General features: G+C 40.5%; 2 pseudogenes; both read right to left on the reverse strand.

The window, feature by feature from the left end:
• Positions 1–4,304: 4,304 nt before the first annotated feature.
• Positions 4,305–5,128, reverse strand: LOC147445769 (hydroxycinnamoyltransferase pseudogene; annotated as a pseudogene).
• A 147-nt stretch (positions 5,129–5,275) lies between these two features.
• LOC147445770 (shikimate O-hydroxycinnamoyltransferase-like) lies at positions 5,276–26,933 on the reverse strand (annotated as a pseudogene).
• Between the last annotated feature and the right edge of the window lie 45,156 nt (positions 26,934–72,089).

The raw sequence follows: 72,089 nt of genomic DNA on the forward strand, positions 1-72,089 counted from the left end.
TTCCTGCATTATGATGCCCGTTTCAGCCCGTAGATTAGAGAAAAAGTGAGAAAATGCTGTTTTAGACTCTTTTTGTGAAAATTGCTAACTTGCAAGTAATTTTTCGGGCAAACTGAGTAGGATATGGATTTTGCGCTTAACATGAATTTCGGAGAGCTCAATGAGACGAAAAAATTCATGTGAGACAGACCCGATCAAATTCTGAACCGTTTGGGAGTTACGGCTCGCTGAAAATGGCTAGAAATTGTGGACTAAAAAAACTTTCTAAATTTGCTATCTCGTGGGTGTGGGTTGCATTTTGTGGTTTTTATGTGTTTGAATGCAGGACGTCTCTTTCCGAACCTATTTTTGGGCCGCTTTGCTAAAGACTGGAGAAAGGACGAAAATAGTCACTTTCTCACGTGAAGAAGACAGCCTGTATGTAGAAGGAGGCTATTCTACTGTGATGGTGCCTTGTGATTGAGATTGAGAGTGAGAGTGAGAGTGAGAGTGAGTGCGATTGAGAACTGTGCACAGATTGAGACTGAGATAGCTCGGGGGTGGTCGGGAGGTTGATACGAGCTACTCTCTTCTTGTACCCGGGAATTGATTTCAATATACATCTCTAATTTCCTACGTGTACTCTGTGTACTTGCAAATTTTTGTTATTCAGCTGTTGTATTTCCGTGTCTGGTCACATCATTAGCCACTCAAATTCAAGCAAATGTTGCTACCATCCCCTTCAAAGTGGAGGAGTTCTTACAAGAACGTCGTTGTAGGGAAGGCCTTTAATTGACTATATGCATTGCTGACTTACCCTCCTCTTGGTAGGAGGAGAATGCCGACTTTCATACCGCCTTAACTGAGCAAACAATGCTTTCCAACCAGTCAAGTTTGACAGTCCCACCATTGAATTCGTCCATCATGATCCCCACACCAACCAAGGGAGCCTTGTTTTCAAGACCAAGAGGACCGCATGGCACTCTTGAAACAAATGCATCTTCCCAAGGGCACAACCATATGGATTAGCGAGGCTCTAACCCCACCCAATCCAAGATGAAGAAGCAAGTGTTGCACAAGGTACGAGATGCACGGGCCGCAGGTAAGTACGCCGTCTTTATCGTGGTGGTAGAGCCATCATCGAGGAGTTTTGCACACGAAAACCCACCCAACATCCACCTCCTCCCCCTTAGCCACCCCTCTCCCCCTAAGCGACATTTTTTGCAAATTTGGTGTATCACCCCCTAGCCCCTCCCCCCCCCCCCCCCCCCCCATTAGGTGACATGCATCACCTTGGATGCACACAAACATAACCACATCACCTTTAGGGTCCTCTATCGCTCTCTCTCTTTCTCTCTCGCTCTCTCTCTCTCTCTCTCTCTCTCTCTCTCCAAAATGTGGATTCATTTGTTATATAGGACTTATTCTGCAAATTTTTGATAAATATTTTTGTTTGGAGTAAATTTTGTTCATTCCAGCTTTTTATCACAGTGTAGGACTTCATTCTAATCGTTCTCGTGAAGTTTCAAATTTTGACCCAGCACCCTCGGGAGCCAGTTTCAAGGGTACTAATTTGGAAACATTTTGTATGAAGCACTTGCAGTCCTCAACACAAGGAAAAATATTGCTTCTTTGTGTTTGCACTGGTTCCTGCATTTTGATGCCCGTTTCAGCCCGTAGATTAGAGAAAAGTGAGAAAATGCTGTTTTAGACTCTTTTGTGAAAATTGCTAACTTGCAAGTAATTTTTTGGGCAAACTGAGTAGGATATGGATTTTGCGCTTAACATGAATTTCGAGAGCTCAATGAGACGAAAAAATTCATGTGAGACAGACCCGATCAAATTCTGAACCGTTTGGAGTTACGGCTCGCTGAAAATGGCTAGAAATTGTGGACTAAAAAAACTTTCTAAATTTGCTATCTCGTGGGTGTGGGTTGCATTTTGTGGTTTTTATGTGTTTGAATGCAGGACGTCTCTTTCCGAACCTATTTTTGGGCCGCTTTGCTAAAGACTGGAGAAAGGACGAAAAATAGCCACTTTCTCACGTGAAGAAGACAGCCTGTATGTAGAAGGAGGCTATTCTACTGTGATGGTGCCTTGTGATTGAGATTGAGAGTGAGAGTGAGAGTGAGAGTGAGTGCGATTGAGAACTGTGCACAGATTGAGACTGAGATAGCTCGGGGGTGGTCGGGAGGTTGATACGAGCTACTCTCTTCTTGTACCCGGAATTGATTTCAATATACATCTCTAATTTCCTACGTGTACTCTGTGTACTTGCAAATTTTTGTTATTCAGCTGTTGTATTTCCGTGTCCGGTCACATCATTAGCCACTCAAATTCAAGCAAATGTTGCTACCATCCCCTTCAAAGTGGAGGAGTTCTTACAAGAACGTCGTTGTAGGGAAGGCTTTAATTGACTATATGCATTGCTGACTTACCCTCCTCTTGGTAGGAGGAGAATGCCGACTTTCATACCGCCTTAACTGAGCACAACAATGCTTTCCAACCAGTCAAGTTTGACAGTCCCACCATTGAATTCGTCCATCATGATCCCCACACCGGATTGAGTGTGAGATTGAGACTGAGATAGCTGGGGGTGGTCGGGAGGTTGATACGAGCTACGCTCTTCTTGTACCGGGAATTGATTTCAATATACATCTCTAATTTCCTACGTGTTCTCTGTGTACTTGCAATTTTTTGTTATTCAGTGTTGTATTTCCGTGTCTGGTCACATCATTAGCCACTCAAATTCAAGCAAATGTTGCTACCATCCCCTTCAAAGTGGAGGAGTTCTTACAAGAACGTCGTTGTAGGGAAGGCCTTTAATTGACTATATGCATTGGTGACTTACCCTCCTCTTGGTGGGAGGAGAATGCCGACTTTCATACTGCCTTAACTAAGCACAACAATGCTTTCCAACTAGTCAAGTTTGACAGTCCCACCATCGAATTCGTCCATCATGATCCCCACACCAGCCAAGGGAGCCTTGTTTTCAAGACCAAGAGGACCGCATGGCACTCTTGAAACAAATGCATCTTCCCAAGGGCACAACCATATGGATTAGCGAGGCTCTAACCCCCACCCAACCCAAGATAAAGAAGCAAGTGTTGCACAAGGTACGAGATGCACGGGCCGCAGGTAAGTACGCCGTCTTATCGTGGTGGTAGAGCCATCATCGAGGAGTTTTGCACACCACCCAACATCCACCTCCTCCCCCTTAGCCACCCTCTCCCCCTAAGCAACATTTTTTGCAAATTTGGTGTATCACCCCCCTAGCCCGTCCCCCACCCCCCCCTTCCCAACATCTACATGTGTTATTGCACACATTGTACCTCTTAGATAGAGGAGCCTCTATTGTACATGTTTTATTGGTTGTCCCATAGGTCATATTTGACCTCCAAGGATGATAATGGAATCTATCTATCTAACCCGCCCCCCACAAACATCTACATGTGTTATTGCACACATTGTACCCTCTTAGATAGAGGAGCCTCTATTGTACATGTTTTATTGGTTGTCCTATAGGTCATATTTGACCTCCAAGAGTGATAATGGAATCTATCTATCTTCCCCCCCCCCCCCCCCCCTTCCCCCCCCCCCCCTCTTTCCCACACCACAACACCTACACACATCCAATCATATAATATATGTATAATATCATACCATTGAATGTATGCATGCTCTAAGTTGAAGTCCAAGAGCTTTTAAACTACATTGAAATGCATAACATCTACAGTAATTCTTGTTGACCCAGATCAAGGCCTCGATGATCAAGATTATAAGAGAAATGAGCAGTGAAAGAAATTAGAATAAATGGCAAGAATGTAAGTTTTAGGAACACCAGATTAATGTCAACATGGATAATCTCCTGCTTGGAATATCTTTCTTGACAATAAAATGCTTCCCATATTTTGTAATCTTAGAATGTAATAAAGTCTTGTCCATTGCTGAAGGCAAAATGTCACAAATCAACATACTCTCCATCCAAGGATTTTTGCAAAATATTAATCATCCTAAGATCTCTTCCTCTCCATGCAACATGTGGATATGCTTTTCTTGCATTTGGAAACAAGGTGTCAAAAATGGACCTTTGAATAATGAAAATGCATTTCAATAAAAAAAAGCATAGTAAGGCCAAATTTGTAAAGCTTTGGCTAGCCAAACAAGGTGAAGAATCACATGGGTGTTCTAAGACAAGAGAAACTCACATGCCCATTGAATCAATCTTAGAGAATAAAGAGAAGGACCTTGCAAGATAAAAAACTTATACAAAAGCTAGCATGTCCATTTCATACTAAAAAGAGTACTAGGGGCAATGGAGACAATCAAAACTGGTAGAAGGGTTGCTCAAAGGTGGGCATGTGGTGGGAGGCAAGGGCAAGGGAAATGGAGAGGCCACCACCACCAGAGGGGCTAGGAAGCATGAAAGGGAGGCCTTCAAATGAGATGCCAACAGGGCCCATGAAGATGGGGCAGCCCCAACCAAAAGTTACAATCGTGGATGGAAAGGTGGGTCCAAGAGGTGATACGGACATTAGGAGTATGAAAGGTGTGGGAACCTTGAACAAGAAACTCTAGGCCAGGTTGTAGCTCCAAATAATCAAGTGCTGATAGTAAATATTCATCGTCCATACGTACGATGGCCTCCCTAATCCTTTGGGCACCCACACTTAGTGGGCCTTTGTCTAGCTCACGACTTGTGCCATGGGTGTGGCAGTGAAGATGGCATTGCCAAAGTAGCCTCTTGGCAAGGCTGGTTGCAATCGGCTTCTCCCTTTTATTGCTATGTACAATTTTGTCTCTTGTTTCTCACTCAACCCTTGTGCCCTTGACACACACCTCCACACATGTGTTGCCACTGCCTCGTATGTGCTGTATGTCACCCTCTTGTTCCATCCATTGCCGTTGCTTGCAGCTCCACAACTTGCCAACATTAAAATGCTCAATATCAACAATTTTCCCCAGAAAACACCTTAAATTAGCACCACACAGTGAATATGCTCAAATTACACAAAATATGAACATAATATTACAGTAAATTATGAGCAGCTGTAACGAAAATCGTCACTTGTTATTGGACTAACAGGCTACAAAAGAAAATGCTTGAGACTTATTCTAAGAGCTAGCCATCAAAGTTGAAGTTCTGCATGGGTGTGACTGGCAGTGCTCAAAACAAAGCATTTTCATAATCTCAATTTTTAAGATTAAGGCAATGAGGCAGCCAATATTTATGCCAAAATGCTAGATTTTTGGGAAAATTACACTATAAAACGGGACATTGGAACACTACCTTATGTTATGCAATTGAGCAACCAACCATAATTTTTACCTGTGCTCGAGTGAGAAAGAAAAAATTGCAAGCCACATTGTCGTTCGTATTTGTAGGCCCACTGTCATTATGATGTGAAGAGAGCTTGTTCTTGCATTTTGCCACTACATTTGGTTGTACTGCAATGCCGCGATCATATTTGCTAGAGGGCAATAGTGAAGGGGGAGGTTGATACTCGATGTGCGAAAATGTTGGTGTAGATGGGTCACGCGTCCGCAAAAGGGTACAGTTGATAAAAGGATGACGTCGAATGCCTTCGCTCCTTTGCTATGTCTGCCCATGTGTTGACGAAGTGGGTACTGGAGATCCCATCAGCAACATGGTGCTCCATCCCCACACCAAGCGAGGCCCCTCATCATTGAAAGAATGTTACCACTATAGATTATTTGTGTCGACTACTGTTACGAAATAAACCAATATGGTGCATAATAATTACATAGGATGTGGTCACTCTTCCGTGTAGGTCACATGAGGCACATGTTGTTTAAGGGCAAGAGTGTGTGAAAAATCACCAAAGTCATTGATAATGGCATCGATCTCTGCCTTGACAAGAAGCACACCCTCGGCAATACAATTAAGGTAGATACGTCCATAGGACCTCAAGAGCCTTCTTGCCACTGGGGTAGAAGGGCACTAGTGCCTTCTCCAAAACCTCATAAGAGAAGAAGTCGTCCTATTATGTTTTTGAAGTAGCTGGCAAAACATAGACAAACATATTGTAAACATGATTCAAAGTAGCTCTAGCCCTGGGCAATGCGTCTCTCTCTCTCTCTCTCTCTCTCATGTACAATTACCGGAGAAAAGTATTGACGCTTTTGAGTTTTGCATGCCAAGCTGCAAAGTGCACACCAGATGCCAAAGGTTGCAATGCGGAACGTGATGAGTGCACACAGATGCCAAAGGTTGCAATGCCTTCTCTTCTTATAGAGAAGGCGTAGAGACTCTCTCTCCTTTCTCATCTCTCTCTCTCTCTTCTCTCTGTGGATTGCTCCTCCACGTCGTTAAATCTCTCTCTCTCTCTCTCTCTCTCTCTCTCTCCCCGCCTCCCCGGCAACTACGTGGTGCTGTGCTACTTGACGCCATGCTACGAAATAACGAAAACGCACGTGACGTTTTTCTCCTCTCTCGTGGTGCTGTGCTACTGTGCCATCTCTCGTCATCTCCTGATGGAGAATCTGATGGAGCATCTCTCGTCATCTCGCATGGTTGGCTACTGTGCCATCTCTCGACTTTTTAAATGGCTTTGCCCCGAAATTTGTTGATGCGGTATTATGTTGATATGCAAGTGTAAATTGTTGCTACATTTTCCACATCATTTCCCTGTGCCCCATAGTCTAACTGTTGTGTCATAGTCAACACAGTAAACGCATAGTACAATATCACAAACAGTACCATCACACAAAACTTGATGTTGTTGACATGTGTATAATGTGAAAATAAAATATCTACCTGGGACCAAATGCAACAATGTACATAATGTCATATGTGTGAGAGGTTGCAATGGTTCCAACTGTGTACATACCTTAGTAGGGAGACGAGGCCCTAGATGTATCACTCTTGCACATTTTCTCAAATGAATAAATGCTTAACTTGATTTAGGAATGTACAACTGTCAAGTGTTTTGAAGTGGCACGCTCATCTTGCTTGGAAAGTCTAATGCGGTTGATCTCCTCTTAAATTAGCAAGTTTCATGTATATCTATAAAGAATGTATCCAACATGCTTGACACGTGGGTTTCAACGTGTAATTGGAGGCCAAGGGAAGTTTCTCACAAATTTGGGGATCTTTCCTGGTTTGCTTGGGCTAAAAATGACAACATATTGATAAAGCAAATCCAAAAATAGCCAAAGAAGCATATATCACAATGAAACATTTACAACGGTGGTCATGGTTGCTCAAGCTAGGGGGCTACTTTATAGAGTAGTCCCGTGCGTGCTATATCTACCTCATGTTCGAGCTTGTGAGGCCATCAAATAGGGTTTTCTCTCTTCAAGTAAGCATTTGGGACTGTCTAATGAAGCGCCTAAGATTGTATAAAATGGTCTTATTTAGTAATTGAAGCGAAAGATTACGGTTTATAATAGGACAAATGAACACTTCATATGTGCAATTAGGCGCGAGTCTACACCATATCATCATACATACAAGAGTTTTGAGTTGATTTTGCTACTTTTTTAGATGGATGAATAGCATTTTTCTCAATTTTAGTGTGTCTTTTGCTTTGAATCCTCTATGATTTACTAGTTTTTGGGATGAGCTCTCAAAGTCAAAACCCTGGTCCTTTTCAAACACCACCTCAAACTTTCTAATACATCTTTGGTGAACCCAACGTGAAATGGGCTAGGGTGATGGAACGGAAGCTTAATTGAAGGTCTCAATAGAAAGATTTTAAGTTATAGAGAAACAAGATCAACAAGGGATGCAATTTTGATTCTATTGTAATGCAAATGTTTCAAGCCTTTGTTGTGTTTATGTAGCATAAACCAGCTATTAAAAGAAAGAACTTTCTTCAAGAAATTTCCTTTAATCAGTGGTGCATAAACTTGACCAATCTGATGGTAGATATGTAACAAAATGTCTTTGTGGTTATGTAAAGGATATGGAGCTACATTGACTACCTGAAGCGGAGATGGTATAAAGTTCTTAGCTACTTGTGATTCTTCATATGAATGAGCATGTAAGGGGAATTGGAAATGAGCATGGGGGCTAGCTAAGCAAAAATGACAAAGAGACAAGATCATAGTCAAACCTACTCAAGCCCCAAGAGTTGTGAGAGTTTTGTAGATGTTATTATTGTGGTTCCAAAGAGGAAGAAATCTATCTTAGATGGTTTTTTCAAGGCAATGCAAGAGCTCGCCTTAAAGATTGCAAGGCTAGAAGAGAATCATCAAGCCAATCTACAAGGCAAAGACCTAAAAAAAGAGAACAATTTGTACACAGGTGCATACGATGTGATGGTATCAACAATGAAAGGAGATATTGTGAAAGGTTCGATGAATGCTTTGATGAAGGATCTTTTATTCTTCAAAGATCAAGATTAACTCAAGTGAAATAGGTAAGCCTTTGGGAAGGAATTTGGCAGAGGAGGGAGTAATAAGCTATTTGAGGACATGGCCACTAGACATGTCATCTTAATGGTTTAGGCAACCGCCCATGGGTTGAACGTGGAGCCTATTGACCAAAAAAGAGTCGAGGTTGATTTGGATAAGATGTGTCAGCTTACTACCTCTAATATAGAGGCAACAACACGTCTCAAATTTTTTCTGGAAGACGATTTTGAATAATAAGGTTGAATTTAGTTTGGGTGAGGTTCTTGGCATAGACAATCAGGAGTTCCATAAAGAAATAATTGACATTAGAGAAAGCAACAATCTCTTCCTGAGTCTATTTGTGTCCTAGATGAAGAAGAATTTTGAAATGCATAATGTGTCTCATGTTTATGGTAAACAAAGGATGAAAATGTTATTGGATGTTACAAGTCTACAAGAGGAGTAAACTAAGGTCATTTCTTCGGTGATGAATATGAATAAGATACCACTCATAGGACTTATTACTCTAAGAGTCATTAGACAAGAGCAACTACCAAGACTCTAATTGAAAGTGGGAGACTTAGAAAAGCCATCAATTGCATTAATAGACTATGGAATAGATGGTATAAAGTTTTTAGCTAGTTGTGATTCTTCAGATGAATGAGCATGCAAGGGGGATTGGAAATGAGCATGGGGGCTAGCTAAGAAAAAATGACAAAGAGACAAGATCATAGTCAAACTTACTCAAGCCCCAAGCATTGGTGAGAGTTTTATAAAGGTTATTATTGTGGTTCCAAAGAGGGAAAAATCTATCTTAGATGGTGTTTTCAAGGAAATTCAAGAACTACAGTTAAAGATTGCAAGGTTAGAAGAGAACCATCAAACCAATCTACAAGGCAAAGACCTAAAACTAGAGAAGGATTTGTACACAGGTGCATACGATGTGATGGTATCAACAATGAAAGGAGGGGTTGTGAAAGGTTCAATGAATGCTTTGATGAACGATCTTTTTTTCTTTAAAGAGGCCAGATTAACTTAAGTGAAGTAGGTAAGCCTTTGGGAAGTAATTTGTCAGAGGAGGAAGGAATAAGCTATTTGAGGACATGGCTACTACACATGTCATCTCAATGGTTGAGGCAACCGCCTATGGGTTGAAGGTGGAGACTATTAACCAAAAAAGAGTCGAAGTGAATTTGGAAAGATGTATCAGCTTACTACCTCCAATATAGAGGCAATAACAAATCTCAAAAAAAAATAGAAGAAAGGATTTTGAATAATAAGGTTGCATTTACTTTGGGTGAGGTTCTTGGCATAGAAAATCAAGAGTTCCATAAAGAGATAATCGACATTATTAAGAGAAAGCAAGAATCTCTTCCTGAGTCTATTTGTGTCTAGGATGAAGAAGAATTTAGAAATGCATAATGTGTACATGTTTATGTTAAACAAAGCAATGAAAATGTTAATAGATGTTACAAGTCTACAAGAGGAGTAAACCAAGGTCATTTCTTGGGTGATGAAGATGAATAAGATACCGCTCATAAGAGTTATTACTCTAAGAGTCATTAGAGAAGAGCAGCTACCGAGACTCTAGTGAAAGTGGGAGACTTAGAAGAGCCATGCATTGCATTAATAGACTATGGATCATAGGCTAACCCCATATCAAATATTTCATACCAAAAAAGAAAATGACCAATATATATAAATCATGAATGGATAGTTCGTGTAGGAAATAGGTTTGGGGGGGGGGGGGGGGGGGGGTTCACTACAATAGCAAAATTTCTATCACATGGGTCAATAGTAGGGAATATTGTTTCCTATAGTTCTCAAATTTTCACGTATAGAAGAGTGTTGAAAAATTGGTCTTGAAAAGAAATTTATAGATTGACTAGAAAAAGGGTCCCCTTTTTGGTGAAAAACTCATAGCTAAGGGGTTTTATGAACTATCCTTGAATGCACACGATATATAGATCTTACATATAGTAACCCTGGAGATTATAGGTGTGTTTGATGAGTTTTCATTTATGGATACTATGGAAGACTTGAAGTCTTTAGTGGATTGTGATTTGTGTGTTAGGAATTAGGTTGTGAATATATGCTCCATAGAAATGTACAAAGTAATTGAAGATTTAAAAAATGCTCAAGGTTTTGATGTACGAGTGGAAACCAAGTATAATTTTGCGGTAAAGAAAGTGAAACTAATGGCAATATTTGTAGCACAAAAATACAAGTATAGGATGGGGGAAGCTGCTTTGTAGCCTAGTGTTTGAGACAGGAGTAAGAGTGGGCATAAGTTTACATATGATTCTTTGAATGAGCTAAGGGTTTGTTGTGATGAGAGTTTGACAAAAGCTAAAATAATATACTTTTAAGAAATTCATGCCAAACATTAATTTTTTTTGCATTTGAGACACATCAGATAGGGTGTACAGACTCTTCCATTGTTGTTTCTATAGTAATCTTCACTCTCGAGTCTCTACTATCTCTCATGTACCTTGGAACTTGCTACCTATTCCAGATTCAAAGGATCATTTTTTAAAACTCATTGAGTTTCTTAATAAAAAGATCAAGAAGGGTATTAAGGACCCTTCCTGTGCTCTGTATTCAAATAGGTGGCTCTTCACAGTTCCAATGATAAATGGTTCTTTACGTTTTATCCATGACATGCAACCCATCAATAAGGTAGAAATGAGGAATCTGGATACAAGGCCAATTGTATATGAGTTTGCCTAGGCATTTAAAGAAAGGGAGATATATATTCTATGGGAGATTTGTACTTAGGGTACATATTCAAATAGTTGGTTGATAGATCCAAAGAAAAATGGTTCTTTACACTTTACCCATGATGTGCAACCCCTCTATAAGGTAGCAATCAAATTTTTTGGGTCTAGGGACGATTTTAGATAAGTTTTTCTAGGTGATTGTAGAAAGAAGATATATTGTATGTAATGGAAATGGCCTATGAACATTGAGAATAGAGGAATTAGGAGAATTAAAGAGAGCATTTTTGTGAGACTACTTTGAGAGGATAGAGAGTGACTTAATTGATGGTAGCAGCATAATCATAATACTTAATTAACTTGGCATGAACAATACTTTTGCAACAGACAGAGTTAGAGAAGTTGAAAACAATTGAGGACCGGATTTACATGGATCCGATCCCTCCTCCAACCGGAATTTGTGTTATAGATTTTGACATCAAGAGAGACTTGGTAGAATACAATCTTTGTGTTCCTTGTGCCCTAGGTTATGCAATGAATATGGAAAGCGTCATGCATCAAAAGCATAACATAGACTTTGTAAAAAGCATTAACTATCCCAAGCCTCAGTCCTAAGGCCTCAAACAACTTCGAAGGTGGAGAGAGCTAGTGGGGAATGAGGGTACGGAAGAGCAAGAAGAAAAAATCATAGAAGCAAAAAAATTAGTTCCTCACTTATCATCACTCTTCTTGCTAGCATACATATTATCATAGTAATGAAGATGGAGAAGATGGCAAGCTTAAGCATTGAATCATGGCTCTTGGTTGGATTTGCATTCCATAGCCAAGAGTGTTGGTGTAGGCTCTCAACTTCTCTATTAGCTTGGAGAAGGAGATGGAGCTCTTGCATTTTGCAAACTTCACACAATGAGAGTGTGTGTGAGTGTGTGAGGGAGAGTATACCCCCAAGCAACCCCCCTTTTTTCTTTGGTTGACCCCCCTATTCTAGCTCAGCTTGGAAGCTCATTGGACCCAAACAAGCCTGGCCAATCAGATATAGCATGCATATCAAGAAACAAGGGTAGTCTTGGGATAAGTGTCCCCCTTTCCCTTTGAGAGAGACTTGATAACTGCAAAAAAAAATCAATTCAATCAATGGAATTATCATTGGACCCCTTGAGAGGCTAAAAAATAGGCTTTCAACACTTCATGAGGGTAGCGTGGGTAAGGGCTTGACATATGTCCTTGGTGTCGTTTGAGGCTTGGCTTGCCTTGTGTGTGTGTGTGTGTTTTCTCTCTCATCCCCCTAGATTTGAGGCTCGTATCCTCCTTTGTAGGGATTCCTTTGACTTATGAGACACAAGCACGACAAAGCACCTCAAGCTTGGTTGATGTTCCCACAAGCACTTCACACTCGCTAGTCGGCAAGCACAGCAAGTACCTCAAGCATCTTAGTCAGCAAGCATGACACACACCTTAACCATCAAGCACGACAAGCACCTCAAGCTTGGGTAGTGTTCCCACCTCAAGCTCAGCCCTATATTTCCTAAGGTCAAAGTACTTTTAACACTAACATTTGGACGTCTTCAATGAAGCTAACCCGAAGGTCTTTAAGGTCCCTTGTCTAGCCTTGCTCTTTGACAAACCATCTCTCATTTGGGCCCCTTTACCATTGACCCTATGATGGTATATATTTGTAAGCACATTTCTATATTATAACCCTTGTTCCGATTTATTTTCCCAGATTAAATGATCAGTTTAATATGAGAAAATCATTTGGGTTGGTTAGATACTAGATTTTAGGACATTACCTCTCTTTCTCTTGAAACGATAATCGTTCTCGACTATGAGGTAGAAGAGATAAAGCCTTAGTCATTAGTCAATCTTCCTTAGTGAGTAGAGGATCCCTTTTTACCCTACGGCATCATTCCAAGATGGATGACTAGTCCAGTTGGTGCTTGAGAAACGTTGCTGCCGCAAGCATGTCTGCTCTTTAGTCCATTTCATTCTCCCAAGTAGAGTGACAAGTTTTACTTGGTGTTTGAGAGACGTTGTCATCACAAACATGATTCTAAGTATGCATACTACTTAAATTTGTGCACAATAAAAAGAGAACTAGTCTTATAAGACAAAAACATTGGTAATTTAAAAGAAATTTGTACATTTTCTTACTCTAATGTAGCATTGTAAGCATTGACAAGGTTCATACCATCCTTAAGTTGTATTGCTTGCATGCATCTAGCATCTTCAAAAGGATAATTGTTGAGCTTAATAAGATACCGTCAGAGAACCTTACCATGTTGTAGTACCTTGTCTTCATGCCGAAGGATAGCTTTGGGTTGTAGCACCTCTTCTTGGTTGTCGATGTTGGGAGGGTATTCAGTAATTGGTTCACTTGGTGTCTCTCCTTTATAGGGATTCAGGAGGCTCACATGAAAAGCATTGTGTATGAGCCAATGGTTGGGCAACTTGAGTTAATAGGCCATATCATTAATTGGCTTCAAGATTTGAAAAGGACCATAATATCTTTTTGCTAGTTTAGCACAATACTTTTGATGGCCCATAGGATTTTTGCCCTTTAGTTTTCCTCAATCAAGCGTTGAGAAACTTAAGTAAGACCCAATAAATTTCTTTGAGTGTTAAGGCCCTTCTGTGCTTGTTAGTAGCAGATTTTTTCCTTTGATTAGAGATGGATATAGCCTCCTTAATCTTTTGAAAAGATTCTTGTAGGTCATGACTATACTCATCGACAATGAAAATCTTCCCATGTACTTTAAGTAGTAAGGTACTTTCAGGTCTTCCCTCAATGATTTCAAAAGATGATTTTCCCATAGAAGTATGGACAATATTATTGTAAGCATACTCTACAAGAGGTAAGTACTTTTTCCATTGTGAGCATTGGTCTACTTTTGTAGCATATGTCTTTAGTAGATCGAGTATACTAAGATTGGCTATCTCACTTTGACCATCCATTTGTGGGTGATAGGCGGAAGACAAATTCAATCTTGTACCTAGATTTTCAAAGAGACCTTTCCAAAAATTACTGGTCATTCTAGGATCTCTATTTGACATGATGGATGTTGGAAATCCATGGTGTTTGCAAATCTAAGATATGAAGAGAGTTGCCATTTGGTCTGCCTTAATAGTCTTTTTGAGTGACATAAAGTGTGCTTGCTTGCTAAACTTGTTGACTATTGTCCATATTCCCATATTCCCATGGATAGACTTGGGTAACCCAAAGATAAAATCCATGGATATACTCTCCCATGGTGAATTAGGAATTGGCAATGGCTGGAGTAATCGAGGTTTCTTCCCTCTATCATACTTAGTCTTTTGGAATACTACACATTTTGAAACATACTCTTGTATGTCCACTTTCATGGTAGGCCAATAGAAGTATGTCTCTACTCCTCATAGAGTAGGCTGAATGCCTCTATGCCCCGCATAGGGAGGACCATGGGATACATACATGACTTTCTCACAAAGGGAGTGGCTAATACATATCCTATTTCCATGGAGAAGATAACCATCCTGCAAGGTGATTGGTTCCTCTTTATTCCCCAACTCAAGGGCTGACATTATGTCTTTAAAGTTTGGGTCAATAGCATACTCATCTATCATAGAAGATATATCATTGTGAGTAGCTATAGACACCGCATTAACTTTGGGTCATCGTGAAAGTGAATTACCAGTTTATTGTGCTTACCATCAATGTAGGAAATATGTAAATAAAATTGCGAAATAAAAATTTCCCCCCTCATTTGTTTGTCAAAGAGTTTGGTTTGTGTCATGAAGTACTTGAGAGTTTCGTGGTCTGTTTGTAAAATAAATGGAGTGCCTAGTAGGTAGTGCTTCCATGTGTCTAGGGCATGTAGAGCAGCTAAAAGATCTTTCTCATAAATGCCTAAGATCCATTCATCTGTATTGAGCCTTCGGGCTCTCGTATGCTATGACATGCCCTTCTTGAAGCAAGACTGCTTCAAGGAAATCACTACAAGAATCACACTGGACCTCAAATGGATTTGAGAGATCCGGAAGCATGAGGATTGGTTGGGAGGTAAGATTCTCTTTGAGCTTGTCAAAAGCATTTTTCTCCTTAGCAATCCATGAATACTTAACGTTCTTCTTTGTTAAGTCATGTAATGGTCCTGCTATTTGAGAGAATTTTGCTATGAAGCGTCTATAGTATGGACACAAACTAATAAATCTTCTTAGCTCATGCAATTCCTTGGATTAGGCCATGATTTTATTACCTCTAACTTTCATGGACCCATAAGGATACCATCTTGAGAGATAATATGACCTTAGTATTGAATCTCTTGAAGGAAAATTTTGCCTTTCTTTCGGTTGAAAAAAGCTTGTTCTCCCTCAAATCTTGAAAAATCTCTTGAAGATGTTGCTTGTGTTTCTCCATGGACTTAGAGTAGATGATGATATCATCAAATAACACTCCATTGAATTTATGGTAGGGTCTAAATATTTTCTCCATTAGACAATTGAACATGGCTAGTGCATTGGTCAAGCCAAAAGGGATGACTAGATATTCATAAAGACCAAATGTTGTACGAAACACGGTCTTTAGGACATCTTCATTCACTATCCTTATTTGATGATAGACACTTTTAAGATCAATCCTACGGAAGTAGGTAGACCCTTGTATCTTATCAAACAAATCTTCTACTCGAGCCACATAAAATCTATTTTTGATAGTGATATGGTTTAGTGCTCGATAGTCCACACACATACGGTATGTACCATCTTTCTTTTATACTAAAAGGATCGGAGAACAAAAGGGAGAGGAGCTAGGCCTCACCATCCCTTTGTGAATTAAATTTTGTACTTTCCTCATGATCTCCTCTGCTTGAGCTTGGGAAACTCGATAAGGAGGCTTGTTAGGTGGTGAGCTTCCTGATAGGATCTCAATTTGATGATCATCATCCCCTCATTTTGGAGGTAAGTCCATAGGGATATCATCGATGAACACATATTGGAATCCTTTTAGAAATTTAGACAAGTCTAACTCTTCTTTATTCCTACCATTTAAATTTGATGAAACATGAGGACCTTCTAGGGACTCTGACAAAAATCATGTACGTAATATCAAAAGCAAGATGATTTAAAAGTGATATAGTACAACCAGACTCACTAGTATCTATATATATGTTATTTTGATTGTAGTAAAGTTGATTCTCCTTTTTGGGAACTTCATGTTGGCTGCCATGTGGTTGAACCATGGTGCCCTTAGGATAGCATCCTCATGTTGGAGAGGAGAGATGAAAAAGTATTCATTGTTGACGTAGATTTGGACATGAAGCCTCAACTTCCCAATCAAGGGAGTAATAGAGGCTTGTTGTCCCTTGAAAGCTGTATCGAAAGTAACAATATCTCCCATGTTGAAAGCTTGAATGCCCAACTTGGTGGCCAACTCCATTGAGATGAAGTTGTGAGTATAGCCAAGGTCAAACACGATGAGGGAATCATGCTCCCTTACCTTTTTCCAAGCATAGGAGAGAGGTTGTTATGAGCGCGTATAGAACTAGAAGAGAGCGAGAGGAGGCGCTCAAAATATACAAGAACTTCGAACTTGATGATAAGCTTATTCTTGATTACAAGACTTAATACTTTATTAAGAGAGCTAGATACAAGACTTGGATTACATGACTTGAGTACAAGACAAGGCTTGATTGCAAGGACAAGACTTGAACATAAGACAAGAGCTAGAAGAGGGTTTTCCTCATAGGAGCCTCACAACTGGTGTTGGAAAGACTGAGGGGCTTGTGGCCCAAGATCCCTATTTATACTAGTGCTTGAGAAGGTTAGGATTTTCTACGTTCTTCTTGAGGAGGTTAGAATCTTCTAGAACATTCTTCATCCTTCTAGTTCTTCTAGAACCTTCTGGATCCTTCTTTATCTTTCTAGAGCTTTCCAAAAACTTCTAGATTCTTTCGGAATCTTCTCCAAGCTTCTAGAAACTTCTTGATCCTTCTAGTTCTTCTAGATCCTTCTTCAACTTTCTAGAACTTTCCAAAAACTTCTAGATTCTTCCGGAATCTTCTTTATGCTTCTAGAAACTTCTAGAATCTCCTTGATACTTTTAGAACTTCTAGAATCTTCTAGATCCTTCTAGATTCTTCTATAGCCTTCTAGCGATGATGTAGGCGATGACATAGGTGATGGTGCAGGTAGAAACTGACTTTCAAGCATCCATGGAATTACCCCCTCCTCTAGCGACGAGTTCCAGGAGGAGCAGTGGTGTTCCTTGAGTTGGGCTTCCATGGATGTTGTTGATGGAACTCTTCTACTTTGAGAGATGTATGTTTTAGAGTGGGTGCTAGTTCCCAGGTTCATTCACTAACATCATAGCCTTTCCAATAACATCTAGGACTTTCTCGACCTCATATTCGTCGTGTCCTTGAATCTCAACCGGAGGAGGTGGTTGTAGGGCTCTTCCTGGGATCTTAGATGTGTGACAAGGTTCTAGGATTGAGACATGAAAGACCAGATGGATTTTCATGGATGAGGGCAATCGGAGTCGATAGGTGATTGGATTAACTTGAAGATAATTTTAAACGGGCCAAGCCTTCGATAATCAAGCTTTTGATAGGGTCAAGATGAACGAAGATCACGTCGGAGGAGCCACACTTTATCCCCTTCTTTGTATTTTGGATTTTGCATGCGATGGAGATCTGCACTTTCCTCATACTTGGATTGAGCTTCTTTGATATAAATTGTAAGCTCTTGTGAACTGTAGATAATTGTTGTGTAAATTTAATAGCAGCTAGATTCTTGACTTGATAGTGTCTGTGGATATCCTGTTTGGGATGTTAATCATAATTATCAAAGAATGGATTGTGACAGAGGGAGGCATGAAAACTGTTATTATAGGAGAATTCTACTAGCGGTAGGAGCTCGACCCAATTATCCTATTGATAATTGATAGTGTTGAGACGAGGGAGGAAGACTATGACGAGAGAAGAGGAGAGGTAGAAAGAACTCTAGAATTGAAAACCCCAAAGTGTGTATAGAGCACAGACTGTGTACACATATATAGTGGGGACTCCTACCTATGTATAGCATAAGTTTGGGCTCTCTATATAGCTCCAACACCCCCACTCAAAATGGTGACGAGGGAGGAAGACTGTGATGAGAGAAGAGGAGAGGCAGAAAGAACTCTAGAATTGCAAACCCCAAAGTGTGTATAGAGCACACACTGAGTACACATATATAGTGGGGACTCCTACCTATGTATAGGATAAGTGTGGGCTCTCTATATAGCTCCAACAGATAGTACAACGGAGATACTGTTCCAAAACTTGATTTACTCTCTCCGTTTGTGCATCACTTTGTGGGTGAATGGCTGAGGAGACGTTGATTTGTACTCCGAGTAGCTTGAATAAGATTTTCCAAAAGCTAGAGATGAATTGTGGACCTCGATCAGAAACTATGTCATCCCGTAATCCGTGATAATGATAGATATGTTGTAGAAAGAGTTTGGTCGTACCTTCGTTGGTGATGATTTTAGTGAATGGAATGAAGTGTGTCATTTTTGTAAACCGATCCATGACTACTAAAATGGACTCAAATCCTTGTGACAAGGGTAGCTCTACAATGAAATCCATGGAGATGGATGACCATGCACCATGAACCTTCATCCTTCTCTTCCTTGGACACTGTTGAACTATGTGCCCCTGCTCTCCACAATACATACATAAGCCATTAATGCGTCGCCTTTGCTTCTCCTAGGCTGAAAGAGGTTGAAACCATACGGAATCAATTTGCATGGGCTCAATGCTTGATTCATGGCCCTGTTGAGGTATGTAGCCATTATGTGTCACTTCTATTTGGGGTCGTAATGGTGCGCCAAGACACCTCTCTTATCTCCTGTCAAATAGCTGATTATCACATTCTATTGCTTGAGAGATGAACTCCCTTAGTGTGTGAACCTTTGGCATAGTGTGTGTGTGTGTGTGTGTGAGAGAGAGAGAGAGAGAGAGAGAGAGAGAGAGAGAGAGAGAGAAGAAGAAGAAGAAGAAGAAGAAGAAGAAGAGAGTCTTAGAAACTACCCCAAGAGACCTTGAGGCTCCTATGACGAAAACCCTCTTCTAGTTCTTGTCTTCTGTTCAAGTCTTTTCCTTGCAATCAAGTCTTGTCTTGTACGCAAATCATGTAATCCAAGTCTTGTATCTAGCTCTCTAAATAAAGTATTAAGTCTTCTAATCAACATTAAGCTTATCGTCAAGTCCCAAGTTCTTGTATATTGTGAGCACCTCCTCTCACTCTCTTCTAGTTCTATACACGCTCATAATAGTTTCGCAAGACTGAGGGGCTTGTGGCCAAGATCCCTATTTATACTAGTGCTTGAGGAGGTTACCTAAGGAGGTTATTACTTTCTAGGTTCTTCTTGAGGAGGTTAGAATCTTCTAGAACATTCTTGATCCTTCTAGTTCTTCTAGAATCTTATGGATCCTTCTTCAACTTTATAAAGCTTTCCAGAAACTTCTAGATTCTTTTGGAATATTCTCCAAGCTTCTAGAAACTTCTTGATCCTTCTAGCTCTTCTAGAACCTTCTAAATCCTTCTTCAACTTTCTAGAGCTTTCCAGAAACTTCTAAATTCTTCTGGAATCTTCTCCATGCTTCTAGAAACTTCTAGAATCTCCTTGATACTTTTAGAACTTCTAGAATCTTCTAGATTCTTCTAGAGCCTTCTAGCGATGATGTAGGCAATGACACAGGCAATGATGCAGGCAACGAGTGACTCTCAAGCATTCATGACACAGGTGATCCTTTGCAAAGTGAGCATTCTCTTTTGGAGCTTCGATAGCGGAAGCTCTAGGAGCATCATTGCGGGCATTTGTTTTGGGGCAAGAGCGATAGACATGTCCTTGCTCCCCACACTTAAAACATTTATGGTCCTTGTGAAAATCTTCAAGCTCTTCAGGAGAGATTTTGTTTTTACCCCTATAAGCTCCCTTCTCCTTGGACCGATTGTTGTTGTTGTTGTTATTGAAATTTCCTTGGGAAGAGTTTTGGGCATTGGTTCTCCTTTTGCATCACTTTTGTCTTTGCTTTCCATGGGCTTGACATTGCATCTAGCCCGTTGTTGTAAATTGATGCATGAAGTAACCATAGTGTGGTGGATTTCTTTGGTGATAGAACCAGTATAACGGGAGTTCACATACTTGGCCATCTCTTTAAGTAATCCTACAAATTTATTTTGCTTTTGCTCTTGCTCGACGAAGTCTATCTTTTGAAAGGCAGTAGCCTTGAGATGTAAGTCCCAAAACTTGTCAACATATTTGTGAGTAGAATCAAGGGAGAGAAGTTTCAAATTTCACCATTCCGTAAGCAATTTTTCCTTTTCATCGCTTGCAAGGAATTGCTTCATAATAGAAACTCCTAGATTTTTCCATGTCTTTGAGACTTTACCGTTGCCATGAAGGCTAGCCCACCATTGACGATCCTTTTTGGTAGTACATAGCTACATGGAGTAGCTTGGAGGACTCCATGAAGCCCTTGTCTCCAAAGGCCGCACCAAATTGCTGGATGAAGGCAAATACTTTGTGAGTGGCACCAAAGGTACCATCATAGGTGAGAAAAGAGATACTCTCTCCTCCCTCTTTGAACTGCTTGAGGTTTTGTGACCTTCATCATGCAGTGTAATATTTTTGATGTCCTCCCCTCTTGTATTCTCTAGGAGAATAGCCATAACTTTCGTCGAAAGAAGATGAAGCTGAAGATGAAGGAGAAGAGGGTGACCTCTTTCTTGCCCTTTTATTTCTTTGTTTCCTCTCTTCCCTTTTGGAGTGATGACGAGAAGGACAGTGGGTTGACCATTTCCTCTTGGGAGGAGTTGGCGATCATCTAGACCACCGTCTTCAGAGAAAATTAGGGATTCATTACTTTCCCGTTCTTTGGATTCCTCCTCCTGTATGGGAGAGAGTCTTCTTTTGGGGGTCTCATCAATTGACCTCGTAAGCTCTCTCCCCTCTTGGAGAGGAAGGGAAATCCCATAAGCACAAAGTTGTTGAGTAATTTTGTCTTGCAAAGCACGGTTTCCGATAGCTTGCTGCAACCTAGTAACAAGATAATTCACAAACATGGGGGCATCATCATAAGAACCTTCATGTGAAAAATAAAAGTTATTAATGTTCATTCAGATCTTTTGGTTATTGTCAACAGTTCTATTTATACTTATGTATAGAATACTTTCTGTGTTTACTTAGTTTACTTTTTGGCAATTCAAAACCTTAGTTCCTATTCCTCTTAGCCTTTGAAAATCAACACTTAAGCATCTACACTCACGGCTCAATTTGGCTAATTATAGAGAGTAGTGGAGTGGGTCAAATATTGCATAATTTTTGAGGGATAGCTCCTTTCAAACTTCTTATGGATCAATAATGATAAAGCCGTAGGAAACTCTAAAAAGACCCCATTATTAAGAACAAATCTCGCAAGGTGTGCACCATATCCCACACACTGGGCTCAACAAAATCGATAATATATCCTAGTCCCACTTACCCTAATATAACTAAACAAATCAACCATTGATAATTTGATAGGCTACTTAAGGACCTCTCTTCTTAAGCAAGAAAAGAGAAACCAAATGCTCTGATACCAATGTAATGGAAATGGCCTATGAACTTTGAGAATAGCGGAACTAGGAGAATTAAAGAGAGAATTTTTGTGAGACTAGTTTCAGAGCATAGAGGGTGACTTAATTGATGGTAGAAACATAATAATATTACTTAATAAACTTGGAATGAACAATACTTTTGCAAGAGAGAGAGTTTAGAGAACTTGACAACAATTGAGGATTGGATTTATGTGTAGCTGGTTCCCTCTCCAATAGTCATTTGTATTATAGATTTTCCCACCAAAAGAAATTTTGTATAATACAATCTTTTTGTTCCTTGTGAACTAGGTGATGCAAGGAAAATGTAAAGATTCATGCATTACAAGCATAACATATACTTTGTAAAAATAATTAACTATCTCAAGGCCTCAAACACCTCGAAGGTGGAGAGAGCTAGCGGGGAATGAGGGTAGGGAAGAGGAAAAAGAAACATTCATAGGACAAAAAAATAGTTCCTCACTTATCATCACTCTTCTTTATAGCATACATAATAGCATAGTAATGAAGATGGAGAAGATGGAAAGCTTAAGCATTGAAGCATGGATCTTGGCTGGATTTGCATTCCATAGCCAAGAGTGTTGGGGTAGGTTCTTAACTTCTCTACTAGCTTGGAGAAGGAGATGGAGCTCTTGCACTTTTCACTTTACAGAATGAGAGTGTGTGTGAGTGTGTGTGTGTGTGAGTGTATACCCCCAAGAAACCCCCCTTCTTCCTTTGGTCGACCCCCTCTTCTAGATCAACTTGTAAGCTCATTGGACCCTACAAGTTGCCCAATCACATGCAAAATGCATATCAAGCAACAAGGGTAGTCTTGGGATAAGTGTCCCCATTTCCCCTTTCAGAAAGAGGGACTTGACATATGTCCTTGTTGCCTCTTGAGGCTTGGCATACCTTGTGTGTGTGTGTGTGTGTGTGTGTGTGTGTGTGTGTGTTATCTCTTATCCCCCTAGCTTCGGGGATCGTCCCCTCCTTTTTAGGAATGCCTTTGACTTATGAGACACAAGCACCTTAGTCATCAAGCACGACAAAGCACCTCAAGCTTGGGTAGAATTCCCACAAGCACTTCAAGCGCCCTAGTCAACAAGCACAACAAGCACTTCAAGCATCTTAGTGAGCAAGAACGGCAAGCACCTTAGTCATCAAGTATGACAAGCACATTATTCATCAAGCATGATAAGCACCTCAAGAACCTTATTCATCAAGAACGATAAGCACCTCAAGCTTGGGTAGGGCTCCCACCTCCTAACATCAAAGGGCTTTTAACACTAACCTTAGGAGGTCTTCAATGAAGCTAACCATAAGGTATTTGAGCTCCATTGGCTAGCCTTGCTCTTTGATAAACCATCTCTCATTTGGACCCCTTTACGATTGGCCCCGTTATCGGGGGACAATTGTGCAAAAGGTGAGCCGGGAAGCCACCGGGCCCCTACCTGTGAGAGGCGTGGGGAAAAGAGATGCAGCAGGCACAATTAACAATACAGAGCTCAAAACAAACTGTACTTTTAATTCCAATTAATCCACAATAGTCATCATTAATCAATCGTTAATGGAGGCTTAATGATCCTTACAAGATGAAACCTAGCTTAATCCATGTGCTAACAAGAAAATTATCAATGACCCGCTTTGTATCACCTTCTGCTTCTTCCCGATAAGGCTCAAGAGTTTTTCCTTCCAATGGACGTCCGATTTGGCTTCTGCTTCCCGATTCAAATGGCTAATGATGGCTTAGAAGCTCGGCTTAGGTTATGCTCCGCTAATGGTTTGAGATTAGGCTCGATTTAGAGAGATTGGCTTATGGATCCAAGAGATGAGGATTAACTCCGCTCTTGATAGCTTAAGAGCTTTCACTTATGAAGGTTAACAAAGGTTAAGGATGGCTTATGGTCTTAAGCTTGAGGGATTCAAGAGATTTAAGATTACTTAACGATTTTAATGAGGCTTACGAGATTTGGATTTGCGGGTTAAAGAAAACTTGGCTTCGAGGGCGACATGATTTTCTTCTCGCTTGCTAATCCTTTCCGGAGAGAAGAGGATGACTCCCCCCAAATAAGAGAACTTGGGCTAACCTTTGCTTCCGAGTTCGAGAGCTTTTGTATTCTTTGCTTAAGGAGAGAGAGCCTATGAGCCTTCGCTTCCTCTTTCGGAGAGAGAACTCATGGCAAGAGAAGATGTAGAATGAGTCCCAAGAGCCGTCCCTTTTGTTTGCATGGGCTTTCTATTTTTAGCCATCCCATTAGCAATATTGCTAATGGGAATGGCTACTTGATGACGTGGCAGACCATGTTGGACCGGCTCAGAAACCAACACCACGGGTGCCGGATCAAAGCGCCAGGAGCTCCCATGAAACTTCTTCTTCTTCGCCCAAGCCGTCTGAGGCCCGCGAGCCGGCCTGCGCGAGCAAAAACCTCCCTGCACGCCGTTGTTGCGCGCTGCTTCAGCCCTTGCCATTTCTTTTCTTTCTCCCCCTCTTAGGTTTAGACATTTGGCAAGTGTAGCTGAGGGGGCAAAACTGAAATGAATAAATCAGGCTGAAGTGCTCAATTTTTGGAGCGAGTCGGTCTTTTTAGATCGGTGATCGAGATTTTGGTTGGCAAGATATGGCCAGTTTAAGTATCGTCAGGGTCGGGTTTGAACCGCCCTGGTCGCCCTGATCATTCACATTCATCTTGCTTAATGAAGTGTGATGCCCGATGTGTAATTTCTTATCCGTAGCTCTGATTGACGAGCCGTAAAGACACGAATGTAGAGCTTTTTGAGTACTTCAACTTGGATTAATAAAATCCCAGCTATGACCACTTCAAGAATACTCACTGTTTAGCATTACCAAGACATCTTCTGACCCTTAGAGCTGCATCTAGCACACTTTCAACTTAAAATTTGTCTTGTTAGCAAGCCCTTCTACCTGCTGATTAATCATGCAGGATTCAAATACTCTTAATCATCATTTATTTGCTCATTTTCTTGTCATGTGAGCGGAGCGGCATGGCATTGACCCCCTTTAAACCTACACAGCCTCCGATCTCTGCCAACCGGTCTTCAAGTTGTATCTTCTATAAATACCTTAAGCTACTTGTCATCCAGCTCACATAGTTGATAAAGCTATGTAAAAACAAAAAGAAAGTGTAAATCATAACATCAATAGTCTAGCTCAATTATCTCGTATCTGTCCCATCACAAATCTTTGAACCGTAGTGATCGTATCTCCAAAGCATTGAATTATGAAAATTTGTTTATTGAACCCCACCAAACTCAAGTGCTCCAATTACTTATGCACATGGCTTGACCATCAGCTCTCTTTAAGGAACCCTCTCAAGCTCAAGTATGCCTTACTCTATCTACACACGGAATGTTCGTCAAGTTCTGGTAGCAAAACCATCTCAAAAGATGTGAAGATACTATAAAAATTGTCCAAGATGTCAACTGGAAGCTAGCCATGTAAGCTTATTGATCATATAACCATAAACACTTCTGTCTTAGCATACATCCAAAAATAAATCTACTGCCAAGTAACCTGAACGAAGTCTTTGAATCTACCAGTTTCTCTTCAATAGCTCCCAGGATCAAATGGGATAATAAGGAATTGCCCCAATAGTGGAGCAGCATAATATCCACATGAGCATACATATTCTGAAACAAACAACTTCAAGCACTTGTGCTCCAAATATGCTATCCCTAGATCTAGCAAAAAGAATCCACTATGTAGACCCAAAAATACCCATCCATAGTGAACCTGCTTTTGAAGATCTATCAAATCACCTGGATCAAATACCATTAAGATCACATAGCATTGATGGCCTCCGCACTATACTAGAGCTTCACTTGAAGCATTGTGCAAAAGCCACGTCTTAAACTTTTGGTAACTTAAGGTCGTTACCAGCAAGAATTAAAGAATTCTAACTCCGTTTTATTGGTAGCCAGAACATCCTTGACATAAGAATTACTAAGAATAGTATCCAAATCCAGCCACAATTGGCACATTGTCGAAGAAAATGAAAAATCATGTGCACTTTATGTAGTATCAGGGATGATTTAGCATCATCACCCCCTCTAGCTTCATAGCCATTATGAAAAACCTTAGGACTTTCTAGACCTGTATCATCAGAGAGATTTTTACCATACTCTTGAGGTTTATAATGAATGATTTGTCTTTAAAATCTTCATCCATAACATCCGTGGGAAAATCACCTTTGGAAGTCTCAACATTCTTCAAAGCTATAGGAGTTGGCTCCTCTTGCAGCCCGTATATAAGAATAGATGTACAATCTATGTCAATATCCAGTTCACAATCAACATGATGTAGGCAATCTTCAATATCTTCCTTTACATCCATGCTACTTAGCAAGACATTATTACTTTGAAAAGGTTCATCAGGCACCCGTTCTAAAGGGGTCATGCATCACAAAGCTCTTCCAAACTGCTATAACCTTCTCCTTCGGATTGGGCCAAAAACCCATCAATTATGGAATCTTCTTCTGTGATAATAGAATCGACAAACATATTGCCAGAAGCAACCATAGGTTCATTAGCATTATCAGGTACATCCTGTGTTAGGTTCACAATCTCGATCACTTCATCCGCTATCGTATATATAATAGATTTGTTTATGCAATCATCTGCAATAAATTTGTTGCCTTGTTCAGCTATAGTGCCGATAGAACTATTAGAAGCCTGTAGTGGCTCATATTCTTGATAAACTTGTTGAGAGCATCCCATGCCAAGATCAGTAGCTTGGAAAATTTTGGTGTACAGCCTAGATCTTCACTAGAACCATTATTCGAAGTAGCTTGCATGCGAGAAATCTTTGAAAAAAAAACTATGGTCCTTTGTCGCTAAATCTACTACTTCCAAAGATGTATTTGCTTTGGCTTGCCTTCTTGCATAAATATGGTCCCAAAATTGATCATAATTAAGGAACTTCATATGATCCCATTCATCTTTATAGAAAAGAATCTGGCTTCGTTCATTAATATCCTCCATTGTTAACTCGATAATTTTTGAGCTTTCATGAACAAAACCATCTACAAAATAGTCCCACTGTGTGGGGTATGTCTCGGCCAGTTCTCATACCTTATCTTTAAACTCGGAGGGTACAACTTCTTCAAAGGTCAAAATCATCCGATCTTTTGGAATTCCTTGTCTCTTCATCTTCGCTTGATAGCATGCAAGGAGTCCATCTGGATCATGCCCTTGAAAAATACCATACTCTTCGTGTATGGCATCAAGTCCCATCTCCACTGTGTCATCAATATGCTTTTTCAACTTCATAGCTTTTACTTCTTGAAAGCACCCTTAACTAAGCCCAACATTTTTGAAAAATTTGTCGCTGCTAGATTTCTATCAAATCTATGCAGGTTGTAATCTTCAATAAACTGCTTCAATTCTGTTAGAATCTCCATCCTGACCTCCCACCGTGCCTTGTTATGCATCAGGTTCACCAAGAATGTGGGGGGATGATTGTGCGAAAGGTGAGCCGGGAAGGCACTGGGCCCCTGGCTTTGAGAGGTAAAGAGATGCAGCAGTCACAATTAACAATACAAAGCTCAAAACAAACGATACTCTTAATTCGAGTTAATCCACAGTAGTCATCATTAATCAATCGTTAATGGAGGATTAATTCTCCTTACAAGATGAAACTTGGCTTAATCTAGGTGCTAACAAGAAAATTATCAATGACTTGCTTTGTATCGTCTTCTGATTCTTCCCGGTAAGGCTCAAGAGTTTTTCCTTCCAATGGCCGTCAGATTTGGCTTCTGCCTCCCGATTCAAATGGCTAATGATGGATTAGAAGCTCGGCTTAGGTTAGTCTCCGTTAATGGTTTGAGATTAGGCTCGATATAGAGAGCTTGGCTTATGGCTCCAAGAGATTAGGATTAATTCCACTCTTGATAGCTTAACACTAGGTTGGTAACCTAAGAAGACATAAAAGTGTCCTTTCAGGGTTTTGAAAAAAACCTCCAAAACCATAGTAGATCCACTCATATTGTAAAATCCTTTCATGAGGTTATAGTTCAAGGCCTACTACACATGGAAAAAATAAGAAACTTGTAAAATTTCTCATATTTTGGTCACACCAAGCCTCCAAAGTTGATGGACCAGTACATTTTCATCAAAACAGTCATTTTTTACGTTTTGCTGCATAAAAATAAGATTAGGGATTTTTGTAGAACTTGAGATAAATTCCCTAGTTAACTTCAATGGGTTGGTGATCATAACATATGATTGCTTCTCACTCACTATTTTTTGTTTTGCCAAAAGAAATAGGTACAAAAAAGTTGAATCTTTACCATTCTGCAAACCTATCATCAAAGTTTCTATAGCCACGCTCAATACAAATAATATATGCATGTTTTCTTAGTTACCTATTGTCCTTTAGGTTCATAAGGAGCCATGGAGCATGTCAAAAGAATAATACATCTCTTACCAAGGGGAATCTTGGGGACAAAGATGAAGTGCTAAATACAGCAAACATGAAAAAACTGGGCTCAACATTATGAGTTGTAGAATCCCATAGAAACTATTCAATATCTAGCCAAATTTGATCCTTATGACTAGATATGGTTACTACCTACAAAATGCATGTAGTTGTCACAAGAAACTAACAATATTGAAAAAGCTATACTTGATATACTAGAATGTTTCGTTTTCTTCTATAATTGAAAAAATCAACCATCGTTGTCTACTATGAAAAATAGGGTATTAGGTGCCCAAAAACTCAAGGAATATTAGCTTTATGTTACAATATGTGACATAGAAAATCAAAACTGCATTTGGATATCATGAAAGCCACCAAAAAATTCATAGAAGAGCTAAAATTGGCTAAAAAACAGGATTTGACAATTTTTGTAATTTGGTCATAACTTACAACTTTAACATTCATTTCTCCCGAGAAGCATTAGGACATGTTGAGGACTACTAAAGATAGTTCCCTAGCATTATAGACCTCACAAACATGAATTCTAGAGTGGTATAGTTGCAAAAAGTTGAAAAAAAACCAAAAACAGGACTCGTTTTTTCACACAGTTTAGGTTGTGAAATGTTGTGCAAGGACAAGGTTAAAGATGGAATTGATATTCCAAAAAAATGTCGAGTTTTTTTCAGCTCATGAGACAACGTTCTAGACAGATAGCGCCTCAAAATCCATTTTGAAACTCTTGACATAATTAAAGGAAAATGGTCACTTAACAGGACATAAAAGTGTCCCATTACCAACCTAGTGTTAAGAGCTTTCTGTTATGAAGGTTAACAGAGGTTAAGGATGGCTTATGGTCTTAAGCTCGAGGGATTCGAGAGATTTGAGATTGCTTAAGGCTTTTAATGAGGCTTGGGAGATTTGGCTTTGTGGGTTAAAGAAAAGTTGGCTTCGAGGGCGACACGCTTTTCTTCTCGCTTGCTAATCCATGATATGAAATGATACCAATTGTCACGAGAACCATTAATTTACACATAGATATCAGGGTCTCGTGTTGCTTTGCCTCGCAGAGCCTCAACACGCTCCGGATTTGAAATTTCCAGATCCTCTCGTAGTCGTCGAATCAGGTCTTCTTGCTCCTTTATCTTCTTCTCATATCCGTCCATGTCCAGAATCAACCGCTTTCTCTGATACCAATTGTCACGGGAACCGAACAATAGAGATCGATAGCAAAAGATAGAGAAAGAGATCTTTGTATTGATGAATCTTTGTAGAGTTTTGATACAACAGAGGAGCAAAATATATGGGCGCACTCCGTTGTACGGAGCTCGAACCTCCCGACCACCCCCGAGATTCAGTTCGCTTGCATGCAGCGTCTCACTCGCACTCGCACTCGCACTATTGTCACGGGAATCGGATAATAGAGATCGATAGCAAAAGATAGAGAAAGAGATCTTTGTATTGATGAATCTTTGTAGAGTTTTGATACAACAGAGGAGCAAAATATATGGGCGCACTCCATTGTATGGAGCTCAAACCTCCCGACCACCCCCGAGCTTCAGTTCGCTTGCATGCAGCGTCTCACTCGCACTCGCACTCGCACTCGCACTTGGTCGGGAGGTTCGAGTTCCGTACAACGGAGTGCGCCCATATATTTTGCTCCTCTGTTGTATCAAACACTATCAATACAAAGATTTCTTCCTCTGTTTTGTTGTCTATCTCTATTATTCGGTTCTCGTGACAATTGGTATCAGAGCAAGCGGTTGATTCTGGACATGGACGGATACGAGAAGAAGATAGAGGAGCAAGAAGACCTGATTCGACGACTACGAGAGGATCTGGAAATTTCAAATCGCGAGCGTGTTGAGGCTCTGCGAGGCAAAGCAACACGAGACCCTGATATCTATGTGGAAATAAATGGTGAACAGGAAGACGGAAACCATGCTATTCCACCAGGATAATATAAACAACGTGTGGGCGCTGGGGCACCCAGCGGTGGTGATGGTGGTGATGATGGAGATGATGATGATGGGAACGGTGGTGATGGACGTCGCGGTCATCCACACGAAAAAGAGCGGAATGACGGCGAAGCGAAAACTAAGGAAAGTAGAGGACGAAGAAGGGAACGTGATGAAGAAGATGCAAATGAAGATTCTGAAAGGGCAGCTTTGGAGCAAGTCTTCAAGAAGGCAAAGATTAACGAGTTTAATGGCATCGAGAAAACTGGTGAAGATCTCGAAGCATGGATTGAAGAGTTAGAAGATTATTTTGCATTGAAGAAGTTCTCTGAAGAGGCAAAAGCAAAGGTTGCAGTTGTTCATCTTCGACAAACCGCAAAGCTTTGGTGGAAAGCATACCTTAAACAGCGAACAAAGGTTACTCCAATCACTTGGGAGGAATTTAAAACGCAAGCGTATAAAAGGTACTGTTCTCCACACTGTGAGATGGATAAAAAGATGGAGTTTTACAAGTTTCAGAAGCAACCTGAGGACGAGCCAAGTCTTATTGTACATGAGTATAAGGAGAAGTTTTTGCGACTTCACAAGTATGCACCGGAAGTAGAAGGAGAGGCGTTGACAAACAAATTTATCGAAGGACTACGTATAGATCTGTATTATCAAGTAAAGGGTGCAGGGGCTACCGATTTTTTGGATGCTATTGCGAAGGCCGAAAATTATGAGAAGAAGGTGAAGTATGAGAGCCGCAACCCTACTCCAAGCAGAATTATACCTACCGGGCATAGAATGCAGAATAGGCCTTTTCAGACAAACACTGAGTTTCCCCGAAGGAATTTTACAAATAATCACAGAAGACCATCCAATAATGTTTCAAATCAGAATCAGAATTTCAATCCAAATCATAGTACAAATCAAAATGCTGTAAACAACTGCAATCAAAATTTGGGCAAAATGCTGTAAACAACCGCAATCAAAATTTGGGTCAAAATGATGCAAATCAGAATCAAAGAAGACGACAACCGCTGCGGTGGCAACATGATCCTACTTTTCTAGAACGAGCAAGGAGATTTGGGTTATGTTTTCGTTGTGGTGAGCAAGGTCAGAAGACGTTCGAATGCCCAAATAAGGAGATCGATCAGGCAGTTCTTGCACGAATGGAAGACAATATGAATGCGATGGACACCACGATTGAGGAAGCGATCGAGGAAGGTAAGTGCTCTGAAATTCCTATGAAATGTATGACAACGTCTGTCCATCATTTACGAGCATCCGTTATAAGAATTCGGGGTAAGATAGGAACTGAAATTGTGAATTTTCTCATTGATTCGGGTAGTATGCATTGTTTTATGTCTAACAAGCTTGCGCAGACTTTGAAATCGAATTCTGTTTCCCAAATTAGGAGACCGTTAGAATTGGCCAATGGAAAGAAACATTATACACAGGGTCATATTCAAAACTTACCTTTTTTGCTGAACAAAGAGAAACATTCGGGAGAATTTTATGTTATTAGCATGGGTGAACGGGATGTAATTTTGGGAATGGATTGGTTGGCTGTGAACCATGCATTGATTGATTGTGAGAGGGGTGAGTTGGTTTTTAAAAACAAAGATGGTCATGCGATTAAAGCTGAGGAGAGAAATACTAAATCACTTCTGATTTCGGCCATGAAACTTTTGAGGGGGGTGAGACAAGGGTGTTAGACGTTTCTTGTGTTTGCTAACGAGATTAAAGAGGATTCTGGGAATAAACAGAAAGGGGAAAATCCAGAATTTGTAGAGGATCTCTTACATGAATTTAAGGATGTGTTCCCGGACAATCTTCCTGGTATGCCTCCACCTAGAGCGGTAGACCACGCCATAGATCTATATCCAGGAGCAACACCTTATTCAAGGGCTCCATACAGGTTCAATATTGATGAGCTTAAAGAGCTCAAGATACAACTTGATGACCTTTTGAAAAAGGGTTTCATTAAACCTAGTGTATCTCCTTGGGGCAGTCCTGTGTTATTCCAAAAGAAAAAGGATGGTACATATAGGTTATGCATTGACTACAGGGGGTTAAACAAACAGACCATTAAGAACAAATATCCTCTTCCTCACATAGATGAATTGCTTAGCCATTTGAGTGGTGCCACAATATTTTCAAAGGTTGATCTTTGTTCTGGCTACCATCAAATCCGCATTAAGGTCGAGGACATTCCAAAGACTGCTTTTCGTACACGTTATGGGCATTATGAATTTACAGTTCTTGCTTTTGGTTTGACTAATGCACCAGCAACTTTCATGTGCTTAATGAATAATATTTTTCACCCGTATCTTGATGACTTCATTCTGGTATTCTTGGATGATGTTTTTGTGTATTCTAAGAATGAAGAAGACCATGCATTGCACTTAAAGAAAACATTTGAGGTTTTGCGTGAACATAAATTGTATGCCAAAGCAAGTAAGTGTACTTTTGCAAAGGATCACACTGTGTATCTTGGAAGAGTGATTTCTAAAGAGGGGATTCACATTGACCTTGACAAAGTTAAGACTATTGTGGAGTGGCCAACACCAAAGTCATTAAGGGATGTGAGAAGCTTTATGGGTCTAGCACAATATGAGAGAGCACACATTAAAGATTTCTCTAAGATAGCAAGTCCTTTGACCGAATTGACCAAGAAAGACAAGGGTTTTGTGTGGACTTCTACCTGTGAGACTGCTTTTGAGACCTTGAAGGCTAAAATAGCAGAAAATTGTGTTTTGAAAGTTCCTGAGATGGGCAAACCATTTGTTGTGTCATGTGATGCTAGTGGTGAACAACTAGGGTGTGTTTTGACACAAGAAGGAAGATTGGTTGCATATGAGTCTAGGAAATTAAGACGACATGAATTGAACTATGCAACACATGATCTAGAATTGCTTGCTGTTGTTCATGCATTGAAACATTGGCGTCATCTTTTGCTTGGTGTCAAATTTGAATTGCGTACTGATCATCAAAGTTTGAAGTATATTTTCACTCAGCCATCGTTAAACAACAGACAAAGGAGATGGATTGAATTGTTGGCTGAGTATGATTTTGACTTGAAGTATTTGTGTGGGAAAGAAAATAAAGTTGCAGATGCATTGAGTCGTAGGCCCATGTGTAATTTGTTGACTGATGTGCGATCCAATTTGGTTGATGAGATACATGCCGAAGTTGAAAATGATTCTTTTTACATGCCTATTTTGAAATTCTTGCGTGAGAATATTGGTGAGATGTATGAGAACAGATATCACTTGTATAAGGGAAATCTGTATTATTATGACCGCTTGTGTATTCCTACAAATTCTGCTTTTAAGAGTCAAATTGTATATGAGTGTCATAACTCACCTTTTTCTGGTCATCCTGGATTGAGTAAGACATATGAAAAGATTAAAAGTTCATTCTTTTGGCCACGTATGAAATTGGATGTTAAGAATTATGTTCGTGAATGCTTTCAATGTCAACAAGTTAAAATTGAACATAAGAGGATACCTGGTGACCTTCAACCCTTAGACATTCCTTTACAGAAGTGGGAGTCTATATCCATGGACTTTATTATTAGACTTCCTACTACTCGTGGAGGGTATGACTCGATCTTTGTGGTAGTAGATAGACTCACAAAACAGGCTCACTTCTTTCCCGTGAAAATAACCGATACTGCTTTGACCATTGCACGCTTGTTTGTGAAAGAGATATTGCGTTTGCATGGCATGCCCAAGAGCATAGTGTCTGACAGAGATTCTAAGTTCACTTCACATTTCTGGAGAGCGACTTTTGACTCTATAGGTACCCAGTTACGCATGTCTACAGCTTTTCATCCTCAAACCGATGGGGAAACGGAGAGAGTAAATCATATTTTAGAAGATATGTTACGAATGTATGTCAATGAAAACCAATCTAATTGGAATGAATATTTGCCTTTGGTGGAATTTGCATACAACAGTTCATATCATTCATCTATTAGGATGACCCCGTTCGAAGCAATGTATGGCTATAACTGTCCCACACCTATAAATTTTCTTAGCTCAAGGAATAAGGTAGAACTGTCACGTGAGATGCTTGAGAAAATGGATAACGAGTTGGCCAAAATCACGGGGAATATTAGAGAAGCCCAAAAGAGACATAAATTGTATTATGACAAGAAATATTGGGTTGCAGAGTATGAAACTGGGGATATGGTTTTCGTAAAGGTTATTCCCGAGAAGTCTCATTTGATTCTTGGAAAGGATAAGCGATTGTCTCCACGATTTGCTGGGCCATTTAAAATTTTGAAGCGCATTGGTTCATTAGCTTACAAATTGGAATTGACTTCTCATGTCAAAGTGCATCCTGTATTTCATGTGAGTTTATTGAAAAAGTATGTTCCTAACATGCACCATGTTTTACAGGACAACTCTAAGTTGAAAGATGACGGAACATTGACAGTAGAACTAGACTTAGTACTAGATAGGCGTGTCAAACATTTGAGAAATACAGACATTGTGGAAGTTTTGGTTAAGTGGCAGAACTATCCAGTAGAGGATGCATCTTGGGTCGATCTTAGTGTTTTGCAAAGCGAATTTCCCTCCTTCCAACTCTGAGGACAGAGTTAATTTTGAAAAGGGGAGATTGTAACAAGACTTGATTTTGCGGTGTTTTAGTAATAAATTTAGTTTTCTAGGAAGTTTTTGTCGTTTTAAAGTTAGTCCACTGTGTAGAAGGATGTGTGGATTGTTTTCGTCCGATAAAATTTTTTGATCCGGAAGGCACTTTCTGGGGCATTTTTGAAGGTGTTAACGTGGGATTTTGAAAAAGTGATGTATGAAGCGATTGAAGCCTGCGTTATAAGGAACAACTTTGGTTGTTTGAGTCTTTAGAGATTTTGATGTTTTGATGCTCGTTGAGGGCCAAAGATTAAGAAAAAAGTTGGATTTGCAATTTTTGCATCGTTTTTGTAGAAAATGCTGTTTTGCAGGTTGATTTTCAGCAAATCAGAGCAGGCTATGGAAATGTTTCATGACATAGCCATCAAAGAGCGCAGCGAGGGCAACAAGATTGTGTGAGACGGACTTGGGCTGTTTTGGCTCCGTTTGGGAGTTATGTTCAATTGAAGACAGCTCAAAAATCTAACCTCTACGGATCGCTTCGCGATCACGTTTTTACCTTGTTCTCGCAGGTATATTGACGCGCAAAACGAGTCGACCGAACGCCAAAAATAGAAAAGCGGCTATTTTAAGAGGTCGCAGGCTTTTGGGAGGAGAAAAGGAGAATAGATGGACGGGTGGTGCGTTTTGGGGGGATTCACCGATTTCTCTTCTGCGAGTGTGAGTGCGAGTGCGAGTGCGAGTGTGAGTGAGACGCTGCATGCAAGCGAATTGAAGCTCGGGGGTGGTCGGGAGGTTCGAGCTCCGTACAGCGGAGTGCGCCCATATATTTTGCTCCTCTGTTGTATCAAACACTATCAATACAAAGATTTCTTCCTCTGTTTTGCTGTCTATCTCTATTATTCCGTTCTCGTGACATATGAAACCCGTCAATAAGGTAATATACATAAATGTTGGGTATAGGGCCAATTTTAGATAGGGTTTCATAGGCATTTGTAGGAAGACAATATATTCTATGGGAGATTTGTACCCATCAACTAGCTATGAAAAGCACAAACCTGACTACCATGATGGCACCTTTGGGTTTGGTAAGGATGTGCACCTTACCTCACGGACCAACTGGTTCAGTTGCACATTTGATAAATGGTTTTAACATTATCTTACATGAATTCATACCTTAGATTAAAATTCTCTTTCTTGTTGATGTATTCATCAAATGATGTGATGTAAGTGATATAGATGGGGCTCTAGACTAATTCTTCATTTTGTGCAAAAATTTTGTTAGTGTCATTTTTTGCATAACATGTCCCTTACATTCTTCTATGGCTCGTGCTATATAGCATATAGCACGTGTTGCTCCTACTTTGTTTCTCCTCTTTTCAAGTAATTTTTACATCAAGTGCAAGCACTCACCATAGGTGACAACAACATAGATGTGTTCAAGATGTTTGTTGTTTTATAGGAAAGATTGGATGGGGACAATTATCCTATGTGGGATTACATGACACAACATGTCCTTGTGTCAAAGGCTTTTGGAACATTGTATAGGGAATTGATGTATATCTTGGTTTTCTAGATAGAGGCAATGTTGAGAATGCCGCAGGCTGCTTTGCTAATAGTATTGCTGATGTTAGAACTGTTTTGCCTATGTCTGAGCAGGCTTGTTGGGATGTAAGAGATGCGCATGCTCATGCATTGTTTGTAGTGTCTGTTAAAACTTAATTATGCAAGAAAAGTCATTTATGACATTTTTCTTGTGAAAACTATTCTTGATGCTTTGCCAGATTTGTACCAGAATTTTGTTACTACTTGGAGACTTATGACCCAAATAAATCCAGAAGTTGTCAAGTTGGATGCATTATGCACATTGGTGTTGCAAGAGTCACTTTCCAAAAAATCAAAGCGCTAAAAAACATGCAGTGGAACATGCCTTTATTGGTGCTCAAAGAAAAAGTGCTAACAACAATGTAGCCACTTCTCTTGGTTCTTATACAGGTTGTAAATATCTTGTTCCTAATGCTTTTGTTGGTAGCAATTTGTACAGAATTCCGGTGAAAAGGGAAAAAAGAAGATGTATTTTCATTATTTTAAATCTAATGATCACTTGATCAAGCAATGTCCTAAGCTAAAGGAAATAGAGGCTAAGAAGAAAAAGATTGGTTCCACTACAAATGCAGCTCATGTTGAGTCTTATGTGAAAGGAGATTGTGATGTTGATGTTGATACAAAATGGTATTTTAATGTATAGTGCATATGAGGCATGTATGTTAGTTGTTGTATATGCTCATGTGTGGTAATTTGACAGTGGTGCTACAAAGCACATTACCCTCATTGTGCTTATTTACCTATCTCAAGGATGTCCCTCATGGGAATTGTGTCACTTGTTTCAACAATGGCTCTTATCCAGTCAAGGGAGTTGGAAAGATTGTGCTTATTTTCTACGAATGCTAGTTGATGCATTATATGTACCTCGGATCAAGCAAAAACTTTTGTCAATATCTGCACTTGCTAGACTTGGCATTGTTGTGAAATTTGTGGATGACAAATGTATAGTTCATGATCTCAGTTTTGGTGATGAGATTGTTGCATGAAGCATTTTAGTCGTGGGATGTATAAGCTCACTTTGTTTGAAAAGTATGGGTAGAATTTTACAAATGCAGTGGTAGATTCTAAGGCTATTTTGGATGCAAAACTGTGGCATGCACACTTTGGGCATCTGAATTTTACGAGTTTTCTACGTTTGCAAAAATATAATATGATTGTTTCTTTTTCTCCTCTTGAAGCACTTGTCAAACATGGTTGTGAAGGTTGTATTTTGGGTAAATTAAAACATTCAAATTTTCTAAAGGATGGTTTGGTTAAGGCTTCATGCAAGTTTCATCTTGTGCATAGTGATGTTTGTGGGTCCATGCAAACTCCTTCCTTGGGCTATTGCCTTTACTTTGTGACTTTCATTGATGATTACTCCATGGATGCACGAGTGTATCCACTTAAGGTGAAGTCAAAAGTGTTTTTGTCCTTTAAGAAATTTTTAGCTATGGCCAAAAATGTCTCAAAATATTAGGAGAAATATGAACCTTGCATGGGCCTTGTAAGGAATCCTAATTTTTAGGGATTAAGGCTAATGTTGTGTGGGGTTTAGGGGGCAAGGGCATTGAAGAAGGTAGTTTTGAGTAGGCTTTTCTAGCCTTTTTTTTAGACAAATGTAGGATGTGGACCTAAAGGGTTACTTTCTCTCTCTACTTTTTTTTAAAGTAAAGGAAGCATAGGGGTGTGTCCACATTAGCAAAAACGTGGGTCACAAAGAGACAAAATTTGACTTTTTAAAAAAAAAATCATTTTTACTTGTTTCTAACTTAAAAATCCCTCCCAACATATATACATATCCAAAAATCATTTTTTGACCCATTTTTTAACCCACAAGCTTAAAAAGTCCATTTTTTCAAAACTCTTTTTCCCCAAAAATTAATAAACATTTTTTTCTCTCCTCCTCCTCTCTCCTCCCTCCTCCCTCCTCTCTCTCTCTCCCTCTCCTCTCCCTCCCTGTCCCTACCTTCCTCCTCCTCCCCAATCTCTCCCTCCCCCCCCCTCCCTCCTTCTCTCCTCCCATCTTTCTCAACCTCTCTACCCTTCCCCCTCTATCTTTTCATCATTTTCTTCTTCACGCAACAGCTTCCATGGTGCTCACGGACATCACAAATGGTTTGCTTCCACCACCACGTACTCCGCACACCAAAAGAATACATAGTCGCTTACCCACAGCATTTGCACCGAAGACCACTAGTGAAGGTGATCAAAAGTCATCACAGGAATGTCGCACCGCTTGTGAGACCAATGTTGACATTTGGGTGGATGGCCATTTGTATCCTTACGATCCTATAAGCCGCTTCCATCCACCATTTAATAGACTTTCCACATTTCTTCAATTTCTTGGGAGGAGAGAAGCAGGTTTGTTAGGCTATTGGAAGCGGTTGTGTATGGGTGCAGGTGCTTCTTTGAATATGTGGATGCACAAATGTCAAGCTCTTCACCTCAAGAAGACGGCATTACAAGAGAGTGTTGCCTCTTCGGAGAGGGTAGTTAAAACTCTTGAACAACAAATGCAAGAAAAGGAGTCCCACATCGAGAATCTTACATACACCATCACATACTTGAAAGAAACACCCCTTGGTGCAAGGGAACGCAAACACATGTATTCATCCATTGAAACTCTTGCACATTCGGGAGGAGCACGCAAACGACGTGCTACAGCCACAAGGTGATTTGGTCTTTACTTGCATGATGCATTCTTACTTCACACTATTTTCTAACATTTATGTTTATTTGTTGCTAGAAACTTCATCCAGGAGGCATGCGGTGGAACAAGCCAAGATGATCAAGTCAACCTTCTTACTAGTTGTCTCAATACCCAGGACGTGATTTCTATCTTACAATCACCTGGAGGTAAGCACATTAAGGATGCATTCACCAAGGACCTTATGCGTAAATTAAGAAATGTGGTTAGTGATGATGACATTCAACAAGCTTGTGATGAGGCTGGAATCGGTACCAAAGCCTATCAGGCTATTTTCCAACTCCTAAAGGATGCCCTCAAAGAACATGGCATTGTGGAAAACCTATTTCCCGTTCCTCACAAGGTGAAGCTCGCAAAGAAGGCCACAAACGAAGATGTGTTCTCCCGCATTGAGACATACCTACACATTGAGGACACAATGCCAACTTCCCTTTATGCTTCGTGCGCAACAAAGACAAGGGAAAAAGTTAAGAAACAATCCATAAGACCTTCGGAGAAGGGATTTTCTTACACAATGTGGAACAATATTTTCGTGGATCTTAGAAGGCTTCAAGAAGCCATGCTTAGATTTTACGAGTTACCTGAAGAAGGTGACACACTTTACTTTTTTCTATGGTATTATTCTTATTATAACTCTGAAGTTTAAGGTCTTAGCACTATTTATTTTGTAGTGCTTGGCACAAAAGTCGCTTTTGTGCTGAAACTCAATGAGTGTCGAATAGTGAAAGGCCGAAGGTTAGAGAGGCTAAGTGTCACTCTAATGAACGAGGCCCTTCTGCAAACCAAGAGAAGGGATTCAATCGAGCCATCTCCCACCCCATCTTTTAGCGTGCAATCAGAGAAAGAAATTTGGTGGTTGGGTGCTATTGAGGTGCCCAAAGAGACCAATGGAGTAATTTCATGGATTTTTGAGAGAACTCCATGGATCACAGAAGTAATACATTCCCAAATTGCAAGTCAAAAGTTGGAGATTGAGGGTTTTGGTAGTTATGATGTGGACTGGCACTTAGGTGGGGATTTGAAGACCATAAAGTGTTTTCTTGGTTGCAAACAAGGGGCTTCTTCTCTCATGCCTTGTCCATTTTGCACTCGAGGGTACAAACCTAATGGAAACAAATCACATAAGAGCACTGCAAAGGCCGGTTCCATGCTTCCATGGCAAGGGCATGGAGAACAAGGGTTAGATTGTCATGATGTCGGAGATGAAGGTAGAGAATGGGAAGCGTCTATTCTGAGATGTCCCATGCTCAATGCCCCAGACCGTGATCAAAAGGACCACGCTTGGAATCCAATCTTTCGATTTCCTCTATCTAATGTACATTTTTGTACATTACACGCATTCATGCACATTTTTGATAGGCTATTGAAGCTCCACATTGACTATGCTTTCACAATGAAACCGTTGGAAATGTCTTAGGAAGCGATCGAAAGAGTGGAGGTACTCTTGAATTCCATTGGCTGTCACGGTGGAAATGTGTCTATCGTTGCTGCAGAAAACACAGGGGAGGCCCATGAAATTGCTCAACAAGTGTCAATGAGTGGACAAAAAGCTAGACACTTTTTGAAGAAAGTTTCCCAAGGAAAGCCAAGTCGATATGATGCTCAAAACAGCTCCAATCAGCAGGCAGGTAACCTTTGGGAGCTTTGGAAGGAGTTATGCAAAGCTACTACCGACAATGATTCAAATGGCGAGCTTGCAAACAAGCGCAAGCAAGTTTGGGCATATTTTGATAAAATGGTCAAGCTTATGGGCCTTAAAATCACAACAGAAGAACAACGTCAATCATTTCAAGAAGCCTTGGTGGATTTTACCAAGGTCTTCACCCTTTCTTGGGGTGAAAATAACATCACACATTACATGGTAAGTCATTTTACATGGTGTATTCATTACAAGGGATTGTTTTTATTTAATAATGTTGATCGTCTACTCATGTGAACAGCATATCTTGTTTGCGCATGGTGCATTTTTTATGCACAAGTATGGATCGCTTGAAATTTTTAGCACTCAAGGCATGGAGAAGTCCCATTATCGAGCAAGGGGAGTGTACTTCAAAAATACTCGACATGGTGGTGGAATGGTGCAATCCAATTATTTGGAGGAGATGTTCAATTGGTTTTTTCGCACAACATTTGCTCATAAGCTCACAATGGAGCGTGCGCGACAATCCAAGATTGCTATTGAAGTGCGGAAATGGAGTCATCAAGAGCATAGAAACAAGTGGCAAATGTCGCAAGGTCCCACCAAGCATGCTGCATGGAGGTGATGTAGAGTGCGACAAGGATCAAAGTGGATACTGCGTGAGTCACTAAACGTGAACGCAAGGTCCAACTCATAGCGACATGTTTATTTAAAAAATAATACTTTTTAAAAAAAAAATAGTGTGAAAAGGGCCCTTTTTAAATGGGCCCTTATAAATATTGCATGCTCTCATAAACCACTCATTTCTTAAGAACAGGTGAGCTCTTACCAACGAAATGGCGCACACCAAACAAACCGCGAAAGAGCATCCACCTGCCAACAAAAACACCCTCCAAGGATGTGAGAAGCCTTCATGGCTTAAAGGCACAATAGAACGGCCACGAACGCCTGGCCGTTCGAGGAACTCATCTGGTAGTGGGCATGGTGGTAGGGCACGAGAGTCATCGAGGACTGTTAAATCTCCACCTCCTCAAGATATAACACCTAGAAGGAGAATGAAGCAACGTGCCCTCCTCTGGAGAGAAGAAGAGGGCCAGCAAACAACAGAGTCTTATAGGGAGCAGCCGTCACGCCACCGATCACAAGCAGGACCATCCAGGACTTGGGTGGTCCATACAGACACTGAATCAGAGAGTGAGTGACCATGGCTATGAGAAAAAATACTGTGCACACACCGGGTGGCCGTTGGGGGGACGACATTGCCTGGAGGCGAGGGAGCTCTCCCCACACGACAAGATCAGCAACCAAGGGAAGAGGAAGAATCAGAAGAGGCTGTAGAACCAGCTTCTAATCATGTAAACAAGCGCAAGTCTAAGTTTTTCAAGAAGCCTAAACGCCGCTCGCCAGCAAATGTGCAAGTGCCCCCAAGACAACCGCAGTGGCGCCGAAAAATAGCAAGGGCATTTGCAGAAATCCGCCACTACCAGAAGACGACGGAGCTTCTGATTCGACGCGCCCCCTTTGCTCGCACTGTGAAGGAGGTGCTTCAAAGCTATGGAAATCAGTATAGAATGCAAGCAATAGCGTTAGAGGCTATTCAAGAAGGTGCAGAGGCCCACATCATTTCGGTGTTGGAAGATACCAACCTATGCACCATACATGCAAAGCGAGTGACAATACACCCAAAAGATATGCAGCTTGCACGTCGATTGCGACGAGACTTCGAGCATTAGCCGAAGTTACCCCTCTTTTTGTATTGCACACCCTTATCTCTGTAATGATTTGACTTTCCAATGACAATATGATCAACGGTCGTGTCTCCTGTGTCTATTATCTTTGTAATGAAATGACTTTGTAATTACAAGTTCTGTATGTAATTGTTGTCAATTTCAGTAAATTTGTGCTTTTTAAGTACGCTTGAGGGTAGATAAACATATAAGGTGCATCTAAACGAATGATACAAAACCAATCCATTGCAATAAATTTGTGCTTTGTAGGTATCCTAGGGGGTAGATTAGCCTACTAGGGGCAAAAAAAAGCCTGGCCACAAGGGCGCGCAAATGGCCCATTCAAAACTGATGGATGGGCCATTTGCGCGCCCTTGTGGCCAAGATTTTTTTTGCTACTTGTAGGCTTATCTACCCCCTAGGATACCTACAAAGCACAAATTTACTAAAACCTATTGTTTTTGCATCATTATTTTACATGGATCCTTGTGGACACCCTTTTTTGGCCATTTCAAGCTTTGAATTCCCTATAGGATATAAAAATAAATAACATATTGTGAAACCCAGTGTCTATGCAACAGTAATTTGGATTTTTCAAATGTCCAATGTAATTGGACTTTTTGGTGCAGGGGTGTACTAGGTATAGCTGAAGCAGGTGATAGTGTGCTGGAAACTTCATGCTCATAATTGATTTCACCTTTTCTAGTGTCCTTGAGTGTGAACATATGCTGGAACTTCCATAAAAAGGGTGCATCTAAATGAGTATGCAAAACCAATCCATTGCAATCAATTTGTGCTTTGTAGGTATCCTAGGGGATAGATTAACCTAATAGGGGCAAAAAAAAGCCTGGCCACAAGGGCACGCAAATGGCCCATCCAAAACTAATGGATGGGCCATTTGCACGACCTTGTGGCCAGGCTTTTTTTTGGCCCTTATAGGCTTATCTACCCCCAAGGGTACTTAAAAAGCACAAATTTACTGAAATTGACTGCAATTACATACAGAACTTGAAATTACAAAGTCACCAATCAAAAAAAAATTTGTATCACCAATTGAAACAATTTTGAAGATTGACAAATCACATTCAAAAGAATTTGCAATATAGAGAGACAATTTCAAATATTTTTTATTCCTTCCAAAACGGTGATTTTACATCATGTATCTGAGGAGTTCATAATTTTTTTGATCATTTCCTGGCGCCTATTTTGCGCATAAGGCAACTCCCCAGTCAAGAGGGACTACACTATGGCCTTTGGGTCAGTTGAGCCAATGGAAGCATGTATCCCTATTTGGGCAAGCACTTTACCATGAAAGCCAGTGCCAAACGCTGTGCATACAAGGGATCTATGCACTAGGAACACTTGATGCGCAGTTTGAGCAATGGTGCTCAAACACAAAAACTTGCTCAAAGCTTTTAATGACCAAGTCATAAAATGGGCTTGGGGAGTAAATTCATTATGGATAATGGCCACATCGCCAAGGGGGAGTTGTCCTAGGTAATGCGCAAGGGAAGCTTGAGGTCCAAAGCCCATCCGCTTGCCACCCGTCCTTGCAGCAAAATCATCAACCTCCACAACATCTTGTCATAAACCGATGAAGGTTGAGAAAAAAGACAATGAAGGATAAAATAGTAACATGAAAGTTAGGATACAGTTTACCTCCTGCTCCTTGTCGTCCTCCTCCTTGTTGCCCTTTGCATCCAAGTCAATGCTCCCATGCACCACTGATACGAGCTTTGGATCATCAGATGGGAGGTGGCATAATGGCATAGGCATCCTAGCAGCCTCAGCCTTGGCTTGCGTGGCTTGGAAATCTTCATCGGCCACGTGCAACTGCTCTGCTGCCAGGACCTCCGCACATACAACTGCAATAGTGTCAGCAACAGAGTCCCCATCTGGCAAGAGCTTGCTTTCTAGGGCATCTGACGTATTTTGTAAGAGACATTTGCTGCTATTGCATAGCACGCTCAAGCATTCATCCATGCGTAGGCCAAATGCTTTCTCCAAATCATGCAGGAACACATACTCCTCCCCATCCACTAGCACTGAGGAGAAGTGGCTTATTTCTACCTCTGGGATAGCCACATCCGTCAGTGGTAGTGGCACTGGAGTGTCACTAGGGCCAACGGCAACTATGGATTTCTCAACCACTTCCTCAAGACCCCTAGGGTACTCGAGCCGGTGTGCTTTTCCTTCCGTTGTAGGGTTCATGGGTATAACCTGCTGCTCCTTGGTGTCCTTGATAAAGGACTCAACTTGAAGGTGTGGTAAGCGGAGCTCCTCCAGATTAGGTTCCTCGCTCACCAAGAAGATAAATGTTGCGAGCCGAGAAAGGTACTCCACTCCCAACTTGTGCTTCTTGAGCGCTGACACCCCAGGGGCTTGCTCGTCCAAGTAATGGCCTGCATCGGTTGCAATTTCTTGGAATCGTTGCAACCGCTTGGAGAATGGGGGATCACCTTTGTGTATATAGCGCAAAAGATCGCAAGGCACCCAGATCCATGCATGTGTGGGGATAGATACAAAATATTTTATGATGTGCTCCTCCATGAACGCAAACATCTCCTCAAATGCATCCATGTGAAGGGCAACAATGGCGTCAAGGTCAGGGAGACGAGTAAAAAAGGTGTGGAGGTCCAACTTCCCTTTTTATTTGGTGTCCTCGAGGAAGAGGATGAAGCGTGACAAAGGGGTGGATGTGGGTGCAGATGCAGAGGCTGTGGCAGCATCCATGTCTAGCCTGGGGTGTAGATAGAGAGCGGAGGAGCTCAAGAGTTGCAAAAGTGAAATATGGAATGAGTTAGGTGGCCCCCCTTTTATAATGGACCCTTTTTTTAAGACATTAAAAAAAAAGGCACTTTCACCTAAAAATGATTTCTCATCCCAATGAAAAAAATTATATTAAAAGGCATGATTTGCCGAAGCAAATCATGTTGATTACAACAGGGATCAATATGAAAATTGCAAGAGTTACAAAGTTATAAGATCGATAGTATAGTTCCATCTATCCCCCAGTCCTCCTCGACCTTCAATTTGTCTTCCATTCTCTTCCCAATCTGCGGACATTCATTACAATAAGCATCCAATAATTGACAAACCATAATGTATTGAAAATGTGGTGGAAGGATTCTCACCTTGTGACCTTGTAAACGAAATTGTGCTTGTTGAAGGGCCTCAAAACCCATAATAACCAAATGTTCTCAAACATTACTGAGAGTCCAATGCTTAACAAGTCAAAGCCAAAAAGCTTGACAAATCTGGATACCAAAAAGCCAGATCGGCCAAAAAAAGATATGGATCAAGAAGACAAAGATTTCTAATGAAAAATCACAAGATCCAACACCACAATAAAAACAAGGAAAGCGTGCACAAACGGGTAATAATATCACAAAGTCGCAAGCTTTCACAACTCAGGTTTGGGCTCCAAAGAAGTTGATTCAAGCACAAAAAAGTCAGGAATTCATTTGGATTCCAAAACAACCACAGTATCAACTTTCAAAGCCTGAATCCCGTCCCCAACCAAGCGTACAAGGGCTGAAGCAAAGACCACTGTCGACTCACACAACAAAAAGGTGGATCCCAAAGAAGTCTCGTCAAACACAAATGAAGGACGGGCAAGTATGGGTTCCCAAACGAGCGTCAGCAACAAAACAGCCAATAATTGCAAAGAAATGGGTCCCAAAGAAGAACAACAAAACTTCTGTCAGTACATCGCCGCTTGAATTCTTACAATTCTTCCTATGATTACAGTACAGTTAGAAGAGAGCAAGTCGCTTCAATCAAGCAATGATACATGAGCTTCAAAGACCATTACATTGCTTAGAATAAGAAGCCTCGCCAACAAATGTCAATAAGAAAATTGCTTATACCCACATCTTGCACAACATAAATCTTTTCCATGAATTCACTGTGTATGCATAATAGGGCTACATTACAAGGCCTGCATAGGCACAAATTTTACTTGCCCAAGCACAACACATACCCTTTGCGATACCCTGTCGTAAAGGATGACTCCAAATAGGAAGGCGGGAGGCATTCTGAATGCGGACCTAACATTATGACTATTAGAGGGAAATGTTTTGTGAGATGCATTGAATTTTTGCGTTTTATTATGATAATTTTTTGAAGAAATTTAGAGTGTTTTCCCTCATAGTAGTGTTACAAAGGAGTATGGGGACAAAATCCATATATGAGCCCCTAGGGACATGTGTATAGTGTACATAGCATTTAGATTTCTATTTGAATGATTTCTCTTTTGTTGAGTTTTTTTTAAGATTTTCTTTGTTTATTATTAAGAAAAAATTTAAAAAAATCCATAATCCACATGAAGAAAAGACTGACGAGAGGCCTGAGCACTACAAAGAGAAGAAGGTATAGGAAAACGATGAAACTTCACGAAGTATGTCTCAGCAGCCACTACAACAGCCGAAGAACTTGTCACAAAGCAGTGTCAAAAGGAAACCGACAAGTCATACAAGTCAGAGTCAAGTAGCTAAGCCACAAAATGAGTGAGGTGTTAGTCCCAAATCTTCAAGTAATATTTTCTGTGGTCTAAGCGTATTAGCTATTCTAGGTACTGCTCAAGCTGGAAGAGTTGAGCATATTTACGTTGTGTCACTCATGCTCGTATAGGTGAACAAAAGAGTCGAAGTCTAAGTACTTAAGTCTGGTGAAGTGAAGGAGAAGGTCCAAAAGACACTCACGTACTGAGCACAATGAGATACGAGTGAAGAAACTTCTACATCGAAAACCCTTCTTGGAAAGGTGGAAGCTATTGAGACATCTTTTGATGTCACATGTGCTACATTTATTCCTCGAAACACCCATCATCTCCTTATTTCACGTTGCATGATTTTGTTGACAAATTTCTCATATGAATATAGAGTGTCCCATAATTGGCACTTGCATCAGGCACTCTTTCCTTGTTTCACCCAAGCACTCACCTTTCATGAACATGTACTTCACGTTCAACTGCTCAACTCCAATAAGAGCGTATACCAAAGGCTTTTTTTTCCCACCGGGTTTTTTCCCTTTGGTCATCCAGGTTTTAGACCCTAATCTAAACACACCTGTCACCATCCTCTTGTACATATTCCTTCTACATCAACAATAAGGAAATGCTACTCAAATCAATTGACAAATGAATTGGAGCACCAATTTCAGATCATAGCATACTTCTCCTCAATGGCGAGTCGAAGAATGGCCTACAATGACAAAGATGCAGACAACACTAACAACATGATTGCACAGGAACAAAGAAGTCCCCAATGAAGAAGAGCAGACATAAAAGTAATCAAAGGATCTAAAAGATGAATGGTTATGATGATAGATGTCCACTCTAATGGATCATAGTTCTTGTTGTGGTTCGACAAAGATACAAGCAGTGCAACAGATGAAGCCAAAACAACACCAAAGTGTTAACCACTAGATCAACAACACAACATAACTCCTTACAAAGTTGTCATTGGCTCACAAGATGAGAAAGCCAATCACTCAATTCTACAGATTGTAGAAGTTGTTTCTGAGAATCACAAATACTCCGAATTCACAGATTTACTGAAGCAAATTATGGGTGGAGCTTTCTCTATCCATGATGATAACAGTCAAGTTATACGAGATTGGGTTCTTTTTGAATTTAGATATGGCAGTAGACCTATAATGACAGAAACAAATGCTTCAGCTCGGAGCGTGGATGTGAAAGACATAATGTTTTTCATCAATTATGATTTTCCTGAATCATGTGAAGACTATGTACATCGGATTGGATGAACACGACAAGCTACTGCAAAGGCTATAGTCTATACTTTCTTTCCAACAACAAAACGGCAGCAAAGACCACATCGCCATCGACAATCAGGTCATGTTGGGGACGACATGAACGCGGAAGGGGGGAATGTTGACCGCTGGGTCAACAACACAACATAACTCAAGTTTCGTACCAAAGTCTTATCTTTTGTGAGTTATGAAATGCTGCAGATTATGGCTATAAATGTCATTTGTAATGAGTAGTTATTCTAGTTTCAGAAGCCAGGGTGCAATGGCACTTCCAGATTGTAAATATAAAGCCATTTGACCCTTTCAACCCCATTATTGGTTGGTAGCCTTAGTATATAAGGTACCTAGGTCATTTTGTAAAGAAGACTTTTATCATAATCAAAACTTAGCGCTTTCCTCTATTGTGTGTGAGAGAGAAATAGAGTGAGCGTGAGCTTCATCCTCTCGCTACGCCCGGCTCGCTCAACACATTGGAGATCCGACTGCACCATTGTTGTAGGCTCGAGGAGAGCTACGCGACGACACCAAGCATTCCACGTGAGACGAAGCACACACGCCGACGCATCTACGAGCTATTTGTGGCCGTAAGTGTATCGAACGATGTCTATTTTCTGTGTGCTAGTAGTCTATAGAATCGTGGCGACATAAGCTACGCATAGGTACTCATAAATTTCAGTTTCGGGAACTTTCAAAATTCAGCTCTGTCATCCTACGTGTTTTCCGCAGATGGGTTTAGAGTGAAGGTTTTGAGTGTAGAAGCTTTGGGACGGGTGTATCCTAGTGAGGGGATGGTGTTCCTTAAGTTTCCTACGAATCTGGCATGATTAGGTGAGTTACCTTCCGTATGTGTGTATGTGCCTAGGTGGTGTAGTTGAGAGCAGTGAGGTTCTTGATTGTGGTATAGTTGGCCTTCCAAAGTGTTGTATGTGTAGGATGGTCTCAGCCTGACTAGCTTAAGAGATTTCCTCAGTGTGCCTATCGTGTCATCTGTGTCCTCGATTGACATTTTGTTGATCTATGTAGTGTTTGCATGCACTTCATGGGTGTGTGAGTCTCTTCCGTCCAACATAGATGGTCAAACTGGAAGATTAGGGTTTGAGATTGTAAGGTATTTACTCCACTTTTTGACCTTAATGAAGAAAAACTTTGTCATTTTTTAAAAGTACTATCTGTGAGTGAGCGTACTGCGTACGAGAGAGAGTAAGAGTTTCATCTTGACGCTACGCACGCATCGATGTTCGGAATTGAGTGCGAAGAAGTGTAGCGTGTTGCCCTTGATGAGATCTACGTGCCGATACCTACATTGCAAGCGTACGGTCTGGTTTTGCGAGCTCGACCTACGAGCTTCATCTGGTGATTCGGTGAGCATACGTTATTCATTTTCACATTTCAGCATATCCACGCGTTTGCATTGAGTAGAGCTACTCATTTGGCACTTTAGATTTTGGAAACAACGACCTGCAAATTTTGATGGGTATTCGGCTCTTGAAAGCGATGTAGGAATTGGGTAGAGACCTTTGTAGGAATTAGTCGAGAGTCGGTCGAGTGTAGATTGACACCCTATGCTTGCTTCCACACGCCTATGGGTCGAGCTTCGTACTTAGCTTACAAATCTTGTTAGGTGAGTTCTCGTTGTGCTGATGTGTGTCGCGGCGTATCTGCCAACATTGGCGCCACTGCTGGGGAGGAAAACCCTAGGTAGGTGACTGAGACTAGTCCTTGAGGATAGGGATTCTTTAGTTTTCCAGAGTCTTGTTTTATATTTATATAGGATCAGAGGGTGGAGGACTCTCTAGGTCTTAGGAGGAGTCTAGGGAGCGAGTATCTGGCCTAGATCCTTCGACTTAGGTAGACTTAGATAGTTCTAGGTATTAGTTGAGTTGTAGAGAGTAGGAGTTGGAGTGGTAGAAGCGATGAAGGGAGAGCTTGAGAGTCCGGAGAGGCCAAGAAGCAACCAAAACACCAATATCACCATTTTATAGGATGAGTAGGAGAAGGGTAAGTAGGACATCCTGATTCATGATCTAGAGCACTTCATGCATGTTATACTTGCTATTAGGTTCATCACAAGGTTGTAAAAGATGCAAAAGAGTGTTTGAAAGATGAAGTGAAGTTCAAAAGTTGATATAAGTGTTTTTGAGAGAGCTCCAGAGCATCAGGAGCATTTCTGTCAAGAAAAACAAAAATTTAAGCCAGGAGACATCCTTCGCGTAGGATGTCTACAAGCTGATCTAGTGAGAATTTTAAAATTTTGAGTTGACCAGTGTGATCAGAAGGTAGGTTTTATCCTATTTTCACCTGGAAAGTGGAAATTTGACCATATCTTGACAGGATAAGGCCAGATAGATAGAAACTGCTAGACATCCTACCCAAATTGTACCAACGTATTATTTCAAGACCAAAACCATAGGGTGGCTGCATGAGCATGATCTACATGATTTTTTGAGTGCCTAAGAAGGGTTTGATCTCATTTGGATAAGAAATTTGGGTTCTAAGCAGACTTTAGCATCTTTGACTGAAAAGGCCTAGAACAACTAAAATTGGGGTCTTTTGAAATCCAAACCAAAATCTAAGCATAGCACTGGGTTGCTGACATCAAGGGAAAGTTGTGGCCCAAGTCTGGGGTCAAACAGGCCAAAAGACATCCTATGTGTAGGATGTGTTTTGTGTGATTTGGCACTCCAAATTGAGATTTGAGAATACCAAAGTGATCAGCACCTCAAGAGGAGTCTGGGTTTTGCATTTGAAGCCATTTTGAGCAACTAGACATACTACGCGTAGAATGTCTAATGCATGAAATTGAAGCCAAAATTTGACTATAGGCATAGCAGGGTGTTGTATAGCCTAAGACAGGCCTCCTAGTAAAAACAGTTGTGGACTCAGCACATCAAGGGGAGTCCATAGTACAAAAACCAGGCAAAACAGAGCAAGAGACATCCTACGTGTAGGATATCTACTTGGACATAGGGAAGTGAAAAACAAACTGAGGATATACAGTGATGCTCCAATTGACTTAACAGTTCCAAAACTTCTTTCAGAAGTGAATTTGGACCATGTTTGACCTTTTTGACAAAGCAAAGATGGAATTAAGACTTTTTAGGTAAATTGACCAACATCCGAGGGAAGTACAATTCCAGATTAGCAGACCTAATCCAGAACATTAGAAGTGTATAAAATACAGTAGTGGTTGAGGTTAACCCTCCTGTTATACCAATCATTACTAAAACCACCTCTAGCAGTTAAATGCTTTGATTCAATCGCTGAAATTAAACGCTCGTGTACACGTATATTTAGCAGCAAAGCAAGAAGTTGTGCGAAAACTGATCCTTTTCCAGGTGAGTGGTTGGATTTGTGTTAAGTTGCATTGCTAAGTTAGATGAGTTTAAGATCAAGAAGACACATTTTTAGAGATCAAAGGCAGGTGATCAAGGTAGCTTACTGTCCACTGAGGAGAGTCTAACTCAAATAAGGCTAGATCCACTAGCACCGATTAATGAGGAGGGTAGTGATACTTACACATCATCTGGCAAGTCCTTCTTCATGATGGTAGTCAATAGCCAGGAGGTTTCTACGATGAAGGACCAATGCTGGGAGGAAGTACCTCCCTAAATCCTTTGAACGATTCCAAGTTCACTATGATCTTCTTAGAAGGAACAAACTCGAGGGGAGCCCTAGTTTATTCTTACTATCGAGGACGCAAGTGTATTTGTATTGAAGAAAGACCTGCTCATAGACTAGAAATAATTTGAGTCTATGATTATGGAGATAGATTCTGAGACAAAAAGCAAAACCACTATCCGATATTTAGTAACCCTGAGGATTACAATAGATATGTAGATAACGTGTCAAAAAGAAAAATAGTTTCAGAAACTCAAGAACCGCCTCCAAACATTGCTCAACCTAGAGAGCTTTTCATGTATGATAAGAAAACAACCAGGGTCTCAACCTATAATGAGAATGTGGGGATTTACAAGCATGAGAGAGAGGGAATAGTCTCTTACTTCCGATGCAAAGAACCCTACCCAAACAAATTAAGCAAAGTCAAGGTTCTTTACCTATTCTCTTATGGAATTGCTATGGGGAAGACTATCGTTTTTGTTGATAGGTATGGGCAAGAATACAAACGTATTCTCCCAGAGGAGGTAGAAAAGGCAACAGTCCCAGAAGCATCAACATATGCCCCGGAAGACATGCCAAGATCCACCTACACCCCTAGCAAATCGACAAATCCATTTTCAAAAGAGTACGACGTGACCTCACATTCTACCCACAACAAACGTTCAACTACCAAAACCAACCAGCAACTCAACCATCATTGCAGGCACGGCTTCGACACAGTGCAACATTAGAACAGGACCTAAAACGAGATGGTTATCCAGTCGCACGAGGGCTAAGGGATTTAAAATAATCACCACTCTATTCACGGTATCAAGGTGAAAGTAAGCCAAAAACTCAAGAGTTCGAAGAGATGAACCATCTCTTGCAAAATCTGTCAAAAATTATGGCTTAGGAGCACCACTTGGAGCGGAACCCGCCCACTACCGAAGGCCAGAGGAGGTATATCAATTAGGACAAGGAGTTCTAATGATGAGATCTGTAGACCATCGTAGAACTAGACCTTCTCAAGTGCAAAAATGGGTAAACAAGAAATACACGGGAAACAAAGATCCTAGAGATCATGTAGCAGCCTTTGTGCGTGTAATCAGAGCTGAAGAGGTGTTAGGATTCCCTACCCAATTTGCTGGGTTTGGACTAGCCCTAGAGGAGGATATTGCTACTTGGTTTGACTTTGTGGAGCGTAGAGACTTTGAGTCTATGGAGGAGGTGTTTGACGAGTTTATTGAGGAATTCGCACAAAGGGGGATAGCTCATAATAGATTCTCACAAATCCATAAATTCAAACAGAAAGAAGGGGAGTCTCTGTGAAAGGCAGCCCTATGACTAAAAAGATATGTTAAGTTCTGCCCTGTGGAAGAACTGCCAACTCAGTCCAGACTTATGCTTATATTTATCCAAGGACTGAGGAATGCAGATCTCCAAAATGACTTACATATGAAGATGAGCACGACGTTAAATGAGTTAGCTAAGGAGACTCTTTACCTTGTAGACAATTGTGCGGTCTACAAAGAGGGTGAATTCAAGGATCTTGATGACGATTCATCCTCATAACAAAGTGGAAGCAAGTCCGCTAAGACAACACCGAAAGGAGAAGTAGCTATAAGCTAGGAGCGGCTTGTAGAATAAGTGCTAAAAAAGATTAACCTGTACGCCAAACCTCAGGCTAAACAGCCAAAGTGGTGTATTGAACAAAAATGGACAAACCATGGGACGGAGAAATGTTATTATAACAAGGGATATGTGAGAGAACGATCGTGTGCTCCCCGGGCTCATGTAGCATCTCCTTAACTTCCACCGATGCTAGGTATAAGGAGGCAACCTACCACGACCTGTAGGTGTAGAAAGACCACAACAAGTGTTGGGGCAACAACCACCACTACTAGGATTACGATCGGTCGGCATAAGATACACAGCAACCGTAACCGAACCAAAAGAGAAGGCTTTGGTACGTATGCATGTATATTATGAAGAACCCAATGGATATGCTACAAATCTTGCCTATTATCCACCGGAAGAACCCTCAATGCCAGAACCATGGAGCATGATAGGAAGTGCAGGACCACCAACGACTGCACAGACAATAGGAGAAGGAAGATATAGCTTGGATGAGCGAACATTATTGTTCATAGCCAACGGAGGCATGGGAGGGTAGAGACATGCATACCAACAAAGAGGAGCTCAAGGAGAACCTCAACAACCTAAGGGACCCTGCTGCAAGTGTGGTGGAGACAATTGGCTAAGAGACTGTCCTCATGATGAAATCATTAGAGTCAACGCATATTGCACCGAGTGTGGAATTACTCATTTAATTCCAGATTGCCCTAAGAACCCAAGCAAAGGAGAAAAAACTACCTTGAACATGCTGGAAGCAGTGCCTTCTAGTGGAGGGTCTGAAAACAAGACAATAATACCTATCCAGGCAGTGACACGAGCCCAAGCTCAAAGAATGACGAATGAACCCATAATTGAAGAGCCAAAAACCGATGCCCCAAGTTCAAAATTGAAGAATCATAGAAGCACTTGAAAAGCTAGAAAGGTGCGTATAAAAGCCAGGAGTGAACGAGAGCAAACGGCTCTATCCGAGGAGTTAGAACACACAAAGGATATATTAGAGCGGTTAGAGGATCTAGCTAGTCTAAGCTCACACACTGTGGCAACCATAGCACCCAAGGAAATAGCAAAACCCCAAAGTGTAGGATCAGGAGGATCAGTGTTGGCAGAAAAGGTAAATGAGCAGTTAAACGCACTTTTAAAAGCTTACGAAGCCAGACTAAAAGACAACCAAACCCAAGAGCAAATATGGATGACTTATCCATATACTAAAATAGAAAAATAAAGGTTGAAAATGTGTCGAAAGATGATTGAAACAGCTCAATCCTTGATAGAAAACCCGCTTGGTAAACCTGCAAGTTGGCATGGCGTACCAACTCCAACCCCTATCAAACCAACTTTAGAGAAACAAGTACAAATGAAGGAAAGACTCACGAATGCCTTGAGCCTAAAACATTGGTAGAAATGGGTAGGGGTTGTAATGGTCTAGATGACCTATGGAAGAAAATCCGTTGCCAACAAAGCTAGCAGGGTGAGTTACCACATGAATAGCATGAGAAAAGAGAAAATGAGATCTTACCTCCTATTGAAGAATTTGAGGCAAGATCACAAATGAACTTTGATATACATTCGCAAGGGGGAGACCAGGGATCAATTAGTTCGGGGCACAGCCAACTAGACTCACTAAAAACTCTATCCTCTTACTTAGGAGAGTATGAAGCCAAGTCTGAGGTGAGAGAAATCCCATCGCAAAGACTTTATTCTAACAGAGTGATGGATTCACAAGGGTTGATTGAGTTGCTGTCCACCCCTGTGGCATGTACAATCACATTAGCCGAACTCCTGAGGTTACGACCAAACATGTGGACCACTGTAGGCAAATGCTTAGAAACATTTGGAGTAAAAGACCCCACCTTGAAGCTTCAAGAAGGGATCAAAGATTTGGACAAGTCTCAACTAAACACTAGGCCAATACCTTTAAACAAGGTTGGAGAATATTTCAAGGGGGAAGATGGAAACACCACGCTACCAGTAGAATTCAAGGGAGTAATTTCCAAAGATATTCTAAACAGTGGAGCAGGAGTTGCTATTGCCACTAAGGAAATCTAGAAAAAATGGGGAAAACCGGCTTTGAGAGCTACCAGAATGAAATTGCAAGTGGCAGATGGGTTCATGGAGAAGCCTTTAGGAATCTTAGAAAAAGTAATTGTCACCTCGTGCGGAATCGAGTATGAGCACACATTTGCAATAGTCGATTTTGACAAAAAGAACAATTACGAGATCATCTTGGGAAGATCATTCATGAGACATTTTAATGAGGCCCGAGATTGGGGTTACGACAACATATACCTCATACATAGCGAGACTACAACCAAAATACACCTAAAAGACCATAGTTACAAAGATGTAAACCAGACAATAGTGGAAGAGTTTGATTCGGCTACATTGGTAGGGTCCGAACTCCTAGCATGGTTAGGGGAAAAAAAGAGCTATGGATGTGCGGAGCTTAAAAATAGAGGAATCCTTCTTAGAAAGATCTATTGAGGACAAGGATTATATTCTGGAACCTTTTGCTGAAGATGCCTTAGAACATCTGGAATGGGAACATATACTAGCAACATTGGATGTCTGTACTATTACATATAGCCCAACGACAAAATTTTGCGATAAGGATGGCTTTGATGTGCTACCCTATACATGGTAAGCCTTATACCAGGAGGAGATGAGATTGCAGAAACACCAGAACAAGAAGAGTTTTATAACTCCTCTGACCATCTGGAGTAAAATAATGATGCAGATAACGAGTGTTGAAACAGCTCAAGCGAGCGTGGGGAGAAAACTGAGAATATCAGATTTTATGATTCTGCCAATCAGCACCCTAGACGCTAGGAACGCTAGGAGAAAACGAGCAAAAAACAAAATGAGAGAGAACCTGATGCCCAAGATAAAAGATAAAACTCACTATCTAATGCTTGTCAAAGCAGAGGATTGTGTAAAAAAGCAAATATTAGAAAGATTCTCAAGAGTGTGAAGGGAAAGGATGCAAGAGGAAATAAAACAAGTACGGAAAGCTAAAACAGAAACAAAATCAACAAAAACTCAAAAATCAAAACAAGAAATAACAAAAGACCCAGAGTGGACCAAATTGGAGCGTAAAAAGAAATACCAAGAACTAAAACGGTCATTACGAGAGGTATGGATGACTGAGGGAGAAAGTGATGGTAAGGAGGATTCAGACAAAGGAAACATGAATGTACCATCACACTATCGGAAATTCACCATCCAGGACAAAAGAATCATAATGACACCACCAGTCAGGCAAAAGAATAAACCAAGAATCTTACGATGGGCCGGAAAATGCAAAACGGATAGACCTCGTTGAACCAGGTGAAAAGCCCTAGCCAGTCTATATCGCAACTAATTTAGATCTTGAAGAATAAGGACAGCTAACACAACTTCTCAAGAAGTATAAAGATGTGTTTGCATGGTCCTACAAAGACCACAAAGGAGTTGATCCATCGATATGCCAATATACAATTCCTTTGAAATCAGATGCCAAACCCAGCAAACAGCGTCCATATACATATAATGACACATTTGCTAAAAAAATCAAAGAGGAGATTGACAAGCTGATGGATGATGAATTCATCTATGAAATCAAGCATACAGATTGGGTGTCACCCATTGTGGTTGTTCCCAAAAAGAACAGAAAGCTGCGAGTGTGTGTGAACCTCAAAAAAGTAAATAGAGCCACCATAAGGGATAATTATCCCTTGTCGATCAGAGAACATGTACTTGAAAGGGTGCTCGGGAAACGGGCTTATTCCTTTCTAGATGGATTTTCAAGGTATAACCAACCTGCAATTGCAATAGAGGATCAACACAAAACAGCGTTTGCCACAAAATGGGGAATATATGCATATAGAGTTATGCCTTTTGTCTTAACCAATGCACCAGCTACCTTTTAGAGGTTAATGACGCATGCGTTCAAAGAATACTTGAGAATATTCTTAGAGATATATATGGATGATCTTTGTGTACACTCTCTTCTACGAGAAGAACATATATACCATTTACAAAAGGTATTTGAGAAGTGTAGAACATATCAAATCTGTCTTAACCCGGATGGTGCATTTTTATGGCTAGGCAAGGCTGCATCTTAGGACACATTGTCTCAAGAAATGTCATAACCACTGACCTAGACAAAATCAAAGTCATAGTAGACCTGCCCAGGCCTACTAATGTGAAACAAGTGCAATCCTTCATCGGACATTACGGATATTATCGAAGATTCATATGTATGTATATAGTCATTGCACAACCTCTGTATCGCTTGTTAGTCAGTTTCGACTTGACTGAGGAGTGTGAAACTTCATTTCAAAAGCTTAAGGAAGACCTTGTATCAGCATCGATACTTAAGGCACCAGATTGGAAAAAGATATTCTATGTTCACATTGATGCATCTCCATATGAAATCGGGAGTATTTTGGCTCAACCTGGAGACAGAACAATGGATTTCTCAGTTTTTTATGCAAGCCGATAGTTAAACACTGCAGAAAAGAACTACAAACCACTGAAAGAGAGTGGTTAGGAATGATTTATGCTGTAAAGAAATTTAGGCATTATTTGCTTGCAAACAAATTTGTGTTCTTCACAGATCATCAAGCTCTTTTGTATCTGGTAGACCATGCAATACTGGGAGAATTGTATGCTAGTTTATTATATCGCTAGAGTTTGATTTCAAAGTGGTAGTCAAAAAGGGTAAAACTCATCTACGGGCGGATCATCTTTCAAGGCTGTAAAACGGGGAAGCTCCTGAAGGAGTAGATGATGACATTCCTGATGCGTATCTTTTCAATATTGAAATGATACCCAAATGGTCTCAGAAAATTGTTAGCATTCTTTCCTTTGGAGGTAGGTTTGATAACAAGGAAGACAAATCCAAACAGTAAACAATTCAACAAACAAAAAACTTCTAGTTGATTGCAAGACGACTATATCATCTAGGATCTGACCAGATTCTATAATTATGTATAAATCCGGAGTAATTCAAGTGTTACCTTGAAGAAGCACACTTCCAGGATTGTGAATTTCATTGTTCATCACAACGAAAACACACAAGAGACTAAAACAATTAGGGATTTATTGGCCAACTATGTATGCTGACACACATGCTTATGTTAACAATTGTACTATATGTAGTGCCAAACAACCAGTGGATCAAGCGACATTGTTTTAACTAAACATTGCAGCTGCATGGAGTCAATATATCATTAATTTCTTAACCACAAGGACGTTTCTTGAAAACATAACAAGAGCACGAAAAAGGGCTATAGAGCTAGAGGCTCGCGACTATAATTTAATTGGGAACCAACTTTATAAGCAAGGAAAGGACAATCAACTTAGAATCTGTGCAAGTGAAAGTGAATACCTGCTAATTCTAGAACACGCACATGGAGGCATAAGTGGAGGCCATTTTTCAAGCGATAAGACGACAAAAATTGTCTTAACTGCAGGAATATGGTGGCCTACATTGCATATGGATGATGAGGAGTTTGTAAAGCGTTGTGACGCATGTCAGCGCACCAAGGTGCTGATAAAGAGAGATGAAAGGCCACTACGGCCAATGATAGGAGCAAGGGAATTTTCAAAATGGGGCATTGATTTTGTGGGGCCTATTTCACCCCCTGCATATCGCACCCATACCCAGTATATCATTGTGGCTACAGACTATCTCACAAAATGGGCGGAAGCTAAGGCATCAAAAAGCAGACGCACGAACCACTGCAAAATTTTTGTATGAGAATGTCTTTGTACGATACGGATTACCAATAGAAATTGTCAATGATCGATGAACACATTTTCTTAATGAAGTCATTGAATATCTCCTAGAGGAATTCATGGTCATACATAGAAAATCTGCTCCATATCATCCACAGGAAAATGGACAAGCTGAGGCCACAAATAAAACACTACGCACGGTTCTCACTAAAATTGTATCAGAGTCAACGACACATTGGGATCAGCAGTTACACTCAACACTATGGGCATACAGGGTAGCATACAAAACATTAATAGGAACAACACCGTACAACATGGTGTTTGGCCTAAATGCTATATTACCCATAGAGTTTTTAATTCCAACTCTACGAGTAGCAAAACGCTTAGAATGGACAGAGCATGAGCTCTCTTCAAGAATAGATGGTCTTGAAAATCTAGATGAACTTCGCTTACGAGCTGTAGCTTCGATCTATGCTAAAAAGAGAAGACAAAAATAAATTTTTGACAAGCATGTGTGCACAAAAGAGTTCAAAAGAGGTGATTTTGTACTTGTTTATACCTTGAAGCAGCATGCCAAGAAACTTAAAAAGCGATGGATGGGACCCTTTGTGATTAGTGACCTATCACAAAGTGGAGCTGTCAAGCTTGCTACATTAGGAGGTGAAGGAATGCAAAATTGGATTAGTGGGTGTCGATTTAAGAAATATCATTTACCACTAGCACAGGATATGCTTGAACAAATCCATCAAGAAAAACAACGGATGAAGGAGAAACAGAGGGTACAAGAAGAAGCAAAAGAACGCATTGCAAAAAGACGGCTTCTATGACAACAACAACAGTGTGGCTCACCTTTTCGAATGAATGCTATTCAACTAACGAATTTTGATGAAGACACAGTGGATCCAATAATTGTAGTCAAAGTGGGTAGCAATCAAGTTGAATCGATGGCATTGCTTGATTTTGGAGCTCAAGCAAATCTAATCTCTTACAGATTATACAAACAACTCAAGCCCTCAAGTCAACTACATCCTACTCCACAAGTGCTGGAAAGTAGTACATCACATTCGCTAAAAACATTGGGCTGGATTATATTGCATGTACAACTACATCAATATATTTACCCACACAAGTTTTATGTGGTCGAGGATGAAAGCACACAACACCCCATGTTGTTGGGACAACCTTGTCAAAAAGAGCATAATGTGCAGATAGATTAGAATGCAGATGCGGTAAAAATTCAACATGCACAAGAACAACAGGTGGTAGCCTTTGCTCAGCAACCCTGCAAGAACCAGATGGAAGCAACACAATCACTGGGTAAAGAACCAAAAGGATGGGTGCCACTAAAGAACAACACGATACCCATGGCGACTAAACAAGGAACTGCCAACCATGTTCACTCCAACCATAAAACAACATCGACCGCAATCAAAAGATCAAGGTTAGAAACACGAGAAAAACAAGTATGGGTGCAGAATGATAGAGGTGACATGGCAAACAAACCACAACACAACAGAAGAAGTCAACAGAAGCAGACAGTTCAACCAAGAACCAAGGGAATAAAAAAGATATGGATCCCCAAAGAATGCTCAGTAACAACTTAAGTGCAACTTGGATTTGGATCCCAAAACCAAAGCAACAGGAACTCCCTTCAGTACAAGCAACATCGGCATGCAGACACACACAACATAAGAAACCAGAAAACCGATCTATATGGGTGCCAATCAGCAGCAAAACAATGACAACCGCGGAAGTAGCAATAAGCCTACAAAAATATCCAAAGCAAAGCTACAAATGGAAAGCAAGAGAGACAAAGACTACGACCAATTCAGCCATGAAAATTCTCTACAAGGAGACAACCATGGCCATATCGACTGTAGTGGCAAACCAAGCGACTTTTGCACGAAAGACGATCAAACATAAAGTGGTGGAATTACAACTTTTACTTGCAAAGGAAATCCGCCAACCAAATAAACAACAAACAAGAAACCTCAACGGGGAATGCCAATAAGCATCTTTCTTATACCCTCCTCTTGAAGAGCATTAATTTTTCCATGCATTGACCGAGTATGCATCATGTAGGGCCACATTACACGACCAAGCATTAGCACAAATTTTCACTCCATACACGGCACATACACCGAGGCGATACCTTGTTGTCCGGGAGGACTCCGACTAGGAGGGGGGGAGGCATTCTCAAATGCGGACCCAATGGACCCAAGTGCGGCCATGAAGAATGAGTTAGAAGCCATCAAGAGAAATCTCGAGCAGGCGGAAAAGATAAATGCAGATCTAAACGACCTCCTAGTAAACATGGGAGAGCAAGCAGAAGAGGAAAAGAAGACTCTTCAGAAGAAAATAGAAGAGCTGAGAGGCCAACAGCAAACGAAAGAGAAGCAGTTTAGCACCGGGCCAGCAGCCATGGAGGGTATTGACATAGAAAATGTGTTAGATCCAGTGGACACCACCATGTAAGAGGAAATCCTAGTGGGCCCTCACAAGAGCCACAAGATCTGACACAAGAAGAAGAAGAGAAGCTGCAAAAGGCCATAGAAGAGGCAGTCAAAGACACAGCGAGAGAAGCATTGGAGTGGGAGCATAGGGTGTTTTAGTCGATGAATATTCAGAAGATAGATGCTAGTAACCTTCGGCGTAAATGGCTACAGCCCTCTCTCCCATATCCTCTGCTAAAATATGAAGCTCCCACAATCAACAAACGAATAAAAGAGGCAGGAACAGTGCCATTGTACAAAGCATATATCTCCAAACCTTAAGGAGTCAAGCTGATAGTGGACTCTCAGCCCAGGTGGAGAAAGGCATGGCTGACAAAGTATCCTCAATATCTAATTCATCTGGTAGAGGCCCCTAAAGTGATCAGAGATAACCTCAGTTTTTTCCCTCTACCAAGGATGAGGACATGGAAAGCCCACGAGATGCTGCAGAGAAGCCAACCTACTTGGCTAAATTATCCGAAGCTACCAGGCTTGGAGGCAGGCGAGAGAATAAGTGAGCAATACATGGTGAAAACCCTAAGGGGCGCCATCAAATTATTCACTAGCTAACGTGACCTATCTTGCATCATGATGAAAAAGATATGTAAAACACTTTCGACAGTCTTCGAGACCTTCAAACCAGGCCAGGCGACAGACATTATCTTCTTCTTTCAAGATACATACAAATGTGCATACGATCTATTTGGTCAGCCTTCTCACGAGGTCATACATGCATTGTATCAAAGGATTATGTTTTTGCCATCTTATCACCTCCAGGCCTTTGAAGAAGCCTTCTACACCGGCTTCTTCACAGTTAGCACAAACATATTGGCCCGACGCTACTAGCTCAACATGCGAGATATGAGTCACTTCTCAAGATGAGAGAAAGCCTATGTTGAAGAAGCAGCTCAACTGCCATGTCGGGGACGACATGAACAAGGAAGGAGGGGGGGAGTGTTAGCAGCTGGACACACCCAACGAAGAATGACTGCTCGGTGGAACATTATTCTTTGTAATTATTCATTTATTGAGAAAAACCGACATTTCACCTTTGTAAATAGTGGGGCTTACAAAAGCTTTCAGATTGTATCCCATTTTTGACATTTAGATTGAGTAGATGGTCAAATTCGAACATTAGGGTTTGATATTGTAAGGTATTTATACCACTTTTTGACCTTAATGAAGAAAACCTTTGTCATTTTAAAAAAGTACCGTTTGTGAGTTTTGCAAGCTCGACCTACAAGCTTCATGTGGTGATTCGGTGAGCATACATTATTCATTTTCTCATTTCAGCATATCCACGCGTTTGCATTGAGTAGAGCTACTCATTAGGCACTTTAGATTTTGAAACGACTACCTAGAAATTTTGATCAAACATCCTACATGATTTTGCACCAGGTGTTTAGGGTTGAGATTTTGGTTCATAGACCTTAAGGAGAGTGACCTATTGGTGTTAGTAGGGTCTCCTTCAAGTTCTGTGGCGTTTCGAGAATGTTTGATGGGTATTCGACTCTTGAAAGTGTTGTAGGAAATCTCCTCTTATGCACTCTTGAAGGCTGTAGCTTAGAGCACTCTTGAAGGCTGTAGCTTAGACATTGGATAGAGACCTCTGTAGGAATTAGTCAAGAGTCGGTCAAGTGTAGATTGACACCCTATGCTTGCTTCCACGCACTTGTGGGTCGAGATTTGTCCTTAGCTGACAAATCTTGTTAGGTGAGTTCTCGCTGTGCTGACGTCCGTCGCGGCATATCCGCCGAACCTCCCCTTTCTAGAATGATCACGTACTCAAGGAACGACACTTCCCTATACATTATGTGCCAGCTCTCGTTCACCGCATCACTCCTAGGGGTGATTTGTTACACGTGGTAGTGATATGTGTCAACACACTTAGGATTTCCAAGGCACTCTTTGTCAGTGCATGTGTACATAGACAAATGTCAAGCCAATGAGGCCGATGTCGAGGAGAACCACAGGCGTGAGAATGGAGACAAAGGGCCTTCAAAATTGTTAGGAAATAAGACGTAGCTAAATAGATATTTGAGTAGATTATTTAATGGAGAGAGATAGATTTCACACACAAAAGATTATAGAGTAGAGAGAGAGAGAGAGCACACACGATATACGTGGTTCACCCAATGTGCGTTACGTCCACGGGAAAGCAGCCACTCAATGGCTTTAGTACTTCAAAACAAGAAGTAGTTTACAAAGGGATTATACCCTTAATGGAGCTCCCGCCTTCCTTCACTCTCACCACCTCACACTCACCTTGTTGCATCAACTTCACACTATAAAACGTGTGTAGAAATGGCCTCATTTTATGGGCCAAAAGGGTTGCCCTCTCTCATGAGAGGGAGCCATGTGTAGCCGCCCTTGTGCAGATAGGTCCAAATCAGACCCTCCAATCCGCCCATGTGTGGCCGCCCTTGAGAAGACAAGTCTGCTTTTGAATTTTGCCACCGGCCATTGAATTCGGCCACCAGCCATCGGCCATTGAATTTCGACTAGCGGCCACCGGCCAACCGGCCAACCAACCGGTTGTTTTCTGACCACTTTCTAGCTGCCGTCCGGTCATAATATTCCAACGAAGAGGAATATTCCAGTGAAGCTCTCACTTCGTGATGATAGATCATGGCTGGAAAATTAACCTCATATCAAAGAGTCTATATCAAAAAGGCAAATGGCCAATCGATATAAATCGTGGATGGATGGTCCGTGCAACAAACAACTCAACAAGGGGAGCTATATGGAGCTTGTCCAAATGTAAGGGTGACTATAGGGGACGTGAAAGATGATGAAATTTTCTTTTTTTAGGATATTTCTATGTACCCTCTTATCCTTGGGCAGTCATACATCATTGCTACTCGTATGGAAACAAAGGTAATGGACAATGGTTCAACTTATGCTAGGATAATAAGCAGGGATTGGAATCATGCAGTCCGATTCCTTACTATTTGTGTGGACCAAGAAAAGAGCCGTGAAATTCTTAGAGAGAAACGCTTGCCAAAGACAAACAAAGAATTCAAGGACAGTAGGGATCTGGGGGGGTCTGGCCATGTACCATTGTAGAGCGATATTGCAGTGGTACAAGAAGGGAAACATTCTCCCATGATGTATATGAAAAGGAGATGTTTTCTATAGGCTCTATAGGATTATCAGATGAAGATCTATTGATTTTACAAAGTGTGAGGACTTGAAGCGGGGTGAAAGAAAACATGTAAATATTGTACAGAAAGGTTTGAGAACCAATGGTTTGATAGAAGACGAGGAATGCATTGCACGTGTGTGTGATGAGTGTTTTTGTAGATACCATGCAAGACTTGGAGTCTTTAGAGTATTGCAATTTGTGTGTTGGGAATGAAGTTGTGAAAATATGCTCCAAGAAATGTACAAAGTTATTGATGTGCGAGTGGATACTGAGTATAATTCTGTGGCAAAGAAAGTGATGCCAGTGGAATTACCTCTACCAAAAGACTGCACAAATAATATGGAGCAAGATGCTTTGCAAACTAGTATTTGTGACCCAAGCAAGATTGGGCACAAGTTTATGCACATTCCTTGAAGGAGCTAAAGGTTGGTTGCAAGGATAGTTTGAAATAAGCGGAAAAGATATGCTTTGAAGACACGCTTGCCAAACATGGAAAGGATTTTACATTTCAACCGCATGAGATAGGGTGTGTTGATCCTTCCATTGTTTCTACTACGGTAATCTTCATTATATCTCATGTACCTTGGAACTTGCAACCTATTCTAGTTCCAAAGAGTCATTTACCAAAACTCATTGAGTTGCTTAATAAAAAGTTCAAGATGGGTATTTTGTAGCCTTCGTGTGCTCCATATTGAAACAGATTGTTCACAATTCATCGAAAATTGGGTCTTTACGGTTTATCTAGTATTTACAACTTGTCAACAAGGTTACAATTAGAATTTTGGGTATAGGATCAATTGTAGATGAGTTTGCTAAGGCATTTGCAAGAAGGGAGATATATTCTATGGGGGATCTGTACTCAGCGTTATCATCATTTCCAACTAGTAATGAAAAAGCAAGGACTTGACTACCATGAGGACACCTTTGGGTCTAGTAAGGATGTGCACCTTAGCTCAAAGAGAAAATAATTCAGTTGTACATATAATGAATGGTATGGACAAATTCCTATATGACTTCATACTTCACACTACGATGCCCTTTCTTGATGATCTGCCAATCAAAGGATGAAATGTAAGTGATATAGATGTGGCTATGGACTCAAGGGGTGACGCAAGTATGTGGAAAATCATATCAATGACTATGATAAGATTTTGTCAAGGTTGGAAGAGATGGACCTTACCTTGTCTGGACAAAAATTAGTGTTTGGAGTGAATTCTTATTGTAGGACATTGTGTAGTCTATATGGTAGAAGGCCTTGTCCTGCAAAAACTAATGTAATTCAAAGAATGAAAGAGAAATGTATAAATGTGACCGATCTTTGAAGGTTTTTGTGTGCATATGTCTTTTATGTTATTTGGATTCGCATGTAGCAAAAACCTTTGCATCGTTTTTTGAGAAAGAACAAGAAGTTCCAAATAGAAGAAATGCATACCCATGCCATGAGAAAACTAAAGAAGTTGTTTCACTTTGAGGAAAGTAAACTATGATTGTGAAAGAAATGTGATTGTGACAGTGGATACTAGCCCCACAGGAACTGGATGGGAGATTGGTCAAGATGATGAAGATGGTAAGCGATATGTAGTGAGATTTGAAGCAAAGGTCCTAACTGCTTGTCAACACAATTATCTTCATGTGAAAAGGGAACTATGGGGAGCAATTATAGCCTAGAAATGTGATAAATATTATTTGATAGGTAAAAATGTAATATTGGAGACGGATTGTCTGCCCCTTCTTGGAATGACCACAAACTGCTCAACTCCTGACATTGCTATGTTAAGATGGATTGCCTACATAAAATTATTGAATCTTGAATTTAACCGTATAGCAGGGAAAGATAATTTAGTTGCGGATATGATTTTTAGAGAAAGATATGAAAATGAAGAAGAAATGGTCATCGAGGGTGATGGTGTAGGCACAAGGTATTCTCGTAGCTCTCATGCAAAGGGTGATCATGGTTTCCTCTCAAATCCACTTGAGTCATTTACAGAGGACCTATATCAAGGAGATTGAGCACTTTGATAAGGCAAGAATGGTGGATTGATCAAGAGCTCAAAAAATACACAGAAAAGCCTATGGATACTTTTTGAAAGATGGATACTTGTGGAAGCATCCAAAACAAAGAAATGGGATGCCACTAAGGGTTGAATGATGAGGAAATTAAAAGGGACCTTATCCAAAAGTTTCATGAGAGTCTTCATGCTGGACACAGAGGTGTGTGGGCCACCTTTACTAAAATCAAAGAGAGGTATTGGTGGATCAAAGGCATGTATAATGATGCATCTCATTTTGTGTAGTCTTGTGAAATCTGTCAAATGTATTCAAATGTATGTCATCCTAATGCTAGCACCCTATATAACCATTGGCTATGCACTATAAGTGGGTACTAGATTTGGTTACAATGTCATTGGGTTTACGAAAATGATTCCTTGCATGAGAATATTTAATTAACCAGGTCAAAGGTCATGCCTTCAGAACAAAAAGCACAGAAGGGATATGTAAATTCCTCTTAGACAATTTGATTAGCCATTATGGTTGTGTTGGGAAAGTAACAATTGACAGGGATGAGCTGGATGTTGACATAGCCAAGGAGTTTTTCTCTACATTGGGCATTAAACTCGCTCTCACTACTACATACAATCCTGAAGGGAATGGTGAACCAGAATGTGCGCATCCTCTTATCATTAAAGCTTTGGATAAGGCTCATTCACCTGTCTCATCAGTTATTCATTGCTTCCATAGTTGTTTAATAATTCAAATATATCAAAAACACTAATGAAATGGGTTATTAAACTTCAAGAGTTTCAGTTCACCTTTTTGGTGGAAGAGAATACTCGGGCTACCCTGGCAAATTTACTCACTTATAAAGACACTCCTATTTAGGTTAAAGAAGAGGTGGTGTGAAATAGGAAAGCCGAGACTCTTGCAATTTTTGATGCTTCACTGTTATACTTTGATGGTTTTTATCCAAGAAGTCATGATGCTGCTTCAGGAGGCATTGTCATTTATGATGCAGAAGGAAAGCTTGGAAGGAAACAAGGGCTAAAACTTGATGCAAAAAGTGACAAAGAAGTAGAGTACAAGGCTCTTGAAGGTGGTTAGCACAATTGCTAACGGTTGGGAATTAGACTCTTACAGATCAAAGGAGAAGCCTTGTTGGTCGTGAAGCAAGTATTGGGAGTATGGAAGAATAAGAATTGTAAACTGAAGAATTTATGCTTCAAGGTGAAATCCTAGCTTAAAGGAGATAGATTTTTTGTTGACAGGTGTCCTATCTGAAAGTTTACCATCTTTCAAAAAGTATGCATTTATAAGGAAAGCCAAGAAATACAAAATGATTGATGATGTGTTGTACATGAAAGAAAGTGATTTGGTTTTGCCTCTTGTGCCTTGGAAATACAAAATCTACAAGGTCTTGAAAGAAAATCATGAGGGATCTTGTGGAGGCCATTTTGCCATGAAGATCATGTTGCATGAAATTTTGCAAGAAGGCTCTGTATGGCCAAGCATTCAACGAGATGTTAGCAATTGGTTCCATTTGTGTTTGCCTTGCTAGAAGATGGGAAAGAGAATCTTGAAACCCAAATTGTAACAAAGAGTTCTAGATTTCGATGTGTTTGAAAACGGGGTCTTGATGCTATTGGACCCTTACCTATGACTAGCAAAAGAAATGCTTACATCTTGACAAGAGTAGATTATTTATCATGATGGGCAAAAGCCAAAGCTATCAAACAGATTACGAGTAAAGAAATGGGGAAATTTTTGTCTGAACATATATGCTCCAAGTTTGGTGTGCCCCTAGAGCTACTTTCTGATAGAGGACTAGGATTTGGAGGGGAGCTCATTATACAACATAGGTACAGTTTTCCTTATTATCCAAACGCAACGGTCTCAATGAAAGGTTAATGGAGAGTTGGTGAAGATCTTTACAGAAATGACCCAGACACATGGGAAGACTTGGGATTTGGAGTTTCCTTGTGCATTATGGACCTACAAAATTGATATCAAAACGAGCACATGATTTTCTCCTTACCACTTCGTTTATGGCAAGGAAGCTTTATTGTCAATTGAAGCGGAGATTCCTGCACTCAAATTGTTATCATTGGGAGATGAAGAGCAAACAAATACTTGGTAGAAAAGTTTTTTGGATCTACAATGTTTGTAATTAGACAAAGTTTTAGCTTTGAGCTACTATGAAGAAGTGTTAAAGAAGGCTCATCTAGAATACTAACGAATGTGTGAAGGATAAAGGAATTGAAAAGGGTGATCTAGTGTTTCAATACAACAGTAAATTGGACAATACCTTCAAAATAAGTTTCAAATCAGATGGGAAGGTCCTTTTACTGTTGTCAAGAAGTTTGATAATGGCACATATCAGTTGGTAGATTTGAGTGGTACAAAACATAAATATCGTGTTAATGGTTATAGATTGAATAAATATCTGGCAATCTTGATGAAAATTGTGACAGATGAGATGATATCAATGAAGGAAGAGAGTGTGGAAACATCTGAGAGGGTAGATGAGGTTCTTGGGAATGAGCTACAATAGTTGTTCACCATAGGAACCTCTACTTAGTCATGCCAAAAATCTTGCCCACTAGCCTCATGTATATATGTGTACATAGCCCTGAAACTTTTGAAAGTGGTCCTGTAAAAATTCATGTACAAAGGCAAGCCTGGGTGCTGATGTTTTGAGTAATTTGAGTCTCCAAAACATAATTTTTTATAAGTATTTTCAACCGTGTTTTAATAATGCTAGATGTAGCCGAGATGATGGGCTTCGAGCCTGTGTTATGGTGTGTAATTCGGTGATGGGAGCCGCAAGTTATGCTTTGAGAAAGTTGCTCAAGAAGTGCTCCTACTTTGGGGAAAATCTCAAAATTTGGGCATGAGGGAATTGGGAAGCTTGAGGAGGAAGTTCCATGTCGTGGGGGGATTATCCCACATGGGAAGGGAAAAGTGGAGAATAGGGGGTATATAGCCCAAAGGGGGAGCCTATTATGAGTGTATCAAGTGAAAAGAGCTCACAAGGCTTGGCTATGGAGGGGCTTGTGGGATCATGGGGAAGAGGGGGTGCATTTTGGGATTTCACACCGAGGTGGACAGGTGCCTGGAAAATGTTTTTGGTCCTTGGCCACTTGCATCCACCCCATTCCTTGGTCAAAGGGTCACCGACAACTCAATTTTTGCCCAAAAAATGCCTAATGAGCCAATTAAAAGATTCCTTGATGGAGAGCCTTGTCGGCTAAGAATAAAGAGAAAACTCTTGGAAATAAATGATAAAAAAGCCCTTATTTTAATAGCGGAAACGCCTGCACAACTTTCAGAGAGCTCATTTTTTAGTAAGAGAAAGGACACTTCTCATCTGTCTTTTGCCTATGGATACTCTATGGACATATTTACAATACAAGATTTGTCATGATGTTCTCTATTTCTCCTGATTTTGAGTGTGTTCTAGGCTTGGAGGGTTTCTCATAAATCTCTAGAGGTGTTTACAACAGGTGTTTTGGACGGTGCAATAGTTCTTCCTTCCGATGGTGTGTCTTGTGCAAGGCTATAGAGGCATTTATTTTCCTTCTTGTTTGTATTCTAATAATGATTTACTACCTGCTCCTGCAACTCAGTCGATAATAGGCTAGATCTATAAGAATGGATCTTTCATTGCACACACATTCCTTGTTAGAACAAATGATCGTTTTTGTTTTTTGTAACAAACTTGGACAAAAAAGAACCAAACATACACACTATTTTGTTGGGTTACACTTCGCTTTAAAATAAAATGAATACATGTACATCAAACGACGTGTGGTAGTTGATGAGAGATAGAATGATAGATTGTGGAGATGCAAGAATTTCTCTTGTTCTTTTAGTCCCAAACATAAACACCATACGTTGCTAAAAATGTATCTTTCTACTGAGTGCAATATTTATCCTGGTAGGTGGTGTGAAGTAAAAAGGAGAAATTTATGGGCCATTATTTATACTCTATACATAAGCTAATTCCTAAAATAGAAAAAAGATATATACATCCAAACTATGATCGTATTTAATGAGAGGCAAAATAAAGGGGTTTACCGAAGTGTTTATTTTGGCTAACCTAAGAGAACCTAAAATTCTATAAATTACACGTTGAAATTGAAACTTAGTACTTACAATTATGTGTACCTTTTGCCTTGCAATGGGAATGAAAGGATCATACAAATTCTCGTGATTCATGCAAACTACTTGACTATTCTAAAGGTTGATCCTACACAAAAACAGACACAAGTTGTTACTGAATGGGGGAACCAATTTGAGGCGGGCAATAAAAGAAGAGTGGCCACTAACCACCCTTCTAGGCTCCCGTGCTATTCAATTGGGTTGGGGTTGAAAAAAAAACAAACACACACACAGAAACCTGCAACCTAAACCTACACAAATCTGGGGCACCACCTAGTTCTGGATACAAACTAGGATGCGTAGAGAGAGAGAGAGAGAGAGAGAGAGAGAGAGAGAGAGAGAGAGAGAGAGCTCAGGCTTCTTTGAAATGTATGGACAATGATGAAGCAAACACAGATATACATGTAAGAAAGAGAGAGAGAAGAGAGAAGAGTGTTCTTCTTGCACTAATATCTTCTTACAAATCAGTCATGACCAATCAAAGTGAGATCAGCGTTTGTTCAACATATCTTGAGTAAAGTACACCACAACACATCACAAGGCAATCCACCTCAGCCACTTTCTTAAGGACAACGGAGTCCTCTCCACCCTTTTGTCCTCTTAGAGCATGTGGGATTTATGGCCAAATCAATAACAACACCAGAAGAAAAGTTATCAAGAACTTAAATAAAACACCAAGACTCTTACACATCATTGTTTTCCATGACTTCATGCTATAAAAGAGACAAAGTAGCCATTCTTAATCCAATTCCACCTCCTTGATTCAGTAAAATGTTCGGCTTACACTTGTAGGAGAAATATGGGCTTTCTAATCTCAATTAGATGATCACTCTCTCTTAAAATGGCATGGAACTCCCTTGCTAATCACCCATAATACAACAGATGCATGCGCACAAGCTAATGAGATTTCACTCAGAGCTCCTTCTCAAGAGATTGAGCTTGGCTTCTAAAGCTATAGTATGGTGCTCTTGGTTATGGATTTTTCCTTTTGTGCTAGCTACACCTTCATTTTATAATATTTTTGAGGGCTAGGGTTACTCCTCTAACCATGGATGGGTTAGATTTTTATCATTTTTTCTATTCTTTTCTTGGAATTATCAAGAAGTTGGTGGGGATAGATGAATAAAAGAGAGAGGAGAGAAATGGAGGTGATAGGAGTTTTCATAGTGGGTTAGTGTTAGTAGATTTTAGTAGAGACTATTTTTATTAATTTACAAATGCATCTGGATATCTACAATGGGAGTATCCATGTAGGATACAAATTTGTATCTATGTAGGATACAAATAAGA

This window comes from Adiantum capillus-veneris, chromosome 12 (genome assembly GCF_014529385.1).
Source record: "Adiantum capillus-veneris isolate H3 chromosome 12, ASM1452938v2, whole genome shotgun sequence".
NCBI classification, from domain to species: Eukaryota; Viridiplantae; Streptophyta; class Polypodiopsida; order Polypodiales; family Pteridaceae; genus Adiantum; species Adiantum capillus-veneris.